Source organism: Phyllostomus discolor, chromosome 3, assembly GCF_004126475.2.
Source record: "Phyllostomus discolor isolate MPI-MPIP mPhyDis1 chromosome 3, mPhyDis1.pri.v3, whole genome shotgun sequence".
Taxonomy (NCBI): Eukaryota; Metazoa; Chordata; class Mammalia; order Chiroptera; family Phyllostomidae; genus Phyllostomus; species Phyllostomus discolor.
In genome coordinates this window covers 35,984,119-36,056,207 of record NC_040905.2, presented here as the reverse complement: position 1 = coordinate 36,056,207, position 72,089 = coordinate 35,984,119, and the positions used below count along the sequence as shown (strand labels likewise).

Here is a 72,089-nt window from a genome sequence, read left to right as displayed (position 1 = left end):
GTTGTCCATGTCCATGAGTTATTTTTCCTTTTTGCTCAATCTCTCCACCCCCTCACCTCCCTGCCCCACTAGCTGTGATCTGCTCTCCATCTATGAGTCTGCCCCCATTTTGCTTGTTAGTTCAGTTTGTTCATTAGGTTCCACATGTGAGTGAAATCATATGGTATTTGTCTTTCTCTGACTGGCTTATTTCACTTAGCATAATGTTCTCCAGGTACATCCATACTGTCACAAGTGTAAAATTTACTTCCTTTTTATGGTCAAGTAGGATTCCACTGTGTAAATGTCCCATAGTTGTTTTATCTGCTCATCTATTGGTGGACACTTGCTTCCATATCTTGGCGATTGTAAATAATGCTGCAATGAACATAGGGGTGCTTATGTTCTTTTGAATTAGTGCTTTGGGTTCCTTCAGACATATTCCCAGAAGTGGAATCACTGGGTCAAAAGGCAATTCCATTTTTAATTTTTTGAGATATGTCAATGCTGCTTTTCACTGTGGCTGCACCAGTCTGCATTCCCACCAACACCTTTTAAATATCATAATCTATTTGGCAGTTAGCTACCAGTTATAACTCTTTTCATGTAGATTTTTATAGTGAATGGAAAATAAACACTTCTGAAAATTATATTTCTTTTTACTAGCTATGAAGATTATATAATGAAAGGTTTTATTGCAACCTAAAACTATTTGTGATTTGAAAAAGTTACAATTTCCAAGATTGTCAGACTCCCTCTTCTCCCAATGTAGTAATTAATCAATCACTTCTCATTCTTTGTGACCTGGGTGCAAATATCAGTGCCTCCATGTATTAGCTCCAAAATAGACCTGAGGCAAATTGTTTTGCTTTCTGAGCTCAGTGTTCTCATATGTAAAATGGGAATGATAGTAGTAGCTACCTTGTATGATTGTGAGCAGGTTAAATGAGTTCACATTTGCATAGCAGTCAGAAGAGTGCTTTTCCCATGGTAAGTGCCCTGTGTTTTAAAGTAAATAAACATAAACTTTTGATGGTCATTGTCACCATATTCCTGGGAAGCTTGGATGGGGAAGCAATATCTGTAGTGGTCAAGTACTTAAACCTTTGGTGGTTCTGTCTCTTGAGAGCTAGCTGTGTTCCTCCTTGTAAAATGGGGAATAGAGACATAGTGATTGCTTCTTGTGGTTGTTCTGAGGATTAAATGAGATGATATTTGTAAAACACTTGTGGTGAGTGACTAGTTTCATTCCCACTACATCTGAATAGGCAGAGAACATTAGGCTCCTTAATTTTGATTTTAACTTATGTGCTCTCCCTTCTGAGCAGGCTCTTGATGTTTAGAAGGAAATTAATTAAATGTCCAAGTTGCTTTGAATCTTAATATAATGCATTGGTTTTAGATAAAGCTCTGTTTCTAGGGACAAAGTGCTCAGATATTCAGATCTCTCAGCGTTCCAGGCTTTTCTAGTCTCCTCTCCCACCTGAAATGTGGGGGAGGGGCTGGGCTTAGGCAGCCTTTTGGTGGGAGGGGAGAGTCCAGAGCTCTAGACAGGCTGTCCACTGCTTCATCTGTCCCCCACTTGCTGTGTGGCCTGTTGGCATTCTTGGCTGACATCTGAACTCATGTAACAGAATCTGGTGTCTTTTGGGATTGGTTAGGGTCCAGCAGTTTTCCCGACTCTCTGAGCATCATTTCACTCTCACTAGTATGCCTTGGGCCCTCTGAATCCCTGTTCCACGTTAGAAAGAGAGGCTGGATGCCCTTGGATGGATTCTCCACCCTCAGCCTTTGCTAGGGTACCATCTCATTCCTCACCAGGCTGGCACACTGGCTCTCAGCTTAGCTACTTTCTTATTCCCCAACCCCTTGGGGAATGATGAGACCCTCACCCCCAGCCTTACCACAGTGGTTCTCATTGGGTACCAAGAGGTGCTCAGGAAAGCTGCACTCCAAGGTCTCTCTCTGTCTGTCTCCAAATGGGTTGACCTGAGAGGTCATGTCTTTCTATATCCCTAAACAGGAACAGGACCTGAATTGTTCATTCCTCTGTTTCCCCCATACCTGCACAATACTCCTTAAGACACACTTCTCACCACTTTGCTCTTTCCCCTCCTCTTCCTTCTGCCAATCCCTGGGGTGAGGATGAGACTACAGTTCCCCCATACTCTTCTATGTCACCTCTTCACCTCACTGTGGGAGAACTCTGTAAGTCCTTCTGAAATGTAAAATGTGATTCATGGATTTAAAAATTCTTTCTCAAGACAATATATTAATAAGACTTGCTTAAGGCCTATATTGAATGCCAGATACTTCCGTCAGCTTCTTTTTCTTTCTATCCTGAGGATGGTTTTTACTTGAAAAGCAAGGAAAGACTACAGTGATGTTTTCCAAACTACTATTCCAAAATAAGCATATAAACTTTATGATGATGATGATGATTAAGTAACTGTTAGCACAGGATATAGTTGCTATTTAGATTGCTGTTACCCTTGGAGAGCTTATGGTTTCAGAGACACAACAATGCCAGACAAAGGTATTTTACAATTTTCAGAGCACTAGCATGCTTGGCATCACGACACATGCCAGCTCTTCCTCTCACAGCTCCACACCCTCCTCCAATTCTCTGGCCAGACACATCTTTCTGTTCCTGCCTTGGGCCTTTTGTAACTGCTGTTCTGTCACCTATAAACATTGTTCCCTATATCAACTCCCAGCTGACTTCTTTCTTTAGGACCTACTTCAAATACCGCCACCTCACTTATTTTCCTGGGTCTTCCCTAACCATCTTAGCCATCTGGCTTCCACTTACTGCCCATACTGCGTTATTCTCCTTATATGCTTTCCCTACAGAAGTCACCACTTTTTAAATATTTACACATTTGTTGTGTGTATCCCCCACTAGAATGTAAGTTTGGAAAGACATGGACTGTGTCTGTCTTATTCCCTGGGGCAGCCCTAGAGCTTGACGTAGGGCCTGGCACATACGGAGAACTCAATAAATAGTGATTGAATATATGAATGTTGTCTTATTTCAAATATAAGAAATAATAATTATTATTAACACTGATGATATGGATGCACATGGAGCAAAAATACTTTGTAAATACAGAAATAGGATTATCTATATTTTTATTATATAGCATGTAGTGGAGAGAAGGAATCCCCCAATCTTTATTATTTTGTTCTCTAATGCTAGTGGGGGAGCTAGCCTTGCCTTCCAACCAAGATTAGAATTCCTTTGAAGGGAAATATCATGACTCACATTTCTCTCATATCTTTTATGATGCCTAGTTCATCAACACATACATGTCAGTATTTATTGGTAGTGGTAGTGGAGGATGAGTGACAGGTAATTACAGGCCATCAGCTTCTTTACGATTAAACTGGAAAGACTTTCAAGAGAAGGTAGAAATTGGTTGATAAAAGGAAAGCCACATATTTTTGGGAAGAAGGGTGATTGTCAAGTTGTGTGCTGAGGAGCCTCTGAACTTCTGTCAGTCATTGCTTATGCAGACATTTTCATTTGATTAAGGAGTTTTTGGGTTACCAACAAGTAGAAACAAGCAGAAACTACAAGTAGAAATTGAAGATTGGAGCTTCCATAGAAAAAAGATCAGAGGTGAGAACAGAGCAAAAGGATTTTTTCAGAGACTACTGCTGTGTAACAAATTACCTCAAAACAGAGCAGCTCAGAAGAAGCATCTCCCTGTGCTTATTCAGGAGGCTAAGGTCAAGCACTCAGCAAGGGCACAGCAGGGATGGCTTGGTTCTGTTCCACCTGTGAAGATTGGAAGGCCAGGAAGACACTTGCTGCTGGGGCCGGTAGGCTTTTCCACTCACATGTCTGGTGACTAGAATGGCTCCACGTGATCTCTCCATGTGGCTTGGCATCCACATACTTTTGGTGGCCACAGCATTGTCAGACACTGTAAGTGTTGCCCAGGGTCCCATGCATCCATGTTCCAGCAAAGGTGACAAGCTACCAGCCTTGGAAGTCACACAGCCTCACTTCCATTGTCCTGTCTTGGTTGCAGCAGTCATAAAGCCCACCTAGATTCAAGGGGAGGGGACATAGACCCCACTTGGTAAGAAGAGTGTCTAAGAATTTTGGGGTCATGTTTTAAGCTACTTCAAAAATAAAAGAAGGAACTTGTGGGAGGGAGGCTTGGTGTCTGATACTTGGGAACAAGAGATAGCCTATGAATCTGCTCTTGATCGAGGTTATGTTTACTGTGCATGTGCTCTGATCTTTAAGGACTTTTAGGGGGCTAAGTTAGTGCTCTTTGATTATCCTCTGGGAGAAACATTTCCTGCCTCAATGCTAATATGCTCAGGAGCTGAGAACTAGACAATAAACAATTGCTTGATCCTTGGTGGTCATGATAAAATAGGTGGAGGTCCTCTTATGTATTATAGGATTCCCTTGTCCCCAAACAGTTGCCCATCAAAACTTTTCCAAACACACACTCTCCTTTTCCATCTGCAGTCCACAATGTTTGCCCTCCTCTCTTTCTATCATATCTCTTCCCCTGTCTTTTCCATTCCTCATCCCCAGCTTACTTTCAATTCCCATCTGCATTTCACTTAGCATACTGCTCTTGGTTTTGAGAGTGAGAAAGGCTGATTATGCTGAGGTGATACTTTTTTTTAACCAGCCACTGGGAAGCAGATTGAAATTCCCTAACTCATGTTTACTGTCATTTATTTCAACATGATTTATAAGAAATAGAAGGGGTGGATATTAGCTAATTGTGTCACATAGTCCCATTTTCTCAATAATACTTAGCATTTTTATTAACACAGCTGGTAGAAAGAAAAAGAAATTAATCTTTCTCAAACAACCTGCTAATGTTAAGCTGAGAGTACTAAGCAGTCAAGAATGAAGTAAAGATTTGCAATCACTTTATCATCATTTTGGGAGTTTTACATTAAGCTCCTACACAATAACCAAATGTTAAAGTATAAGCATAAATTTTGTCTAGAATTTAGGAATATGGAAGTTGTTCTGGGGCATATTTACAGGAAAATCATGAGCTCAAATGGAATTTGCTGAGGACTATATATCAATTTACCATTGGGGTAGACAGTATTAGAAACCCTAGATTCTACCATTAATCACTGTAGATGTGTCATCTCAAAGAAAAGAGAGTTATGACTGATAGAAATAGCACATCGAGTTTTTACTTTAGAAAGAAAAAATAATCAAAGGAGTTTGGGATAGCACATTCATTGTCTCTGGTTCCTCTTTCTTTTCCATTTAGTTTAGAAATTAATCTTCTAGGTAAAAGTCCTGTACTTTGAATATTTAGATGTGGCAATTTTTTTTACTTTATATATTTTTATTGTTGTTCAGCTACAGTTGTCCCCATTTCCCCCCCACCACTCTCTCCCATCCCAACCACCCCCCCTCCTACACACAATCCAACACCCCCCCCCCATTGACTTTGTCCATGGGTCCTTTATTCAGGTCCCTTGATGACCCTTTCCCTTTTTTCCACCATTATCCCCTTCCCCTTCTCCTCTTGTTACTGTCAGTTTGTTCTTTATTTCAATGTATCTGGTTATATTTTGCTTACTTGTTTGTTTTGTTGATTAGGTTCCACTTATAGGTGAGATCATATGGTATTTGTCTTTCACTGCCTGGCTTATTCCACTTAGCATAATGCTCTCCAGTTCCATCCATGCTCTCACAAAGGGTAGGAGCTCCTTCTTTCCTTCTGCTGTGTAGTATTCCATTGTGTAAATGTACCACAGTTTTTTGATCCACTCATTAACTGATGGGAACTTAGGTTTCTTCCAACACTTGGCTACTATAAATTGTGCTTCTATGAACATTAGGGTACATGGGGGTTATTTTGAATTGGTGTTTCAGGATCCTTAGGGTATATTCTAGCAGTGAAATTGCTGGATCAAAAGGTAGTTCCATTTTTAGTTTTCTGAGGAAATTCCATACTCTTTTTCCACAGCGGTTGCACCAGTCTGCATTCCCACAACAGTGCACTAGGGTTCTCTTTTCTCCACAACCTCACCAGCACTTGCTTATTTATTTGTTTATCATGGCCATTCTGACTGGTGTGAAGTGGTATCTCATTGTGGTTTTAATTTGCATCTCTCTGATGGCTAGTGATGATAAGCATCCTTTCATGTGTCTCTGGGCCCTCTGTATGTCCTCCTTGGAGAAATGTCTGTTCAGGTCCTCTGCCCATTTCTTAATTGGATTGTTTGTCTTCCTGGAGTGGAGTCATGTGAGATGAGTATTAGACATGGCAATTTTAGAAAGAAGATATGTAAACTCATACATTTGACCCACTGTTGACAGTATCAGAAATGGGGTAAATTTGGATGGTGAGTGCTTTCAGATTATTTTGTCACTGCAAGTATTAAATTTTATTTTGTTGTTATTTTCACTTAGCAAAAATATCTCAATTTTTTCTCAATAATGGTAATAGATTTTTTGTGATTTGTTAATGATGAAACTGTAATATAGGAAAGAAAACAAAAAGGGCAAGATGACTATTGCACAGAGAGCCACTCAGAGTCCATCTGTTGGAAAGAATAAGGAGCCTTGTGGGTGGAGCTGATGCAGTGAGAAGGGGTAGGATGTGGTGGAAAGTGTTTAGGCTTTGGAGCCCACCTTCCTTTTGAATCCATGTTTCACTCCTTTCTCCCTTGCGTTCTTGAGCAAGATACTTAACCTTAGTAGTATATGATCTATAAATTGGGAAGAATAATCACTACCTAGTAAGGGTGCTTGAGAGATTAAAATATAATATTTTCTGTAAAATCCTTAGCAAAGTGTTTGCCTTACACTCAGCAAAATATTTCTTTTCAAATGGATATAGGCTACTATGCTATTATTAATGAGTAGTACTACAAGCATTTGAGAGTCTCAAAACAATGAGTGACTTATTGTCTTTTGTTTTCTTAGTATGTGTGATGATATTCCTGGTTAGCTTTGGATTGGATATAGTGGCAACCACTATATGAAATGGGTTGAGGGAATCATTGTAGGGCCAAGTGGCCTCATTTTCCTGATAGTGCCCCAAATTTCAACCCGTTACAGATTTAGTCCCTTTGAGTTTTAAAGAAATCTCCAAAATTCCAAGTTCTGTATTATAACCTGGTAGTTGGGAAGTGGCAGAGTTATGGGAGTGAGGAGAAATAGCTTAAGCCAGAGGTGGCAAACTTGATATCTTGCTTATTTGGGGAAAACTTAACAACCAGGTAACATTTTTTCATGGCTAACCCTGGTTGCAAGAGATGGTTTGCCCAGTTTTTTGTGGATGGCCACTCCTGATAGGGGATACAAGTCTCTACATCCTATTCTAAGGACACTTTTATATGTTTTCATTGTCCCTAAAGCCTCTGAAACCTTATTTGCCCACAGTTTTATTAAGGATGAGAGCTGGGAGATGTCCACTAAGTTTGGTTGAAAGAGAGCAGATTATGTATCAGGAGGCTTCTGTAGATATGCCATAACTACATACCTGGGGCTGGCGGCTTCATCTTTGAACCCTGATTTCCTCCCTCCTGTAAAAGATGGCTCAGAGGTTCTAAAGTTCCTTAAAGTTCTTTCTTTCTCTGGTTCCTGATGGTGGTCTGGATCCCGCTTGGGATGAGAAAGAGCAATAACATCACAGACGAGCTAGTCTCTTTCCAACATGGCACAGGCCTTTTTGGTGGTAGTGCTTCTGGAGACTTAAGGATCTGTTAAGAAAGTACAATGTTAACTAATAGAGCCCTCACTCTGTCTTCCATAAATCAACTTTCCTGCCATCAAGTCCCCTAAAACTAATATGGTGGCCACCATACCTGTGGCTATTCACATTAATTAAAATTAAATAAAATTAGAAATCCAGCCTCTCAGCCATACAAGTCTTTTCAAATGCTCCATAGCCACATGAGGCCAGTGGCTGCGGTACTTGGCAGAGAAGACAGAACATTTCCATCGCCACAGGAAGTTCTATTGGGTAGTGCTGCTCTAGGCTCCGTGCCTCTGAAATTGTGTTCAGTGACTTTGGTAGTCATTGAGCAGAGGTAATGCAATCCTCGAGTAATTAAACTCAAGTTAACAAACCCATTGTTCCAAGCTAAGGAATAGTTACTCAACATTCTATTCTCATGGCTCTTCGCCAGGCAGCTGACATGGTTTTATTGAACACCACCCCCTCACTGTATACTGCATAGATGAAGAATGAATGTGGCCCTGTCTCCAGATTAATAAACATACAGAGACAAAAAAAAAGAGAATTGGATTGATGGCTAGGGGCGCTGGTACAGAAAATATAGCTTGGTCAGACTGTAGGGACCAAAAGATCTCTAGACATTTTTTTTTATAGCCATGGAAAATTGCAGAGAGTTATTACAAAATGATCAGTTCAGTGTAGTATGCTCTATGATTTATACATTAATATTGACATTACAAACCAAAGTGCCATTGAGCTCCAAACTAAACAAAAGTTTAATAAGACGATTTGTCCTGTCCAGCTTTAAAAAGTAAAGCATTTACTATTTGCCAACCACTGTGATAACTGTCTCACATGCTTTTTCTTATTTGAGTTTCCTGACACTCCTCCACCATGTGCCAACTGTGCACCCATGGAGAGGGAGCACCAGGAAGGGGATAAAAGCACAAGCTCTGGAGGAAAGTGGGCTGGTTTGAATCCCAGCTCCAGCTATTTACTATCTTCAGGATGTCAGGCATTAACTGGACTTCTGTTAGGTCTAGTTTCCCTACCTCTGCAATGGAGGATACAAAACTGAGCCAGAACTAAGGCAACTAAAGTGCTTAGTGCAGTACCTCGCACTTAGAATGTAAATAAAGTGGGGAGGAGTTTTATTTTCAATTCCCATAATAGTACCTCTGGTACATATTGGACACTCAGCAGATGTTGATACAACAGATAGATGGATGGAAACAGGTCACGTTTTCCTTCATCTGCAGAACATTTCCTGGTAGTGTAGGTGGTCACTTAAGTGAAATGATTTGGGGAAGGTCAAAAGGCTCTTATTCAACCCCAAATATCTTCCCACTGGCCCTGACTGTGATTTTGAAATTTAAGCATTGCTCATTCCATTCAGCTAAAGGTCCCTGTTAAAAGCAAATATTACTATAGAGCAGGAGTACACTAAGCTATTGTGTGTCACAGTTCTGGTTTAGCTGCCTCTCTTCTCCTCTAAGGCAGCACTGTGTAGTGGAAATAGCTCTTGCCTGGGTCTGGCCTCCAGACCTGGCCCTGACCTTAGCTAGCATCTGGTATCACTTCCCTGGGGCACAGGGCCATGGCTTTGATATTAATTAAATGATCTCCTATAAATTGTTTGATTTGTGATTCTATAAGTGGGATATTAAGCAGGTAAGTTTTTGAGATGAGGCATGGGGCAGTCAGGGTTGGTGAGCCTTCAGAAGGTGACACTGTGGAGATTGGAGCCGTGGAAGGACAGAGAGCATTCACCAAATTTGGTCATGAGGTGCCTGATCATGAGAAGCCTAAGGGGCATACCATGAGGCTGAACAGGGATCAGCAGGAACACTTTTAGTATTACTTTAGAGTTTTTTCTGAAGCCAACCAACCCAATTTATAAATATCACATGGGAGTTTCACTGGGTGTCAAGCATCAACAAAAGATCATCAACCCTATAGGCCAGAAGTGAAGCCAGTTTATTGCTCTAAATGTGATCTTCAATACCAGGTACCCATATGCAGTCAAGGCTTGTGCATATTGTAGGGCATCTACGTGTGACTGTGAACTTGATGGTACAACCATGGAGTGCCAGGAGGCAATGGGCCTAGAGAGACCAGCTGGACCCATGGTAATGGAGAAGGATGCAGCTGTTTGTGGCTGTAGGTGATCCAGGGACCAGGAGTGGGGCCAACAATTATCGAGCATCTTCCATGTGTCAGGCCCCATGGTGGACATTTCACACACATTATCTCATGGGGATATCACTGCAGTTCCATGAAGTAGACGCTATTGTCTTCATGATACAAGCGAGGAGGCTGAGACTCAGAGAGGAAACCAGGAGAGCTATTAGACCATAAGATTGTTGGATGGCCAAACACATACTTTTCTTTCAAGTACGTCACTCAACCTCCAGGATGTTCTGCAAATATTACTTGCTGTTATTGTTCAGTGTTCTTTGCCTATGGGCATTGTGGGTGGAATTATTGCTCTCACAGTATTGCTATTTTTAGGCATTCCTGGTACAAAGAAATAATCACCTCCAGTTGGCCCATAGTCATCACTCTGAGAAGCAACAGTCATAGTCATTAGTTGTATGTTTTAGCTGTCAGGGTTCCAATGTAAGTTTTTTGTTGGATATTTTTTTCTTTTACACTTGGTCCATTGTGAGTTAAATTGTGTTTCTTCCTCACTTTGGAAATTCATGTTTAGGTTTTATGGAGACTCATTTCTAGTGTTTTAAAAGGTTAACAGAAAAGCTTGAAGTTCTCTGGATTACTTATTAAGATGTTGCAGGAAGGAGGACAGAGTGTATCCGTTTATTGAGCTAGACATGTCTGTTGATTGAGGTGGACACCACAAATATGTTCTGGGAACCTAGTCAGTGTTCTGTAATAAGCAGTACATTAATCAAGGCTGGGCAAACAGGAGGGAGTCTCTGCAGGGTTGGAGTTTCCTGGGAAGTTCCTGTTAAGACAGAGAATTAGCCAGTGCTCACGTTCACATATGGATTCACATATGGGGATTCACATATGAGATGCTGCAGAGAGCCCCTGAGTCTCTCTTGATGAGGATCAATGCCAAGCGATCACCTCTGCCTGCATGTGATAATCAGTGCAGAGTCTTTATCTGCCTATGTGGTCTTGCCACAAAAGGATGTAGGGTTCTGTCCTCACCTTCAGATAAGAGCAGCAGTGTGTGCCTTCTCCAGGGATGTGTGTTATTTAACAGTTTGGGTCTTCAGAGTGCAGTTGATAGACTGAAGACAGATGTTCTTGAAACATGGTGTTTTAGTATTTTATCATTATTTGTCATTTGTGTCTTTAGATTTTTCATTATGAACTATGTCACATATTCAAGAGTTTATATCCTGTAGTTGAAAGGTTAATAATGAAATAAATCCCTGTCAATCCACCGCTCACTTAAGGAATATGATCCCTTCCTCCTTTGCATTCTTCTTCTCTGAATCAGTTTTTGAAATTGATGTTTGTCATGTCCTTGTTTTTCTTGACAGTTTTACCACCTATGAAGGTTTGTTAAATAATTTTCCTCTATGGAAATATGGCTTTTGTGCAAAAAATCCCTATGTAATAAAAGCCCACAGCAGTTTTCCTATTTACAAAGACTGCTTCTATTTTGAAATAGCTTAGAAGGCCTTTGTCCCAAGTGCTGTGTATTGATGTTGTTCTGATATACAATTAAATTAAGAACTTTGTGCATTAAGTGATCTTATTTCTTTTACTCTCCAACACCACATAACCCTCACTTTTAGTTTTATAAATTAGTATATTTTTCTAGTAGGATGTTAGGGCAAGGAATTTATGCTATACATACACTTGGGGTTTGATAAGAATTTACATTAAAGTTTCAGGGCAAACTAACAAAAACCACTTGAACCATAGTCTCATTCATTTCTGCTTTCTCTTCTATAGTCTGTAGTGAGTGAGGCAGTGGTCCCTGAATAATATGGTGATGAAAAAAATATGAGGGAGTCTGGCCATCCTTGTGATTTTCCATGTCTAAAGGTAGCACAAGCTTCATAGATTGAGATAGATTTAGTGGCAGCTCCTACTATGGTTTGAATGTCATTGCAGGTCATTCTGATTTATAGCAAAAATATGTCCCTTTAACTAATATATCCCTTAGGAAACTGCAAGGCAAGCAATTGAAAAGGATATCAGGCATATGGTAGAATCACTGTGAAATTTCAGGCACAAGACATAGAATATGGGCGGGAACAAGGAGAAGCCAGTAGCCACTGTCAAAGTCACACCATAGAACCAGCCTGATGAGCATCAGTGTTGCTTCTGCTGACACAGCACGATGGCTTGCATGTCCAGTGCTGGCATTGGCCTTGGATGCTGCTGATGCTTGGTGCTGCTGACGCTGTTTGGATCTGGCAACTGACAGCTGCTGTCACAGTCAGCAGGATGAAGGCGCCCTGTTCTCTGCATTCCTGGGCCGGATTTGAAGTCCCAGGGGTCGGTGTCTCTCTTTGCTCATGCTAGCTCACAATTTGGTGTCATAAGTGGCCAGGGGGAGCTAGAAAAGCCAGTATCTCGAATTTTTGACTGCTATTATGGAAGTGCTTTGTTTCCCATGAACACCCATATGGTGGGAAATTCACCAAATAGAGAAAGGCCTATTATTCCTCATTTGAAAACAGGCAGTGATAATCCCTACCCAATGGTTGCTATATGGATTAAATAAAATCCTATGTAAAGCCCATAATAAGCATTCAATAATGGTAGCTAATTATTCAATTCTGATCTAGGAGAATACAGTGAAAGGTAGTTCTCTCACCATGGAAAGAGGTTGCTTTTGGAGGAATGCCCCCTCATTAGAAATGTTCAAGTGAAGGTCAGTTGATACAATGCAAGGGGTGTCGTACAGGGAATTCCTGCTCTGCAAAGTGGGAGTGGTGTACTAAGGGGCTGGCAAAGTGTCCTGCAACAGCTAATTCTATGGGATAGTAACTCTCTGGAGAGCTCAGATAAGGGTTAATCCACTGAGTTGGGCTACTCCTGCTCTGGATGGCAAAATCCCATCCACTTAGGTATTGTTGACCAAAGTTAACACCCATCTGGAAACAGTAAGGCTAAGGTGGAAATTGGTTGATCTGCCCAGGCCCATAAATGTGGCAATCACCTTCACCTCTCTGGCTGCACCTCTGACCACTTCCCCTGACTCGTTTTAGGCTTGAGTAACTTCCTCAGTGACAGAGATATACCTCTGGCATTTGCAGATCAGTCTCAAAATAGCAGGCCTTCCCAGGGGGTCACTAGAAGCTGGTTCTCTTGATAACTTGTGGACTGGGTTTCAGCTCTCACTTGTCCCCTTCAGCTGGGTACCTTGTACAGTAAACAACCTGTTCAAGTCTACACTGTGGCCCTGGCAGTGGCCCCAAGCAGGCCCGAGGAATATGATATTGGGAAGGGCATTCTAACAGCTCATGGAATGGGTATCCAGGTGGGGTAAAGGGATGCTGAGTCAGAAGGTGAAGTGTTTTGATAGGAGTTTGGTTTGTTAGCCCTCCCTCCCATGCCTTAATCTCAATACCCTATATTAACAGGACACAGTGTCTATCATGTACTATGCTTTGCAGACTTGAAAGGAAGAGAAAGAAAATGTGCCATCTTTGCTCTTGAGAGGTTTGTAATGTAACTCAGCAATTCCACCCCCCATCCTTTACGTCTTACTTCATTTACTTACTTACTTCATTTTCTTCTAGTTCTCCCTGTTTAAATTGAGAGACAAAACCAGGCACCGTGATAATGGAATTTTATATTGTGGTCTTTGATTACACTTCCCTTTCAAGCCTCAATATTTCACATTGTGCATAATAATGCACTTTGTAGGAAAAACACTTAATTTGAAAATGTTGCAGATGGCCTTTTATCAGGAACTATGGACTGTCAAATAGATCTAATTATGAGCCATTGTTGTGGAATGGGCTGTCTTAAATAATAGAAGCCAATCTCCAAAAATTTTTTAAAATGCCTTACATTTTTAAAGTACTTTGGAATAATCAGCTGTGTGTGGTTCATTGGTTTCCTACAAGTTATTTCAGCTGGATACTGTTGGCTTCCCACTGGCGCTGCTGTTCTTGTCACTGAAGTGGGAATTTCCTGGGACCCCACCATCACCTCTTTGCTCGAACAGGGTTCGGTTTAGAAGAATCACACCACGCTGGTACGGTGAGGTGGAACTGGAGGAAAGGGCTTGGGACGGAGCCATTTGAAGAAAGCCTGGGGTCTTGCGGGTCACTTTAGGAGACTTAATACAACCTTGAACAACATTGGGTTTTAAAAATTACCCTGAAGGTGGAAGTAGGAGAGAGTTGATATTTCTCTGCAAGAATACTTTGGTTTGTGTACTGGTTTTTGCTTTTAAGAAAACATTTGCCTCAAAGCAGTGTGTAGAAAACCCCAGATTAGTGGATATTCATTAAGATTCATGAGATTTGCCAAAGTAATGTCCTTGCTGCTACTCCATCCTTGAAGAAAGATCTTACATGTGTAAATAGCTAAGATAACTTAGGAATTTGTAATTTGTAGAATGGAAGTGTTACTTGGTTCAGGCTTCTGGGTTTCCCGTGTTCACTAAGGAATATTAGGGGGCCACAGATTTGAAATATGTAAATAATAGACAGAATAAAAATCTACATGATGAAACTCATCTACCTTTTGTTGACTTAGAGTTCAAATTACTCTTAAAATGGCAGAAAATAAGAGGCTATATGAGTTGGAAATATACAAGATTGGAAAAATTTAGGTAATCTGTAGGTAATTGAAACAACTTTTTGGGGGAATGTATACACTTTCATTTTAATGTGATAAATCTCCAAAGAATTCAAAGGTTGTTTAAATAAAAACACAATTGCTAAATTAATTTTAAAATAAATTAACAGTGAGCATTATTGTCCTCATTTTATAGGAAAAAAAATACAAGAAATGGATGAAAAATTTTGAAAGAAGAGGAAAGAGCTGCCAGTATAACTTAACACTATATTGTTCTCTCTTTCTTTCTATTGTTTCTGAAACTAGCTCACTAACACTCTGATGGTAGGAAAAACATTATGGCCAAAACACTCTTGGTGAGTGTGTTTGTGTGTGTGCTGCATTTTGGAACATTCATATTAAAATTATGAGAAATATCCTACTTGACAAAGGTGAATTTTGCTGAAAAATTTTGGGGAATACCGATTTAAATAAATGTAAATAAACTGAACAAAAATCCAGATGACTGAAATGTATTTCACCTTTTGCTGATTGAGGTTCTTCTATTTAGCTCTTAAACTGCAATAAATAAGAGGTTACATTAGTTGAAATACACATGGACTTAGAAAACTCAGGCAAATCTGTAGATAATAACCTCTCAGGGAGAACAAACATTTAATAATTCTCTTTTTGCAACATGTGAACTAGTTCCCTAACAGTTAAATTAATCTTTCACTGTGGGATGATTTACCAGGTTGTGTGATAAGTTGGTAAAGAAAGATGTAGTAGCCATGCATGACTGCAAGAGCCGGAGACTTGGCCTGGACAGCTCAGAGTTTGGTGAGCGCCTGCAGAGGGAAGAGCTGGAAAGGCTACCTTGTAGCATTAGGTTGGTAGCATCCGGAGAGATTGTGCTGTGATTCGGCAGCATGATTATTGTGGAATTAATTGTTGAATTGACATTTTCTGAAGTTGGCAAAAATTCATATCACCAATTTCTCTTTCCCTTTATCTTCTAATTTCAAAAGTATTTAAGGGAAATTCAAAAAACATATATTTCCTTTAACTGTTTGATCCAATTAGCAGTGCTTCTAATTGCAGTGGGCTAGTCACAGGGACTTTTTTCTTAAATCTTCCAGCTTTGAGGGGAAAATGAATGGACCTGATCCCCCCGGTGTCGATCGCAGGTGTGGCGATGTCAAAGGTTCTCAGCTGAGGAGAGACTTTCTTCCTCTTTGGCAAATTCTGGCAGAGTGGAACATCAAGGGTCCCAGCTCCTGCTGTTCTTCTTGTGAAGTCGCTCCAGTGTGTGAAGAATCCACCCTGTGGAGGTTTAAATTGGTTTTAGCTTATGCCCTCATAAAGTAGGTTCTGGGATTTGTCTAAGCCCCTGACTGACTGGAACGTATATGATGTGATGCCATCTTCTGAGTCCTGTGATAAGAGCCCTCCTTCGGTCAAGGCCAATGAGAGGCCAGGAGGTTCACAGTCAGATCTTTGCCCCTAAAAACACTGCTCAGTCTCTGTGAGACCTTCTCTACCCTCATAAAAGCAATAGTTACAAGTAGCTTAGGTGAAGTACCCAGCTAAACATGTTATAGAGCTTCACTTCTTTTACTTGAGCACAAGGTTCATGATATTCCCTGCGGTACCCTTTGCAGGGGAACTTCCGGGAGAAATATTTGGTCATAAGTGTGCCAAATGGGAGCATAATGGGGACTGTTGTTCTCCATTTAAAGAAGTTATTCTAAAGAGAGAATTTTCATGACTTTCCAGAGGTCAGGCAAAGGCCACTTTCTGCTTAATATTGAAAACCTCAATGTGGGATTAATAAGAGACTGGAAACTAAAGATAGAGGAGGGATTTATAACTATGTAACAGCAGCTTGGATAGCTCCTAATATGCATCTCTTAGTAACTAACTAATTCATTATTAATATAGTAATTCATTCACTAATTTAAGAACTATTCATTTATTTAAGGGCATGGAACACATGTCCCTCCTTAAGGAGCCTAGCAGGAAGCATATTACAGAAAATAACTGCGGTGGTTTCTTCTCAGATCAAATAAAGCTGAAGGTCATCTGTTTCCCAATGTTATTTTTGAAGGACAATGTATGAAACTTCAAATCAGAAAAACCAAATTCATGTTCACAGTTGGTTTGTCTGCACGATGTTGTCATCACACACTAGGTAATGGTAACGCAGGACTTGGACTGTGGGTGGTACTATCAATTTCAGTTCTGATTTGCCCGAAGTAATTTATGCCATTTCTGTCAAGGAACAAAATGATCCAAAACCGCCACCAATACAAACAAGGTATCCTGTTTGTACAAGTGTCTCTAGCACTTGGTGCTGGGGATCTCTATCATAACAGTGATTCCTTACCTTGTGTGGAGGCTGATGTTTACAGAATTTTTATAAACATTACTACATTTAGCCTTTGTAATAGCCCTGTCAGGCAATTTTGTTATTTCTGTTAAAAGAAAAGAAAACGGGACCTTGGTGATTGTGACTGAGTTGGCCATTCCAGGTTATAAGAGCAACAGTTTCTGACAGGGCCTTGAATGGATGTCTTCTGCCTCTAACCCCAGGAGGTTTGTACTCTACCTTCACCAGGATATATGAAAGGACCAAATGTAAGGACTGAGTGGGGATTGGAGAGGAGACATCACAGCTGTTGATGGGAGAGGACGTGCCACTTCACAGGTCCTCCAAGAGGACGCTGTGGTGGGGGGAACGGTGGCCCTCCGAAGAGTTCTATGCCCTCACGGCAGGGGCCTGTGCATCTGTTAGATTACAGGACAAAGAGAAATTAATGTTGCGGATGGATTTAAGGTTGCTAATCAGATGCTTTAGAACAGGGAGATTATTTTGGATTGTCAAGTGGGTCCAGTGTAATCCTAGAGACGGAGGCAGAAAAAGGGAGTCAGAGGAGGTGGGGACTAAGGACCAATAGTCAGAGGGGTGTGACCTTGCCTGTGTTGAGGACTGGGGGAAAAGGCCATGAGTCCAGGAAGTTGGATGACCTCCAGAAGCTGGAAAAAGTAAAGAAACAAATCTTCCCTTAACATTTCCAGAAAGGAACAGAGCCCTGCCAGCACCTTATTTTAGCCCATCGAAACACGTGTGGTTTCTGACCCACAGAGGTGCAAGACAGCGCACTTTTGTTTTTTATCCCACTAAACTTGTGGCAGGTTGCTACAGCACGAGTAGGAGGCTGGTACAGGTGTACAGCTCCCACCTTCAGAGCAGTGGGACTGAGGGATGCTTTGTAACCACCATGTGGGGGCAGGTACAGGTTGAATTAGTAGTTCATTAAATTATTATTAACAATTATGTCTTGCCCATCTACTTGATGCCAGGGGTATTCTAAGCCTAGCAGTAAACAAGAATAAAGAAGTCCTGTCTTCATGAAGCTATCATGGTAGGAGGAAAGACAAGAAGTAAATAGATAAGTAGGTAAAACGCATCACGCACTAGGATAGTGACAAGGAAATTACCTGGAGAGAAGGGCGATGGGAAGTGGTGGGGCGTGTGGTGTGTGTATCTCTGTGTGCAGGGGAATTTTAGGTGGAGCTTCCAGGGCAGGTTCCCTGAGGAGGGTGATGTTATAAATACAGACTTGGAGACTTATGTCAGGAAAGAGGAGACATGCCACGTGGCTTTCTGGGGAAAGATTGTCCAGAGCAAAGAGAAGGCAAAGGCCCTGAGGACAGTGGGTTCCGGGCATGCTGATGGGTGGAAAGAGTGGGTACTTAAGTACATAAGTAAAGCTTTCAGGGTGCCTGGTTGATCTTCTTGAGTAGTGGCTTATAGCTCCCTTAGGCCTGGAGTTGGAACCTTTACTCCTTAGTTGGAGTAAAATTTTACTTGAAAAATCATGTTTGCTGCAGAGAATAAGCAGATCATTTCTAAAAGCCTGCCTGAGGAAGCCTGAGGCAGATAGTATCAGAACATTTTTCTGTGCTGATAATCCAATTTTATGGATCAGTCATTTGAATTAATAAAGAGAATGGGGGAAAGCGATGCAAATAATGTAAGTACTGGTTGGCATTTCCTTGGAAATTTGAATAACTTTGAGCTTTCAAAGGGTAGTGCGGTTGGGTAGTCGCTGGAAACAGGCAGAGTCGAGAATGCTCTCACCCAGCCAGCAGTGTGCAGAGTGATGGTGGGAAAGGTCAGTCCTCTTCTCTCTGCACACCGCTCCGCTCCAGTGTGAGCCCCCCACAGAGCAGCTTTCGTCCCTCTGTCATCAGGCAGAACCCAGAGCCAATGTCCCCCTGCAGCTACTAACTTTTGAGGTAACTTGTGTGTAGCTAATTGCAACAAGGTACATTTTAGGAGAGGAAGGAGAAATGCCAGGTCTCATACATAATTGAGGATGCTTTGTTATTTCAATTGTTATACTATAAATCATGTGATCAAAATAATATTTAACCATTTTGGAGTCATTGACCCTCTCCCTAGAAAAATGCACACACATCCATCTTTTCAAATACAGCTTCAGAAGTCTCAGGACCTCCTCTGTTCATCCATGGACATAGAGGCCTCAGGCTGAGAACCTCCGCGATAAGAATCTCTCTCAACCGCTATTGTTATAAAGGTGTATTTGGCATAAGCTTAGGGAACCATGAGGGAAGGACGCTGCACTTTCTGTTATTCGTCTTGTGTTTTATTCAAGCCATTTCATAGACTTGCTCTGTGTTTTTGTTTTTTAATTTAATTTAATTTTAGTTTTTTTATTGTTGTTCTAGGTTTCCCCTCATCGTTCTCCGCTGTCCCGCCTCAGCACCCCACCCCCACTCCCACAGTCAATCCTTACCCTGTTGTCTATGTCCATGGGTCATTTGTATTTATTCTTTACTAGTCTTTTCCCCTTCTTCCCTCCCTTAGCCTCCTCCTCTCTCCCCTCTGGTCCCTGTCCAGTCTGTTCCTTGTTTCCATGCCTCTAGTCCTATTTTGCTGTTTGTTTTTGGTCATTAGGTTCCAGTTATAGATGAGATCATATGGTATCTGTCTTGGCTGTCTGGCTTGTTACGTTTAGCATAATAGTCTCCAGTTCCATCCATGCTGTCACAAATGGTTGGAGTAGACTTGCTTCTTTGACCATAGATAAAGTACAAAACCTCACGTATCACAGTTTCTTGGATGGTAAAATGCAAATTAAAATCCTGTCCTTCCTTTCCTTAAAGGAGTGTTGAGGCTTTTAAAGAGCAAACAAACCAAAAAAGGAAGTGATTATGCTTAGAAAAATCATAACTTGACCCTTAGAGGTACTTAATGAATATTTGTTGAATTAATTTTTAGCTGTATTCTCCATTGTGGGTTGCCTGATGGGTGGCTCAAACCTTTAAGGGCAAGGATTTGCCCTTAAAACAATTCTTTTTGGACATGGATCCCAGGGAAAGAGTGCCAAGGAGTGTGGGAATGGAAAGGGGAGTGCGGTACAGTCTCCTCCTCCCCGGCCTGCGTTACTTTTCACTCTCTGTTGTTTTTAGTTTTGTAGTCAGTGGAGAGAAACTAGGAGAAACAATAGCCTGCAAAGAATGGTGTCAGTTACACCAAAGCAAAACCCTGCTTACCAGCATGAGGAATTAGAAGCAATATACACAAAATCTCACAAACATAAAAGCACACAGATTTTGGCTTCAGCATTGGCGTCATTGGATAGAAAGTCTATTTACATTGGTTCTTATGAGGTCAGCAAACATTTTGAATAGCAACTCGTTGGCTGCCTGCAGTGGGTCTGAAAATATGAAATAAAACATAAACAGCAGACCTGAGTTATGAGCAGGGCGTTCCAAGACTCCTTCTTTTGCTTTCTGCTGTAACAGATTGCATTGTGACTGTATTTGTAGATTTCTGTCCTCTCAGATTAAAGAATCCCATATTGTTTAGGGCAAAACCCCAAACACAGGTGATGCAAGGCAACACCCGATGTTAAAACCTTCAACAAGGAAGATCTACTGTGACTATTTTCCTTCCCATTGTGAACCTATAAGGAAGGATAGGAAGGGGCAGGGGCGTAAAAGCACAAATCACCCTCTTCTTGGATTGAAGGCAATTTAGTTTTCATCCGACATGGTGACAGTGATCAGTGAATTGCAAAATCTCAAACACCAGTTGCCAAGCACAAACTGTGTCACAGGATCCCTGATCAAAGGTATTCACAAAATGCTTAGTTTTTATGTCAACGTAGAGTCATGTTGGCTGAACTCAATGACCTTTAGAGTCAGTTCATCACTTCTTTCTCCTTTCTGTTCTCTAGAGTTTCAGAAAAAAAAAAAAAGCCCAGAATCTGAATTTAATCTTTATTCAGCTCTGGATATATTGCATATAAATAAGTTGCTTATGAGACATCCAGTGAAAGTTGATGGGCAGGGCTACCACCCACCCCATACTGCATTGGCTTTCTGCCCATTAGCACCGAAGCTGGCAGAAAATCCCCTGTAGGGACAGCTCAGCAGGGGGGACAGGTGCAGGTGACTTTGAGGGGCCTGTAAAACAGGACTTAAGAGGGTATTTACATCACTCATTTCTTCTTCTTCTAAAGGGGTTCTGTCTAAATGGGTTCAGTGTAAAGGCAGCTCAGTGTCAGGCATAGGAAAGAGCCTGAGTGTGAGAGGTTGAAATGTGGGCACAAAATATCCAGAGAGAATGAGTATGTAGTGAATTTATTCTCGGGGACTCCTGGTCAAGGTCTCTTAAGTATTAGATTTCTTTAAAAAAAATCAGTGCCAATAAAGAGACACACAGCTAAAGAAGTTGAGGCAGAGTGAGCCCAGTTGATTTACAGACCATTCATAAGGGAAAGTATCCCTAATTAGCACTTCTATTTTTTTTAGAAGAGCATGCACTAAAGGGAGAATTGCTATTTTCCCCACAATTTTCCTTTTGGTCTAGGTTTGTTTGCCATAGTAATTGGAGACTTATTTATTCTCTATGCTGTATAGACCTTTTGGGAATGAATTGTGTTTTTTTAGTTCTTTTTTGCATTGGGCTTGGTGCTAGGGAACATAAATCAAGCACAGTCCTTGCTTGTCAGAAGTTCACACTCCAGCAGGCTGGCCTTGCCACACAGACAGGTAACCACTGTGCAGTTTGATAAGTGAGACATACCAGGTAGGGCTGTGGTACAGGGGCAGGTGCTCGACTTGGGTGCAAAGAATCAAGGGAAGGCTTGAGATCTTAAGATGTATGTTGTTAAAAAGCTGGGGTATTCCAAGTAGATGAGAATGGGTGGGGAGGTAGAGGTACATATTCCTAGAAGAAGGAATAGCAAGTGCAATAGGTGGCAATAGTATAATGTGTTGTTGGAACCATTGGTAGGTTGATGAGACTAGAGCACATGAGTGCTAAGCCAGGAAGCCTGGGGAATGGTGAAAGATGGAAGCCAGATCATGGAATGTCTCGTAGGCTGTGCAGTGGCACTTGGGTTTTATCTAAAGCCTCTGAAAACCCTGGAACAATTTTGTGGCAGGTGTACCCAGTGCTCCTCTCATATTCCATTGGCAGTCACTATTCCCATATAAACCAATAACTAGGAATCCCAGCAACGGGAAGTTTGCAAGATGGCAAGGGGGTGAGCTCTAGTGCTGGGGGTTAACACACTTGGAAGCAGCCCTGAAAATTAATGGTGGGTCAATGCCTCAGCTTCTTTGCTCCTGGGGTGGGACAAATCTGTGGCATGTTCTATATCTCCCAGAGGTCCCAGGGGATTGAACCCCAGTTCCTCACAGCAGTTATCTTATCAACACACCAGTACTGACTTCCTTCCCATCCCCGCTATTCTTCTGTGCCCTCTACATTTTATTTCTGGGATCATTTCACAAGTAACTCTTTGCACTTAAATTCATAGCTCAGAGTCTAGTAGGACCCAACCTGAGACCGATTTTTGGCAAGGGGAGAGACATGATGATGAAGGTGGACTCTAGGTGGTTTTCATGAAAATGGAAGTGAGAGGGAAAGATGTGAGAGCAATTTAGATAGTACAATTCCTGGACATTACAGCCTAGTTGCATGGGTTCTGGGAGGGAAGGCAGGAATCTGAGGTGATTAAACATTTAGGCTTGTTGACTGGGGAAATCTATGGAATAAGATAAGGAATACAGGGTTGAGAATAGGGTTTTTGGGAAATAGAAGGGATTTGAATTTGATTATGCTGTGTTTGAAATACTAACACAAACATTGTGGAGCCTAGAGGAGAGAACTAGCTTGGAGGCCCCAATTTGGAAGCCAGGGATCAGCCCCTAGGTAGGACCAGAAACTGTGGGGTGTGAGTGGGGCCACACAAGCTAGTGGGCAGATGGAGTTGGAGGGAACCCACAAGAACAGAACTCTGAAAGTCCCAAACTGTTTAATAAGCAAATTTATGAGGGGGGAGCCTGCTAAAGAGGACTGAAAGACCAGGCAAGGGCCAAGTGATGTCACAGAAGCCAAGAGAGGGAAAGTGTCAGGAAAGGGAGAAAGCAAAGAGAAGTAAGATGTAACATCTCCATTGGATCTGGAAATTGGCCAGCCACTGGTGTCTTTAGGAAGTTTGTATTGATTTAGATCCATTAGAGAGGGAGGAGAGTTTTTTCTTTCTTAAGAAATCTGATTTTATTACTTGGAAAGTAGGCTCAACAAGAATTGCCCCAATGAGGGATTGCTTTAATGAATAGGTCAGACCAATTTTTAATTGTAGATAAGCATGATTTCAGTTAGCTTACTAAAGAATGCTGTTCTCTATTTAGATGATTTGTGTGAAACTGAATACATACAAAGCCTCACGTTTGTTCTACTAATTGGGTAAGGATTTTCTTTTAAATTCAGTTTTCTTTTTATTTTAAGTTGAACCTACTTCTGTTTTAATTATCACAGCTTTCAATTTTATGTTACCTAAAGAGCCAGGTTTAATCCTACAGTTGGAGCCCCTTTGAATTTTGAATAACAATTCTACTTCCTTACCCTATTTAGGTACTTATGGTTAAGAATTTAATCCCTTGAGTTAGATTGTTTGGCTAACTTATAGCAGCTCCCCCAGTTCCTGGGAGCAATACTTTACTTCTCTGTGCCTCTGTTTCTTTTTCTTTTATTTTGGCTTTAAACAAGAGAAATTTATTCCTTTTTTATTTTCCAAAGTATGTTTTATTGATTATGATATTATATTGTCCCAATTTTGATTATGATAAAAATTGTCCCAATTTTTTTCTCCCCTTTGTTCCCCTCTGACCTGCACGCCTCCACCCTCCTGCATTGCCCCCTACCCCAGTTCATGTCCATGGATTGTACATATAAAATCTTTGGCTTCTCTATTTCCTATGCTATTCTTAAACATCCCCTGTCTGTTTTGTGCCTACTATTTATGCTTCTTATTCCCTGTACCTTTCCCCCCCATTCTACCCCTCCCCACTGGTAACCCTGCATGTGATCTCCATTTCTATGATTCTGTTCCTATTGTAGTTGTTTGTTTAGCTTTTTGGGTTTTTTTTAGGTTCAGTTGTTGATAGTTGTGAGTTTGTTGTCATTTTACTGTTCATAGTTTTTGATCTTCTTTTTTTTTAGGTAAGTTCCTTTAACATTTCACATAAAAAGGTCTTGGTGATGATGAACTCCTTTAACTTGACCTTACCTGGGAAGCACTTTATCTGCCCTTCCCTTCTAAATGTTAGCTTTGCTGGATAGAGTCATCTTGGATGTAGGTCCTTGTCTTTCATGACTTGGAATACTTCTTTCCAGCCCCTTCTTCCCTGTAAAGTTTCTTTTGAGAAATCAGCTGACAGTCTTATGGGAACTCCTTTGTAGGTTACTATCTTCTTTTCTCTTGCTGCTTTTAAGATTCTCTCCTTATTGTTAATCTTGGGTAACTTAATTATGATGTGTCTTGGTATATTTCTTCTTGGGTCCAACTTCTTTGGGACTCTCTGAGCTTCCTGGACTTCACAGAAGTCTATTTCCTTAGCCAGACTGGGGAACTTTTCCTTCATTATTTGTTCAAATAAGTGTTCAATTTCTTGGTCTTTCTCGTCTCCTTCTGGCATCCCTATGATTCTGATGTTGGAAGTTTAAAGATATCCTGGAGGTTGCGAAGCCTCTCCTCATTTTTTTGAATTCTTATTTCTTCATTTTGTTCCAGTTTGATGTTTATTTCTTCCTTTTGTTCCAAACATTGATTTGAGTCTGTTTCCTTCCCTTCATTGTTGGTTCCCTGTATATTTTTATTTATTTCACTTTGTGTAGCCTTCATTTCTTCCTTCATTTGTGATTGAGCTCAGTCAATTCTGTGAGCATCCTGATTACAGCATTTTGAACTCTGCATCTGATTGCTTGTCTATATCCTTGTTGTTTAGCTCTTTTTTCTGGAGCTTTGATCTGTTCTTTCATTTGGGCCATATTTCTTTGACTCAGCACACCTGTTGTAAGGGGGTGGAGCCTTAGGTCTTGGCCAGGACTGGACAACCCTCTTGGCTGTGATGTGGTGCTGTCAGTGGGGAAGGGGTCAGAGAGGGAAAAATGCTGCTTGCTTGGCTCTCATCCCACTTTCTCTCTCTTCCCTTGCTTCCCACATGCAGATTGTGCCCTCTCAGGTGCTGATTTCCAGGTGGGTGGTCTTGTGTACATCTAGGGCTCTGTGGGTCTCTCCAACAGACTGTCATGTGAGGCTGGGAGGTTCTCCCTCCACAGAAACCCCCACAGATTCTAAAGCGAGAGGTTTTGAGGCCTTATTTTCCTTCGCTGGAGCCCTGGGTTGTGTGGTCTATCTCGCTTCCTGGTTGTTCCTCTTGGTTTGTCTGTATGTAAATGTGGGACTGCCAGCTGCCCTCTTGTCTGCCCAGTCCTCTAGCCTTGCCACATGTCCCCTCTGCCCTGGCTGCCCATCCCCACCCTTCCTACTGGTCTGGATGAATGTTTCTTTAACTCCTTGTTTGTTGGACTTCCATGAAGTTTGGTTTTCAGGCAGTTCTGGTTATTTTTTGTTTTTAGATTAGTTGTTATCCTTGTTTTGGTTGCACGAGGAAGCAAAGCATTTCTACCTATGCTTCCATCTTGTCCGGACCTCCAGAAATCTATTCTCTTAACATTCCTGGAAACCAGAAGTCTGAACTGAGTCTTACAGGGTTCAAATCAGGATTGCAGTTCTGTTTCTTCATCTCTAAAATGGAGATAATAATGCAACATCAGAAGATTCTTCTCAGTACCAAGTGAGTTGATTTATTCAGTGTGTTTAAAAATATGTCTTATATAGAGTAAATTCTCAGTACCTTCTAATATGAGAATTACTATTTATTTGTATTTTTAAAATTTATTAGTTGTTATTGTTATTAAAATTGGGGAGCAGCCTGGTGTAAAGGGATAATAATTGGACTAGAAACACAAGACTGCAGGGGTGCTGTGAGCTTTTCTGTCAGCTTTGTGGGCTTCGCCAAGTCCACTCTTCTTGGAGCTCACTTTCTTTATCTAAGTTAAGTATGGAAATCGGAATAGAAAGTCTTTGCCAGCCTTGGTTTTAATGCTCGGGAAACCTACCTTTTGCTAGGGAGCAGCTGGTTTACACGGCAGTATTAGCTCTAGTATGTTTTCCCCTAAGGGAACAATAAATGGGCAAAAGGGGAAATCTGAAAACATTTTCACTGGGCAAATTCTCTGGAGAGTACAGCAAATACCTTGGCTTATTTTCACATTAGTTTCTTATGTTATACTCAGGTGGCTTATCTTTTCTTTTTGAGTGCACTTATAATTGGAACAAATCCAATTATTTTTCTTTTTTTTTGGCTCTTATTCATATGAGGTATAGAAAAATAAAAATGTTCTGGCACCCATTTCATTTGCTGATGCTATCATCTGTACAAAAACAGCCCACTTAAATCATTCTTTTAGGTTTTAAAGATGGCATGTGTAAATGAAAGAATGATTATATAATGTGATGTTTTCTTGTATCTTAGCACATTCTGAGAGCTGAAATTCCGTCCCTGTTCTTATTCTGCAATTATTCCCATGAACTTTTCCTCTAATGAGTTATTTTTTATGTGTCCACATGGGGGAGCTTTTGAGACACTGGTTTGAACCACTTTCTCAACAACTTGAATCTGAGATGATGGAGTGGAATTCTCCATAGTAGGGAGTGTTAATAGGGCAAGCAAGACTGTTGTAAGAACTGACTTAGATTTCCCCCATGTTCACTGTCTAATATGAGGCCCTGGAACCAATTAATAATTCTCTTCTAAATGTAGTGGTCTGTGCATATTTTCTAGGAGAAAAAGGTAAAGCCAAAAAGGAAAATGAAAATTTAAGCTAAGTTCAGTGTTTTCTGGTTGCCCCAGTTAGAAGTACCTGGGGTGCTGGGGTGCGAATGTGGGGACTGTCTCTTCAGGTGAAATAGGGGAAGCCTCTGAAATGATCCCAAATCTGTTCGCCCATAGAAAAACAAAAACCTAACAATGCATTGGAATAGAAAACAATTTACACCTGGAGGGAGGAGAAGCAAGCAGGAAAGGCTCAGATTAGGCCTGCTGTTCCTGGCTTCTAGCTTTGTTTGCTGTTTGAGGAAAACTCAGACAAATAGAAAATACTGTGTTGAGTGAAATGAAATCTGTTTCACAGGACCTTAACTGGCTTTATTGGGGTCTTTCTGCTGATGCCAGTTTTTGGGTAATTAAATAAACATATGGTTAAAATAAACATATAAAAACATAAAAATAACCCAGTGGCAGCCCCATAGATGCATGAGGGAGCATCTTGAATGGCTGCAGCTTTCCTCTGCCTGGTTTATGTGAAATTACCAGTGGTTATCCCAGTGCTTTTTGAATGCTTTGCTCATGAGATAAGATTTTAACTGCACTTAAAAATGAAGATTCTATAAGAAAATCCATACTGTCTGATTTTTAGTGCTACTTATATATTGACAAAAATGTTTAGCCGCTTTTTTCTTGTGTAAAGTCTGTGGTGTAACTGGATTAATATAAATTGATATAAAATTAAACATACCGTCCTTTATAATGAATTGAGAAATAAGTAAATATTGTCTTCCTTCTCATTGAATTTTCCTCCCTAGGCAGCCAAGTAACATCCTCTGCAGTTTGTGTTCAGCTCATTGCTGTTCCTTTTCTCTAATCTTTTTCTCGTCACTCATTAGTTCTCATAGTTTCAACCATGAAGTCCATTCCCATCCTGGGATGTCGTCACACACTCCAGCTGTACGTTTCCTCTTGTTCATTGTCCATTCCTACTTGGTTATGAAAGTCAAATTTAATAAGTCAACCACCAAACGTCCTTTCATTCTTTCGCCCCTTCCTTACCTCAGCTCACCAATTTCCCATTACTTTCCCATTTCTGTTCTTCAACCACTGGTGTGTGAGACATCTGGGCTTAAAAATTTGGGATCATCTTTGACACTCACCTATTTCATATTCTCTGCTCTTTCTGAAGTCTCTAAGACCACCGTTAGGATCAATGTCTTGCTAAAGGAGTTCATGGGACTCAGAATAACTATTATACTCGTGGTTATGGTCTGTTGCAGTCAAAGGATACAAATTAAAATGAGAAAAAATAAAGATGCATTGGGCAAAGTCCAAGAGAAACCAGCTGCAAGCTTCCAATAGTTCTTTTCCAGTGGAGTCACATGGATGCATTTAATTCTCTGAACAATGATGGGTGACAACATACGCAAAGCATTTTCAGCCAGGGAAGCTCCACTGAGCCTTGGGGTCCAGGATTTTTACTGGGGGTCAGTTATATAGGCATGCAGTACCAGCATGACTTACGTCAGCTACTCAGGCTCCGGATCCCCAGGGGAAAAAAACAGGCATTCACCATAAATCACATTGTGAGCATAAATTATTTGACCCAACTGACACTGCACAGCCCAAGCCCTTAGGCATGCTACACTTCTTACCAGGCAGAGGATACTAAGGGCTCCAAGCTCCTCTCCCAGGACGAGTACTGAAGACAGGTCTTTTGAGAGACCGTGCAGGCTTTGAGCAGCCCAAATCTGCTGAGTTTCCCTTACCTACACGTACAGTCTCCAAGCTATGTGGTTGTTGGAAAAAATGTGTAAGAGCACATAATAGGGTGTGAAACAGATATGTGTGTCTAGTTCTGTGAGGATTAAATGAGGTGTGGTTAACATATGCTGGACACATCAATACCAAAAGAATGTTAGATGATAGCTTTTTGTGGTTGTAGTTATGGTTATTGTCATCTCTGCCCTTTCCTATCCAATACCACTTCTGCCCTTCTAGTCTAAGACCTTATTGCTTTCATTTTGTAGTATATTAGCTTCCTATGCCAGTGAACTTAGGATGCTATGCTGCACTAACAAACAATCCCCCAATCTGCGTGGCTTACAAAAACAAAGAAGTATTTCTTCATCCTGGTACCTGCTCATTATGTGTTGACCGCAACTCTCCTTCAATTACCATAGTTCTTCAGCCCAGATGGGAGGAGCAGCCCCACTCTGGGAGAGTGTGGCAAAGATGAAAGAAGGTACAGTGGAACCACACAATGGCTCTCAAAGTTTTGCTTGGAAATGGCACACATTCCATCTACTCCCATTTTACTGTCTGAAGAAAGTCACCTAGCCAGGCCTGGGGCTAATGAATTAGGGTTATACCATATTTTCTTGTGGTAAATATGTGAACACTGATATAATCTCTCAACTTCCCAAGTGGCCTCCCTGCCTCCAGGCTCAGGCTACCCTTAGCACGCTCCAGTGTGGCTAGCCTGTTGGTTATCGCCAAGTCTACAGCCTCAAGGCGCAACGTTGACAAATTCTTCTTCTCCTTCCATAAAATTGCTTTATTTCATGGTCTTCTATTGATTCGTCACATAAGCCATTTGGTAAAGCTCAGTCACCCATGAGTCTCCTGTATTCCAGTGAAACCAGAATATTTGCAACACTAGGCACATTTTATCTTAGCACGTCTACACTATGGCTCATGACATCCATTCACTAAGGATGAGAGTGCTTTTAAGAAGATTACCAATTCCTTTACCTTTAAATTCTCCACAGACCCTGAGTGCCTTACTCATACTCATGTGTGACACATGTGTTGAATGAGTGGAGAATAAATGTTGCCCCAGTATCACAGGGAAATCCAGTGTTACTCAATGACCATGATAGACAAGGCAAGGGGGTGCAGGGAGGCTGGAATTGAACCCATGATTTTCTCACACCCCAAATGTGGAGCAAGGTGTATTTTTCTAATTGACACAAATGCACTCAATGGAGTAGCAATGGCCTTTCTTCCAGAATCTTTGTATATTTAAAGAAGACCCCATATAGGACCTTTGTGTCTAATTGTACATATGGAAATCATTACAGCAATGGGAGAAGAATGTTGTTTTGGCCCCGATTTTCTGAAATTTTCAAGTTCTAGTCCACTAAGTTATCCACCTACTCAGTATCCTTTGACTGTCTATGACTCAGGACATGTTCATGAGAAGGGACCTGTGGGCTTGGCAGTTTTCATCCACTTGAATTTTTGTTATCTTGGGGCAGCACATCTCTTCCTGGAGAAAATAACTCTTGGGGCCAAAAATAGACTGGGAGTGAGGATGAAACAAACTGGATCGATATGCCTGGTAAAAAGACGTAAAGCCGTGTTTCGTGAAAATTCCTAAAAATGAAAACTGTGTGCTGGCAATGCAGTTAAATAGCCAAAAAGACTTCTTTGGTTGGGTGGTTTTTAAAGTTTTTTCCTGGTTACAATGAGGACTCCACAAGAAATCTGTTCCAAATGCACTACTAAAGGGGAACATTGCCTATTAGCCAGCACAACAGTCAGGAGAGCAAAACCGCCCGGGGCAGGGGCAGGAGTGTGAGACCTTCCCTGCTGCCTGGGAAGAACCGCAGCTCCGGGAGTACAGTCTCAGTCTCAGTCGGCGGCGTCTATGAGGGTTAGCTTTTTGTTTTGTTTTTTTCCTAATCCCTTCACCTTCTTCACCCAGCCCCACAGCTCCTCTGACAGCTGTCAGCCTGCTCTCCATCTCTGTGTCTGTTTCTATTTTGTTTGTTAGTTTATTTTGTTCATTAGATTCCACATATGAGTGAAAAAAGTTCTCAGCCAGGCTCGGAATAACAGCTTTAAAGCAGATAAAACCACTGTGCGTGTTGTTAGCAACCTGCTGTTTTTCTTTTACTTTTTCTTAATTTAACATTTTACTTATGCTTCTATTTTGTGTCACGGGGGTTAGGTTCTTAGATTATTGAGGCAATAAACCAAGCAAAGAAAAGTCAGTGTCATTCGTGCTGAGAAATTAACTCCAGCACCAGTGAGAGGCTGAACAGCAAGACAGCTGTGACTGACTGAAGGTAAATCGAGTAGGTAAACTTTCAGATTCTCAGGTTTAGAATCTTAGTGTTAGAAGCAGAGTGTGGAGCTAATTGGTCTGTGGCTGGAAAGAGAGACCTGGCTTTGAATAGAGGGTAAAGTTTGGTCAACCCAACACACGGCCCCTTCACTAGTGGGAAGAAAACGCAAGGGCATCTGTGTTGTCATGAAGTAGTCGTATTACTTTAGTAAAACAGCAGTGTGTTAGTGGCACTTCGGGATCACTGTCATTAACATGGCACAACTACTCACGCTCCACATTTATGGGCTCCAAGACTGCTCTGAAGTTCCTTCACATACAACTTGGCAATCGTGGCTTGCCCAGCGGGCAAAATATTTCAGTCTTATAGAAGTGAGAGCATCTTATCACTATTTCCAAGACTGAGCAGACTTTCTGGAAGCAGGTCAAAATAAGACATAATGTTGCCCCCACTGTAGATTTAGTATTTAAAAAGAAAGACATATTTCCCATGAAGTAAATCATCCTTTTCAGGAATGGCTTTTCCTCTATAGTCTTATAAGATGCTTATAAGATGCTATTACATAACATATTTTACTTTGCTTTTGCTCTTTGTATTTGAATGCATTTTCCCCCTCTTTTCAGAATGACCAATAGTCATCTAATTATCAATTTAGGGGGATTTGTCCCTCTAAATTTTCTTTTGATGGGGAGTAATGTACTGTATATTGATGAGCATGGCAGATTCCCTCCAAGATAATCCTTTGTAGCTGGGTGGCCTAGGTCTCCACAGGGTTTGGCAAGTAGATTCTGAGTGTTTTGTTAGAGCAGTCCACCATGAGACTTTTTACTGAGCTGTCAGGTCATTTTTCCTGTAGGCCTGAGTTGGACCCCTGACTTCTGTGGCTGGTGAACAAGATTGGGTTAGATTTTGAAGCTGCTAGCTTTCTCTCAATGCTCCATATAGATTCTATTTCTTTAAAGTCATTAAGTAAAACAGTTTTTCAATTCATTAATGTTGGAATTTATAGGCCTGTAGGAGGAAACTGTTTTGCTTTGCCATGGAATGTGATAATGCTAGCTGTAAGTTGTTTGTATTTTAGAGGCTTTTTTTTTTTTGGAACGGAAGGAAAACCTGTAGCAGCACTTAGATAAATCAGCAATCCTGGCTCAGTGGTATTTTTTAAGGAAAGGAAGCCTTGAGAATAGTGCTGAGGGGTATGGTACACAGAATAATCCCCCGCCCCCCACCTCCAATGCTCCCAAATATCTCAGTCCTAATCCCTGGAGCCTGTGAATATATTACCTGGGAAGGGGTAATTAAGGGTGCAGATGGAGTTAGGATTACCGATCAGCTGACTTTGAGATGGGGAGATTATACTGGATTATCTGGGTGGGCCCAGTATAATCACAAGGGTCATTAAGAGTGGAAAAGGGAGGCAGGTAAGTGTTAGAATGACGCAGCACAAGAAAGACTCAACTTTATAGGCCTGCCTTTGTCATCTTCGAAGATGGAGAAAGTGGGCCATGAGACAAAGAATAAGAGCTGCATCTAGAAGCTAGAAAAGACAAGAAAGTGGATTTTCTTTTGGAATCTCCAAACAAGAAGGCAGCTCTGACAATTTCAGTTTAGACCAATAAGACCCCTTCTAGACCTTTGATGTCTGTAACTATAAGCTAGTACATTCATACTGTTTTAAGTCACCACGTTTTTGATAATTTGTTGTATAGCGGCAAACTAATGAGGCCTGACAAATGCAAGTTGTAAAAACCTAGAGAATAGGGAGTCTCGATCTGTAAAAGAAACAATGTTCAATACATTTACAGGTGTTCTGTAAATCCTAGGCAATTAGTCATTAAGTTCAATAGAAATGTAGGGAAGAGGTAGCAGAACAAAGTAACTTTCAAGGGAGGTGCTATAAATGAGGGACACTGGCCTGGTGGGAGAGAATAGGGAAGGGAGGGGAGTGTGGCAGACCACAGAGTTTCTGGCCAGACATGGGAGGGCAGGGAGTGCTCAGCTCCCGGTGATTGTTGCCATGGGGAATATGAGTACTCCTGTAGATCTCCCAGACATTGAACCAGGGATTTTAAGCACATTATCCTTTAATTCTGTCAACAATTTCATGAGGTAAGCAATCGTCTCATTTTCCAGGTGAGAAACTTGAGAGAGGTCAGGTAACTTGCACTTGCTCAGGTAGAAGGTAACTGACAAAGGAAACTGAAAAGCATGCCCTGCCCCCGCCCCCGCCCCCCCCCCCCCCACCTGCCACTGCAGTGGCTAACAGTTTTAGAGAGAAGAAGGAACAATGCTTCTCCTGGGGCCAGAGAGAGGAATGAAATGGAAAGGACTGTGAGGGAGCATGCAGCTGTTCACACTGCAGGAGCTTATCTCTTTTGGTGGAAGTGGGAAGTAATGTTATTTCGTAAGCTTAGGGAGAAAGGTGTCAGATTGGCTACTTCAGGAGAGAAGATGTTGACCACAGAAGTGACCTGAATTGGATACTGAGACATGGTATGGAAGTCACTGGTGGGCAGTGACAGAGGCCAACGCACAGGGTGGCTGTGAGTGAATGAGTAGTGCGTGCACCCTTTGTTCTTATGGGGCATCCTTCATAAGTGGTGATCAGGGAAGAACTGAAGGACCTATTGGCTTGGTGGAAGTTGAAAGGTTCAGAAAACTGGGTGGCTGAACTTCATCAGCCTCTAGGAAATTCAAATTAAATTCATGGTCCCATACTGATGCTGTACCTCGCCCATCAAAATGGCTAAATGAAAACGACTGATGTTACCATTGAGAATGTGGGATAGCTGAAATGCTTACAGATTGCTGGTGAGAGTGTAAATTGTTAGATTTATGTTAGAAAACTGTTTTCAGTATCTGTGAAGGCTGAGCATATATAGTAACCAATAGCCTAGCATTTCCATTCCTAGGTATACACCCAGAAAAAATATGTACATTTGAGTATCGAAAGGTAGGTGCAAAAATGCTCAGAATAGCCTTATCTGTAATGGTGAGAAATAAAAACAACTTGCTAATTTGTGGTCAAGTCAGAAAATAAAATGCTCTATAGCAATAATGAGGAGTGGGGTATAGTCTCACAATATGGATGAATCTTCCAAAATACAGGGTTGAGAAAAGAAGCCAGACACCAAGCAGTACATGCTGCATGACGGCATTCATATAAAGCTAGAGAATTAGACCTTTGGTATTAGCATTCAGGACCGTGGTTAACTTTCAAGGAAGGGGGTGACTGAGATGGGACATGAGGGGGGCTTCAAGGCTGCTGCAATATTCTAATTTAAGAATTTTGTTGTATGGATGTGTTGACTTTGTGAAAACTCACTGCCCTTTCCTGTGCATATGTTGTATTTCAGTAGAGTTAAGGACAAAATAAAGTAAGGCCTGGGTAGAAGACTAATGTTGTGGCAGGCAGTATTGAAATTGTTGACAAGTGCAGCTGGGAGAAAGGATTGAATTATTGAACATGTCCCAGTTATAGTGGATGTGAGGGACTGGGGAAATTATGGACACTGAATTTGTCATGGGAGAGGTACCTGATACGGAGTGACAACTTGTTATGACAAAGCTGGCTCTGTAGCTGTTGTGGGATTGAAGATACAATATAGTATCGGCATTGTGGCAATATCCAATCCTGTTTTATAAGCGAGCAAAGGCCATTCCCATAGTCCAACACGGGAAAGAGTTGGTTGTTTAAGGTATGTATATATATACAGAGGAGACCCCCATAGCTCATTTCTTGACCTTGTTTAACTTTTGCCTTTTAATTAGGTACTAAGAACCCTGTACAGGGAAATGGAAGGTTACATTATCTTATTAAGTAAATGATATACAATGTAAACAAAAGCTTCTGCTATATCTGTGAGCTTGAACCTGGCTTTTCCTGGTCTGTTGTCTCCTAGGAGGAGAAATGCAGCAGATAGATGATAATGTAAACAGTTAAGTTCTCTGTGTGACTGTAAAAGGAGGGAAGCAATTCGTTCTTCCTTATGTATTCACTGAAAGCACCTTTTTTTTCTTTCTCAGAAAACTAGATTTGCAGTCTTTGTCTTAATAATGCCTCTTTGTCACTAGGCATCTTGGTTAAAATAGAAAGGCCATTTGTCTCATGAATCAAAGGTTAAGGAAATGTTCTTAAATAATTACATTAATTTTCAAGATTGCTTTTCAAATATCATGGCTCACCTACTCTTAGCAGTTATTATTAATGAAAATGGTGGACAGTTAATGTCAGGGTTACATTTTCTTTCCTCTTATTGCTCCCTCTCTTCTGGATTGATATTTATTCTGTCTTTCCTTATATATTGCTCATCTCTAAAGTTTCATGAAGACAATTTCTAAATAACTTTTATTTATAATTTTCCCCTAGGTACAGAGATTCTGTTGAATGTAGTCTGATATATTGTTATGGTATCTCTGATGGATTGTAAATAATCCATTATATAGCACATAACTAAAGGGACCTTGTAATTGATTATGCAAATTGGGGCCTTTTGAGAGTTAAAAGGGATGTTATTAATAAGTATGCCAGGCAACAGGTGTGAACCGTCTTGGGCCAGCTGGGGTGCATGATTGCTCTACCCAGAGCTCTCCTGGCAGGAATAAGCCTGTTCTCTTAGGGATGCTGCTTCCTGGGCCCCCCACTCTGAACTGAGTGTTTCCCAGGCATTAACCCAGCTCACCTCTCTCTCTTGAGATGAGAACTGCAAGGACTAACTATAAATAGTATCAATGATACTACATGACCAGTTTTGGATATTACTTTTCAATTCCTCCCTGTTGAAATCCTGGTGAAAACCTATAACAAAATATCACTAGTAGAATCGCCTCTACTTATTTCTAGCCTGATTTTTCTTTTTTGTTTTTCTGACTTTCATCTTTCAGAGCATTATGACAATGAACAAACAAGTCTCAGTCTTATTAAACATAGGATTTAAAAAAAACGCGAAAAGGGTAAGAAGTCCCTATAGCATGCAGTATGTTAGCTATTTCTCATTTGTCACTGGGCCCCCATGTGAGTCCTGCATTCCCTTGTCTTGGCTCTCAGGTCAGCTGACTCACTCTTCAGCCTGTGCACTGTTCTCATAGGTGGGAGTTGCTGGGAATCTAAGGGCTTGGTCACACCCTTTTCTCCTGTGGGTTCTGGACCAATGAAGAAACAAAGACCTATAAGTCAGATGAGGATCAGAATCTCTTCTTTAATGCTGGTGGCATCTTCATTATGGGGCTGGGCCCGTTGGGCTTTTCATCATTTCTTCTCCATAGTGAGTTACCTTCTTGGAGACCAACAAAACAGCTGGGCCTGCCCCTGTGGCTTTAATAAGGAGGATAGAAGAGCATCTGTGACTTCAGCATGGTAGTTCGGGATGGAAGAGTGAGTGAAAAAGAAGCAGGGAGGTAGAATTACAGACTGCTAGAAGGAGAAAGAAAAAACAGAGGGAGGAGAGCAGAGGAAAAAGAAGGAAATGGTAAGGGAGAGAGTGAATTTAAGCAATCAAAATATGAAGAGGGAGAGAGAGAGGGAGAGGGAGGGACCCCTCACCCCATGTCCTGCCACCCCCAACACAGGTCACGATATTCCCTGTAAAACTCCATAAAGGACATCCTGAGACTGCAACTGCTAGAGTGTTCCTGTTCAACCATTTCACGTGCAGTGTCCTAGGGGCCACAGGGAGGACCCTGGACAGCCACAGCACCTTTCCAACACTCACCGAGGGATGTAAAGCCGTATCTGTGTTGCCTGTAAATTGCATTCTGTCTTTCCTTATATATGTCACCTCTCAGTCTGCAGGAGAAGGGTACAACACGTTATATTTTAGATAAAGAACACTTTAGTATTTTTTATTTTATAAAAGGGAAAACTTCATGAGCATAATGGGTACCATTCTTTAAACTATTTGCAAATATTTTATCCTTGAATCAAATCAGGGAATGGTAGATGATCAAAGATATTTTAAAAAAGCAAAATGAATCTTTTTTCCCCATATGTTTCTTTCATTCCCATCATCTAGAGGATCTGAAAAAGAACTCTCAGTGATGAAATACATAATTCAAAGTGCTTTATTTGGAGAGGGCAGGACTTCTCTGATCCTCCTTTTATAGCAGGGCAGGGCAGCTGTTCTAGTCCAAGTGGAACAATGAGGTCGTGTGGAGGTGGGGGGCTTAGCCCTGGTGATTCCTCCCGAAGAGTCAAAGGGGCACTTGACATGTGTACTTCCAAAGGGCTGGGAAAAAGTAGCACAGAACGTTGTAATGACTAACATAATGACCCAGCGCGTCAGGACTCCCACTGAAAGCCCAGAGTAACCAGGCCCTAGCAGGGAGAATAAACACAAGATTGAACAGTAAGATAGGTCAGGAGAAGTTTCAGGTAAGACTGGCAACGCTTGTTGAAACTCATTCCATTAAGGAGTAAGAAAGATGACCTGGGCTGGGTTATTTAGGATAAAAAAAAAAAGAAAATGTAATTTCAAAGTCCCCGTTTGGTGCAGAATTCTTATCAATGCAGTGCTTTCTAAAAATCAACACAATGATTACTTTTAACCCTGACAAAGAAGGAATTGGTTTTCTAAATAGACTGTGAATTTACCCATATGCAGGACATAGTCATCAGGACAGAATGCTCTCCAAAATTAGGTAGCATGATTTGGGCTTGGATTTAATTTTCACCTCTCTTGGTCTGGTGTGGCATTCACTTTCCTTTTTCAAAGATCTAGAATCTGTTTCATCTGAGAGAATAAAAACCTGGTCTGTCAACCAAAAAAAGCACGGAGGTCTTCAAATTCCTTTAATCTCTTAACTTGCCAGGCATACCTTCCTTGTTGAATTTCATGTGCACGTTGATTTTATTTGTGTTTTGTCTGAAGTCTGCTTCCAGGGCTGTGGTGCTGCATACGTTAGTGCAGACTGTTCGCTGTCCAAGTGGTTGGGCTGCAGGTGGTGACAGTGGAAAGGCAGTCATACCCCGAGTGCCAGGCCGTGTCATGTGGTGTGGATCTGTGTCAAGCCAGAGGAAGGGGCACTCTTTGCTCTTTTCCACAAAGGTGCCATATGGGCTAGCCAGTGGCCTGGATTGCCCCTACGATTTCCTATTTTGTTGAGGAACAGGCTGACATGGTAAGATCTAGAATTCTGGAAGTGGCTAGATTCTTAGATAACCTCAATTATTTAAGTCTATTACTCAGTTTCTTTAGTCTGAAGAATTCAGAGTTCTAGTTTTTAGGAGGCCTTGGAACCTCAGCATGGTTGGTACAAAAGAGTGCTTCCTGTAAAACTTCATGGAGACTTGATAATTTGGGGCTTGATCTGTGTCTTTATTACCAAAGAGAGCTTGCACTGCTCGGGCAGGTGTTGTAAGTAAATGATGCAGGGAGGGATTACAGAACAATAGAGTGTGGTAGAGATCGGCCAATAGAGCATTCCCTATCTATTAGGAGTGGCGGCTGCTCACCCTCAGGGGATCGTTCACTGCAGAAAAGCAAATGTGCACCTCCAGGGACTTTAGATCTTCAGATTTTTTTCCAAAAGAAGCTAGAAATCAAGATGTGAAATCTCCTGATTTTAAAATATTGACAGCAAATTCAAATGTTTAAAAAGCAACACGCAAACACTGTGAAACTTGCCCCCATGTGGCTGCATGCCACACAAGGTAAAATGTATGGGTTGTTAGAGGTGTTGGGGTGTCCGTCTGTGACCTCAGCCTCTATGGGATATGTGTGCACCTGTAGGAGGGTGTCCTGTACTATCTTATAATCGAATGGGAAGCTTTTCTACTTTTAATGAGCTTTAAAGTAAAGGTGTCATCCATTTACCCTTCTACCTTTTGGAGGATAGACTGGTTATAACACTTGGATGATACAGAGTAAACAATGTTGATGGGTGTTTTAAAAAATAATTATTAACCCAAGTCCTTCCTGATTATCTGAAGCAAGTCTATCAAGTTTTCAGTGGGGTCCTCCAAAGGCTTTCAAAGAAGTTTAGGGTTGGTAGTGAAAATTGAGGGATAGGAAAGAAACAGTTTTGCTTTTTGGGAATAGAGCCATTCTGTGTTTATTGGTTTAGAGAATAGGGATTTTAAAGCAAGCCACTTTAATCTACATTTCTAAGAAGAAATAGGAAACTTCTTGACAGAAATATCACCTGTTTTAATCGCTGAGCACCAGTGGCACTCTGCCAGGTTGAAAGCAAATTTGGGAAAATTTAATCAAGCTGGCATGTCACAGAACTGGCACAAGCGTGGTTCATCAATTTTATCTTTTTACTGGAGGAAAATAAAAGCCACTTCACTGATTTCAAGGCAGAAAACCTTTTAAGGTTTTATGAAAGACTATTAGGATCAGAATGAAACATTACAAATTTAATAATATTTTACAATATATTTAATGTTTTATATTTTATGTTTTTGTGGAAATAATTTAATATTGTACAATACAACTGATTATTTTTTCATTGCCTTCTAAGGAAATTCTGTGCAGGCCCATTTTATGCTAGACCAGGGATGATAAAGCACGCTGTGACCCTAGCTTTTGCTTTTCCCCTCTTGTTCGCCCTCCACACAGCAGCTGACAGTCATCTTCTGAAAGTGCCTGGCTTGGGTAACACATAGTGCTGGCAGAGTAGGAATTCAGGAAGGAGCTCAATAGGACACCCCAAGTTGGCTGGCCTTTCTGGAAAGGCTGGTGTGTATCCCTTCTGGCTCTGCTGGGTACCAGCGCATGTGAGCCTTGGGGCCCTAATGAGAAGCAGGAGTTCAGGAGTTCTCTGCCACAGACTTGGGGAAGATCCCTGTCCTTTCCCTGTGGAACTGGTGGGACTAGTGTTATATTATGAAAGTTGAGAAGTTTGACAAATTTTGTTAGATGTTCGGACAGATATTTGCATATCTACAACATAATGCCACTTTTGTACTTAATATTCTCCAGCGGCATCTCACTGGATTTGGAATAAAAGCCAAGGCATTTACTGAGAATTGCATGGCTCATCTTGAGCTGGCCTCTGCCTCACTCTTCTACCTCATTTCCAGCTACTCCGGCTTTCCTTCTGTTCTTTAAATAGGCTAAGTCCTTTCTCACTTCAGGCTGTGTGTGGAACTTGCCGGTTTCTCTTTCTAGATGATTCTTTCCTCAGATGTTTGGGTTCTTTTCATTTGGGCTTTGACTCAAATATGACCTTCTTGGAGAGGTTTCCTTTGGTGACCTAATCCACCAGCACTTCCCATCACTCTTTCCATTTTTTCACATCTCTTATTTAAATTAATATTATTTGTTATTTTTCTCTCCATTAAAAAGGATACCTCACGAAAGCAGAATTTTCTCTATTGTACTTCAGTGCTATATTTACAGAATCAAAGATGATTGAATTACAACTTTCCCCTTTCAGTGGCTTTTTTTGCAGGCAGACTTATTCTTAATTGCAATGTACTTTTACTCCTTGGCAGGGATGAGGGAGAACAGGGTTAGAGGGTGATGAGAAAGTGGAAATATATGGGAATGATGAATTTGGCTAATGACTTGAACAGTGAATCACATGCATTGCTTTAAAACAAAAAAAAAGAGAGAAGAAAAAGAAGCAAACACATCATACTTGAAAGTCAGACTATAATATAACCGTGCAGAAGATGTAGTGTAAATCGTGCACACCCAAAGCTTCAGCTTCACAGTTCTGACATGAATGGGAAGCTGATGACATTTTTGCAGAGCATTAAATAAGCAAGTGGGCTTCAGGGTTGCTTTGCGCCTACCTGCATGACAGATAAATGTTTTTCCTCTAGACTGAGAAAAGATGCATTCAAGATAATAAGTAACCAGTGTTAGAGCCCATAGCTAGTGCTAGTTTTAAAAAAGGAATCTTCCTCCCATCACCCTGAAACTCTGTGATGATCCATGCAGTTGTTTGCAAATGGGTCACCTGGGACCAGGGACAACAGAATTAATCTATTAAACATCAAACGGAAGTAAAATAATATTTCTAATCTGTACCCTAAGACATGTTGGACAGGAGATGTTTCATGAAGCTGATGAACGTTTAACTAACATAGAATATAATCCATTAAGATTTAACCCCCATCAATCATCATCCTTATTGTTACCATGTGGCAGAAAAATGTAAATATTTAATTATAGAAAAATGTAAATAGGAAAGTACAACTAGAAATTCTCAGGTTCCCAAACAATGACTCATCTGACCCTCCTGTCATTTCCTGAAGACCTGAAACAAAAGAAATCCAAACAGAGTTCTATGGTTAAAAGACTTTTATCAACACAAGTCCATAGGAGCAGATCAAACATGGGGGTGGGGTGGGGTGGGGCATGACAATGTTTTGGTCATTTAACATCTCTGGAGCAGAGCTCTAATGTAACCTCATTGAGAACATGTATTTCATTTCTGTGGGACATAAATTGCTTGCTCTTCTCTATTTCTGGCACCGATTACAGTCCTTTGCAGGGAGCGGCATTTTAAATTCTTGTGGGATTAATAAGCAGATGAGAGAAAGGGTAGTAGTGGAAGATTAGGAGATGGTCTGAGATAGAGGTAAGCAAAATCAGAAACAGTGGATCAGGGCGATGACAGGGTCCTAGCTCACTGTTATGCTGTGGAAGCATCTGGGTCTTGGAGTTTTATTCAGTTTATCAGTTGGGATGGGCAAAAATGTGCTGCTGTAGCCAGAGAGCAGTCACTCTGATTTATTTCTCTCCCGGGCTGTGTGTGCACCGTGCGTTGGCTGGGTGCTCTGCTCATCTTTGTCACTCAGGGACAGAGGTTAACGGAGGAGCCAACATCTCAAATGTTGGCGATTACCATGCTTGACGGGAAGTGAGCTCTAAAGGGCCTCACCCTTAAGTGGTTAAATACTCTTCTACAGAAATGGCAGGAGACACTTCAACTCGGAACTCATTGAATAGAATGTCTGGCTTCACAAGAGGGATGAAAAGTGTTATTGTGATCAGAACTAGTAATATTCACTTAGGATTTTACTCCTTGTATTTGGCACATATTGACTTATTAGAGTAGAGGGGGCAGGTTGGTTATCAGAGAAAGTATCATTTTCTCATTCAGAATTACCATTAATTCATTGAATCATGATGTCTTTTCTTAATATAGTTTATATCACTTAATTGATTAATTTCACAGATATCTTGAGTAACTGATTATTGGTCTACTCATTAATGCGTAGATCCTTGAATTTCGCCAATATTTGTGGAACACCTACTATGTGTTAATGACTATGCTAAATAGAATGTTGGATGCCTTTGCTAAATTATCTCTCAGTCATCACTCAGCTACTTCCAGATATAGACATATTTCAATTCAGGCAGAGATGTCTTTTGTGAGGTTTACTCACTTTCTGGGCTATTGTTGAACACCTGAGATATTTTCAAGGTACCTATTATTGGTCGTAGAGATGATGATGTTGCAACTTGATCTGTATCTTATGGTTCATTTCCTAAAATAATTTTTATTTAACTTGTAATTAAATTAATCTGTGCTCATTGAGCATTTAGTCATGGAGTCAGGACTGCCTCCGGAAACTCTCCATTCTCCACTGGTGGCCTGCCGAGTTGGGGCACTTAAATATGGTTCAGTCCTGGTGATAACTAGAGCACAGACACCACCACACGTGCACTATCTTCTTTGAGAAGACTTGATGACTCAGCACTGTCTCTATGAGATGATTAATGCACAGCTAGGTGCAATGTGAGATACGGATGAAGGTGCTTAATGTGACTTTAATTAGGTGTAAACCCTTAACTCCTATCTTCCACTTTCTGGTCCTTGGGTTATTGAGGTTGGTCCTTCAGCTGTGTCTCCACCTAACCTCAGGGATCCCTTCTGCTGACCACGATTCCCCACATTTTCCCCTTGGTAAATAACAGCTGTGCACTCAGTGACACATTGGTTTTGTGCTGTTCTCTGTTAACGGCAGATCTTCTGTGTGAGGATTGTGGGATACTTCTTGTAAAGTTGTGCACCCTTTCTTAGCTGTTTACAAAAACAAGTGCATTCATTTGAGTGAGAAAGTTCTATTTGTGATTTCCTCAGACGGATGCTGTCAAAAAAGGCTGACTGGGTGAAGCTTCTTTCTTGTACAGACCCAAATTTGGGTCTTCTGGCTAGTGTTTCACCTGTTTGTCTGAGAGAGAAAGGGATATGAGTACAATTTTGATACAGGGCTTCAAAGACCCAAGTCTGCTTTCCTGGATTTTCCTGTAAGCAGTCACACTTGCTTCTTTGATTCAGCCCTCACCCTGCTCTCAGGTCACAGATTGGAACGACTGATAGCAGACACCTTGTCCCCTAGAAACAAACCATGTCCACTTTTGCCCCATTGGAACATTCCATTCACCCACTTGCTCTCATATTAACTAAAGGTATTTGCAAAAGTGGAGAGGGTGAATATGAGGAAGGAGCATGTCTTGTTAGGTAAGAAAATATGTGACTATAAAGATGAGCAAAGGTGTGTGGGGAGTATGTGTGTATGTACACAGGCAAGAAAGAGAATGGGTTGGTAAGACAAAGGTGATTGTTTACCAAATAATTCTATAATATCCATACGTGGATAATGAGCACAAGAATAGCTTTGGGAAATATAAGCTGACTTTCTATAAAGGCCAGAAGATATATTATTAGGTGTGTTTTACTAAGAGGATCATCCTTCCAACAGGTTTTGGACTAGTTTTAAGAAGTCTTTAGGGAACAATTAACTTTCTTCTTTGTTGTTCTTTCTAAGAACAGAATAGAAATAGGAATTTCCATCCTTTTATTTGTTTTATCCAAGTCTTTGAAGGAGAAAATCAGCTACTACTTCCTTATGAGACTTCTCTTGAAACTAATTTTTTCAAGATGTCTTATTTTTATAACAATATTTTGTTTAGGCTACATTCTCAAAAATATTAGTCTGGGATAGTATTTTCCCTTTATACCGTTTGAAATTCTGACTTTCCTAATTAATACCACCTATGTCCTATTTTCACAGAATGGAAGCTGCCCAAAGACAGGTTATGCCTTCACTCTGGTTATTCCACATAGTATGTGTCCATCTGATGTCTTTTAATTGATTGATGGACTGAATGAAGACAGACCCAGGACTCTCAATAAGAAGAGACTAAATAAAAGCCTGTTTCTGTTTGCTCTTTTTTTCAGTGAGGAGATGACCTACATATCACATATGATGCCATCTTATTTGCCAGTGATTTGACTTGACTTCTTGTTTATTTAAATTCAGGAAAAATATGTAGATGATTATTTTTTGCCATAGCTCAAAGCTGAACTAGAATGAAACCTTATACTAAATAATGTGCAAAATTAATGCTATGTTAGGTGCCAAGGAGCTTTTGCATGTTGCTTGGGTAAATTTTGGGGCTGGTCTAGAAGGCTCAGGCTTTGGAATGGCAGGTCCATGCCGTCATGTTGATGTAGGTTCGAGGAGACGGATGCAAAGTGTCTACTGAATTCACTGTGCCAACAGCAGCACTTGGTACCACCCAGGGAGTACTCTATTAGAATAAGATATTTTCTTGGCTCAACATAATATACCATAATGTGTCTGACACAGTCAGCCAAAACATGACCATTTATCAGTGTCTCTGCCAGCTACCAGGGCTGACTAAAAGAATCAAAAGCCAAATGCAGTGATTAAAAAGACTAGAGAAGTAAAAGACAAAAGAATGAGAAAAAAACTGCCAAGAATCCATGTTTCTCTTAGTAATGTCTTGTTTCCTTAGAATCGATAATATGGGAACTTCTGTAATCCATCTTCTCTGTGGGTATAGGGCTACTCATTCCTGAATCTTCCCACTTCTGATCACATCAGTCACTGGGAAGCAGGTAAGGGACCACCACAATGCAGCAGAGTGGAAATGAACAGGCTTTACTGGCAGACTGCCTGGGTTCAGATCCCCTGCTCTATTGCTTACTAGGCAGGGAGTGACTCAACCTTCGTTGGTCTATTTTTTTAATCTCTAAAACGGATAAAATAGTGAAAATATTATTTTATAGGGTTATTGTGAGGATTAAATGAAATAATACATATTTATTGGCTAGCACATTTTTATTAATAATAGCAGAATCAGGAAGACTACTTATGAATGGTAAATAAAGATGTATTTCACATCTTTATGTGATTGACCACCTGGTTCAGTATATAAGGGCGTATCAGAAACACAAGTTGAAGAAAAATATATTATTACTATTACTTGTATTGTTACTATCTATATTGATGTTGTTACCAAGGAGAGTAAAAATATTTCTGTATACATCATGAATCAAAGCTCTCAATTCCTAGTGCTTGAGTTTTTAAAATATTTTTGTTCTCATCTCAATGCTACTGAGAGGTAGCAACAGTCAAATAACAAGGATCTGGTAAAATTTCCAAGTAGAGAAACATATAAAATTTTTACTCTTTGAAATGTAATTGCTTTGGCATAAAATAAGAATAAAACTTTAGTTCCAGGATGATATAATTTTTTAATGAACTGAAATTACAGTTAATAGAACACTGAATACAAAGATAAGTGAATATGAAAGGAAGGCATGGCATGGATTATTCATAATAGGTGTTAAAAGAGCAATAGTGAAGTTTTATTTTTACAAAGACAACTGAGAAAAATAAGCTGGGCAGTTTAAAAATGAATTCACTGCACAGCTTGATCCTGCATCCATAAATATAATGAGGTTCAAACGTATTATCTTCGAGGTACATGAGAAGAGCCCACTCATATGAACTGTAGCTCTATGGGGCAGGGGCATGAGGACGGTGAACTCTTCGGACCCCATCTAACTCATGGGAGAGCTCCCCTGCCCCTCATTTCAATGACCCCCTCCTTTCCTTGTATTGCTGAAATGCATCTGTCTTCTGGTGCCTTCACTCTGCCCTCTCTGCCTGTTTTCCACTGGGACTAAAGCTCTTTTCTCTATTTCTACCTGTAGTGGCTCTATTTTTTAAAAATCAAACTCATTTTTTTTCTGACCTGTAAAAACATTACCAGGGAATTTCTGACATTGGCACTGGTGGCTGTGTTGCTGGACAGGAGTATCTAGTTCCACAGCTTCAAGCCAGCTGAATAGCAGTGCACTAGAGCTTACAGACATTGACAGCGTGGTTGGACATCACACCCCAACCTGCCAATGTCCTTGTTTCTTGCCTTTCCAAGCCACAGGAGTCCCTGGTAATGCATACTTCTAATCAAGCAAGCCCAGTGAATGCTAAGTCAGATTTAATGTTGAGGTAGCAACAATATCAATATGCTTTCTGCAGTCATTCATTATTATTCACTCATTTATTCAATAATGTTTATTTCTTTAGTAAGTGATGAGAAATTAAAGTGGGGGAAAAAAGAGGAAAAACTAGAAAATTTCTCATAAGGAAAGTAGAAATTAGAAGGTGGAAGCCATAGCAAATGACTTCAAGAGGATATTTTAAAATCAGAGGTACATATTGGAATATCCAGAGTGAAATAAAATATTTAGGAAAATTATTGTTCAAACATGCATGTGCAAACAAGTGATATTATTTGGATTTTTAAAAATGTATGAATTACGTAAAAATAACTGTAGCTAAAGGCAAGCAGTCTTATTCCAATGTAAGAAATAAGAAAAATGGCACTTGAAGAAAAGCATTGACGATCTTTATTAGGTACAGTGCTGAGTGTCTATCTTGATAATAAAATGTTAAGGGTAATTATTTGGTCCGTTCAATAAGCAAAACCACAGAGAATGTAATAATCATTCCTTCTTTTTAGTGAGAACAATGTTAATACCAATGGAATGTAACTCAAGATCCTGGGGGTAGATAAAAGGGCTACTCTAGATTTATGAGACTTACGGGTGGCTCTGAGGTCTCCTGACAAGTTAATTACAGCTCCTCCACTCTCTCGGGGGCATTCCCAGGAACTCTCTTAAAGCCTAGCTTACTACCTGACTTGGGGGAAGGTGGGAATGGGAAGACAGTTATTTTAGAATTCCTCTGAATTGAGAACCAGGCTAGAGGTAGGGATAAACACCAAGTGAGGAGAAGTAGTAGATTAAAAGGTATTTCCTAGTCTGGATAATTTTCTTTCTCTGGGCTGATATAAGGAGCTTGGAGCCAACCTGAATTCCAAGGAGTCAAGGTACCTGTGCTTTGACTTTTGTGAGTCTGTGGGCCTCTGCCAAGGGACTCTTGGGAGAGTGGATTATTATCATACAGCTAGCTCAGTGTGCATCCAGATGTCCTTGCTGGTAATGTAAACATTTGCCCATGAATGCTATAGTACTAGTCTAATATGCAATGAGATACATTTGTAAAGTGTAGAGAGACTCACAGTGGCCTTCTCTGGTCTCGAACTATTGTTCTTTGAGTTTATTTTTGTTTTTTATAGTATTTTCAAAGTACAGTTATTATAGCATTATAATTCCTTGTTCTTATATTTTTCAGTTGTGGTAAAAATAAAAATAAACAACAACAAACAAACAGCTTCCAGAAAGCATATGAGTTACACCTGCTATGTCACATGGCATTTCCATAATTCTCATTTGTATTAATAATAAGAGTGTGCTGTGTGAATAGTAATTGCAGTATATTGCCTTTACCACAAGTGCTGCCTTCTCTTCATGATTTATTGCAAAAGTGATTACATAGGAGAGTGGATTCCGCCCAAAGGGCAGCCTAATCAGTGATCAAACTGTTTCTCCAGTGATTATAGAAGGATGAATTTAGTACCAGGCATATTCATTTCAGTGTCCAACAGAATGCAATGAATGTCCTGGACCATTCTTTTCAAAGCATCTCAGCATTGGTTTGAAGACCAATTCACAGTATTTAATAGTGTGCCGTGGTGTTTTCTGTAATATACTTTGATCCCTGCATGAACTTCTGTTCACTCTGCAGTACTCTATGTTTGCTCATTTGGATGAAAAGTGATCAATGGTGTTTCTTAAATAGTCAAATGGGAGTGCTGACTCAAGTACAGTTATTTTGCCCCATTTTCTTTCTGGATTATTTAACTCTAAAGTAATTATAGCTAAATTTAGGGTTTGGTTTGGAACATTTTTTATAGTTCTGTAACTTTGTTCATAGATATTCATATTTGTGCTGCATTCTTTTATTAGATATTAAGCTTCTTTGGAAAAATATATCTTTTTAGAGAGTTTTTCAGAGCACTTACCATGATCATCTTTCTTATTCAAAAGCATTCATGCAGTGGCTGCTTACCTATGGTTCAGTAAATGCTGGTATAAAAAAATGGAATGGCTTAGATACCATGTCCTCTAGTTAATGAAAACTAAGACCCTGGCTTGGTTACTTTCTCAGCAAATGCTATTGACTGCCTAGACAATGTATTGTATTGCACGCCTAATGGGTAGTTTGTATGTACTTAGTAATATGACATGTTAAAAGTAAAGTTTTTAAGATATGGTGGATTGTCTCTCAAGATTAATTCCAAGCTCCTACTAGTGCACCTTTGGGTCCTGCACAAGCTGAAAATTTACAGAACAATCTCTAAGACTTCTTTGAAGATAAGGTGGTAAGTGGCCATGGGGTGTTTTGTTCTTAGTATGGCACAGTCCCTGGGCCCCGTCGCTAGCTGCATGGGTATTAAGAGGCAGGGTGTGAGGGATCAGTTGTGTTGGTGAAGAACATAGCAGGCACTGTTGGGTTCAGTAGCTTCCTAACTGGGAGGCCCCTGGATCATAGTGATTTCAAATCTGGCTGCCTGCCTGCTGGGGTTTCTGACTGTGGTGAGGCTCTGAGCTTATGACACTGACAGCGTCCCAAGGTGGTGGGCCGCTGATCACAGAGGAGGTAGTGTTTTTTCTGCTGGTCCAGTTCTTTGGTGTGGTTTGAAAATTATTTCTGAAGTCTCAGCTTAGATGTATTTCTTCAGCCTTCCCCAGTGATTCTCTACATCATTTAATTATCTGTATAAAATGCTTTTCTCTTTAAAATAGCCAGAGTACATTCCATTCTCCTTAACTGTACCATGACCAATACCACACTGGGACATGTACTTCCTCCAAAATGTCCCAAGGTCAACTCATTGGCTATTATGTTAGTTCATGGAAAGTTGCAAAAGTGCCACCAGAAATAATCACAAATATAATTATGTGATTTTTTCAAATGCATTGAAAAATGTTTACACATAACATGTTTTGTCCCTCTAATCTATTATTTACATTGGTGATACCCTCAGGCACATTAACTTGACTTATAAAACATCCATTGAACTGTACTTTGAATCCCAAGAAAATTGAGTTGTTTGAGCTAGAAAAGCAAAAGCAGGAACAAGTGCGAAATCTTCACAGGAAATGTTTTGCCTCCAGGGTCCTGTCATTCAAACTAGAGATTGAAAATACCAATATTCTAGTGAATGTCTAAGGCTGCTTATTTCTGTGGGTTAAGGCAAAGTGCCAATTAGAGGTCAAAACAGTGGGTCCTGTTGCTAGGTGAACCATTTAGTTTTATTCTTTTATGGCTTCAGCTCTCACTGTCTACTGGTACTGCTTGTCTTTGAGAACAGAGAGGTAGAAAGGTGGCAAAAACAAAACAAAAACTTTCTCAAGATGCTTTAGTGATGATGGGTGAACAGCATCATTTTCATACCTGAGGGATCGTGCATACCAGTTAGTCTCAGAGAGAGGAGAGAAATGCAATCTATAAATAACTGTGTGCTTCACTCTGCTGAACAGACAGGCAAAGAGGAAGCTCACTACCTTGCCTTGGGAGAAAATTTGTATTATCAGGGCAAATGGCATGCATAGAGTAAAGAGGAAGAATGATAGAAATATTTTGAGCACAAAGGAGAATTTAATTCACTGCAGAATAGGAGTTTAAAAGGGATAAAAAGAATTGGGTGGAACAAAGATAGCTCTGGTAAGGAGACTATACTGTTTAAGAATTAAATTCAGCTATGAATAATACATAGTTTCCTTCTCAAATTTTGGCTTAAATACACACAGGTTTGATCTCATGGCATAACAATCCTAGAAGATCACCATGGACCCAATTTCTTTCTGCATAATTTTTTAAAAATGTATTTCTTTATTTTTTAATTACAGTTGGCATATAATATCAGTTTCAGGTGCTCAACATAACGCTTCCATTTCTGTTACCTGTTTTCTAAACACATAGCTTTCACTCTCAAGGTCAATTCAAGACCCAGGATAACTGCCCGAGTTCTACATAGCAACTCCCCATTCCAGCCAACAGGTAGTCCTTTCTTTCCCAGAAGCTCATACAGTACTTCCTCTTGCATCTCATAGGACAGAATTCAGTCACTTGACCTTACTTAGCTGCAAGAGAGGCTGGTAAATTATCTCTCTTGCCAAGCAGCAATATGTGTAGCTAAGAATATTTGGATTCTTTTACTAAGGAAGAAGGAGAGAGTGGGTATTTGGTAAGCAACTCATGATCTTTGCCACAAAGGCTGAGCCAGGCAGAGCTTAGAGACTATGCTCTACTACCAGAAACAGAGTTTCTTTCTTTTACTTCTGGGTGATACAGAAAGCTAGAGTAGTTTCCAGAGAATAATGCCAAGAATGGCTGAGCACCCACACAGCTGTGTGAGATTGGCAATAGCAACTGAGGCCTTTTTATCTGCCTGTTACAGAGTTTAATTAACTGTAAACGATAGCAGGTGTACATGGGAATTCTTTGGCATTCCACCTGTATCTAGTCTAATGCCCTCAAACAATTGCCTGCATTGACTGAAGCTCTAAAAAGGTTCTAAGAAGAGGAAACAGAATAGGAATCTTTTTGAGGTCAGTCATTAAGAAGTCTATTTAGGTCATTTTAGAGCTACAGAATCCTAAACCTGAATAAAGACAATTTGACTACTGTAAAAAGACTAAATTATAATGTTTTGTTTGTCCCAAACAGTTTAAGAAAAAAAAAGGGTCAGCATTTGCAAATTAGTTGACTTTATATATATTTGAATAATTAGATCATTTGGCAACACCCACCCTGCATTCCTGCATATTGACAACTTCCTGGGGCTGAGCAGTGACTGTCCCTTTCAGATGGGGCCTGTGTTTGCTGGCTCTCAACCATCTGCATATTTTTGATATGTCTGGCCTGCCTTCCACTTGTTTATGTAATCTGCTGGGCATCTGTAAGCATCTATGCTTGTGCCCCTTGCCAGGGATGGCTCAGAAGCCAGGGCATGGGTGGGCGGGTGGGGTGGTTGCTGGCCTGCCTCAGTCACTGAGTGGGTGGCATGTGTGGAGGACTCCTGGACTGGAGAGATGAGAAGGATTTATGTGAAAGCTGGAGTCCTACAAGGAAAGAGCCTGAGAAGGAGGGCCTCAAGGCTCTTCCAGTTGGAAGACTCGAGGGATTACCCATGGGAAGACACATAATTGCACCCTCTTGGTATCTGGTATCTCAAGACGGAATGGGCTTGACTTGAGGCCATGGGGTACAAAGCTACAGCCAGAATATGACAGTGGATTATAGCCAAGTTGTTTCAACATAGGTGGATTGAACTCCACGGTGTTTTGGAGTGATAATTGGCCAGGGTAATATTTTCAGGTTGTGGTTCTAACAGATGGTGCTGTTGAAATTCTTCCCTACAATCTCCAGGAATGACTCTGTAGCCTTACTTTGGCGGCTTATTTGAGTGGTGCATAACTCAAGCCTATATTCCAACTGGTTGGCAATCTTCTCTTGACATTGTTATCTGAGTAGTAGGCATTAAATTTTTTTTAAGACAGAGATACACAATTGCTTCCCAAGCCACCTTTATCCTAACACAGTACTGATGCTTTTATGTACATTTTTGCAACCCTTGAAAATTCCCTTGAAAATCACTTTAATTTTAGCATGCTAAAGATGAAGAAAGAACCCTTAAAAAGCCACAGGACTCAGATACTTCTTATTTATAAAAAGAAACATGGGTTCTTCAAACGATGTTGGACTGAATGATTTGAAGAAACATCATTTTCATCATTTAAAGTTTTATTTAGGAACCATGTTTGTAAATTTCAGATGGAATCTCTGTGCCTTCTCCCAACCTAAGTAGGTCATTCAAATGGCATTTGAGTCCTTGGACTTTACTTGCAATGAAATCTTTTAGCTCTGCATTGGACAGTAAATGTCAATCATTGAAAGTGGCATCGTTTTGATCTCAGAGTCTTCCCACTGCTGAATGCTACACATAGAAAAAAAATAAAAAATATTTCATACCTTGAGAAATATGTGCAATCTATGTTTACTTTCCTTAGATATGAGGTATGTAATTGTAAGATCTGATTTTATTCATTATAATGGGAAACCTTCATGGACATGGACAACAGTGCAGTGATTTCGAGGGCAGGGAGGGATATGGGGGGATAAATGGTGGTGGAAAAAGAATACAATAAACATGTATTTTTAAAGTAACTGGGAAACTCACTACATTTTAATCAGCAGTGGTGACATAAATAACATCAGTTTTATTTCAGTTCTTCGAGTTTTAATTTTTTCTTGGGTATATTTAATTGATATGAAAACAGCCATTCAGGGTTTATTCAAGGTTAATTTTTCTAGTACTTGTAATCAGACGCATTCAGTGGCTGAGGCACAGTGTATTAAACTACAATCTGCCCATGAATAATTTGCTTTTTACTTGGTGTTGCCACTAGTATTTATCATGGCTGTACCCTAAAAACTTCAACGTTTTCCTGTTGTGCTGTGCTCCGCTCTATACCATAGTTTGCTTGTTTGGTTCTAAATGTACTTTGTAGTATTGGGTTTTACTTTATTTATTTCCACATAGTTTGGGGAACTTACCTTAATGATACACTTTTATATCTAAATTATAATTAATACTACTTGGAATATTTCTTTGAATCTTCTCCAAATTTGAATCTTAGAAAAATAAAGTTATAGATTCTGTTTCAGGTAGCAGTTACATATCTATTTGGAATTTCTTTCCATTCCAGATCCAGTATAGGGCATTGAGGGTAATATCTACATTTTTGTATTTTATATATGTATATATATACATATATATATGTTTTTGTCTTTCAAATGTATGTTCAGTTACAAAATAATACAAGTTTCTTAAAGCTTTTAAAAAATAAAATAGAGACAAAAGAAAAAGGAGAAAAAGAGAAGAAAGAACAAATATTTTAGAGATCCATTAAGTCATTGTTTTGGAAATTGAATTTTGAGCAATTGGACTTAAAATTATTTTGTGAGAATTTTTTTCCCCTAATGTACATATAACTATTCCATCAAGGAATGTGTCATAGATCACTTAGGCTATTTCTAACATTTATTTTTTCTACTAAAACTAATGCTGGAAACATTTCCTTATTTTAAATTTTTAAAAATTAGAATTCCAAAGGTAGATTTACTAGCTCCAGGGATATATTTCATTTAATATTACTTTGCTGGAAGCACACGCATGTTTCCTAATACACTCTCTGGATTTTCTTTGTGTGTGGGCATCAGATAAGAAGTTGGGAGGAGAAACAATGGAAAAGGAAGAAGAAATGATAATAACCATTGCAGAGTTTTGTTACCAGGTCTTGTTTGCTAACTGAAAAGAAAGGCTTTGCTGGCATCAGAGGAGACAGTTTGAATGAGCTTGTCCCACACCTGTGTCTTTCCTTTCGGTCCTAATGGTCCAGAGACAACACCAAGACTTCTGAGGTTTTATTGAGACAAGTCAGTTAGCAAACACTTGAGAGTTTTTTGTGTACTTTGCAGGGCATGTGGGCACATCTTGCAGCAAAGTAGGCAGGTACTTGTCTGGGGCTTGCCCACTCAATGTGAAAGGCAGTTATTAATCTGTTGGGCTAATTGTGATTACTCCAAAATCAATGGAAAACAACTGAGGAGGTAACTCAGGGTCCTGATTACAGTTCTTTGGCGGTCTGGAATAATGCTGAATTTTCATTCTGCAATCTGTCTCCTTGATGGCTTTTGATTTTCTTTCCTTTGTTTCACTTCTTCCAAGTACAGAAACTGAACTAATTACTCAGGGGCACAAAATTATTCCCTGGGGTGTGTCAATTCTTAAGTTCTTTTATTTTTCATTTCATGTACTTATTTATTTTTTAACCTTTTTTAAAATTGTTGTTCAAGTACAGTTTTCTGCCCTTCCCCCTCCCCCTCCCCACCTCCCTCCCCTGTTTAGATTCTTAAGTTCTTTAGGCAATGAAAATGAATTAAATAAAATGTGTATGTGTGAAGGGGAATTAAAGAAGGTTGTTAATGATAAAAAAACAGCTTTCATACTTGTAAAGGTTGAGAACCACCTCTCTATACTGTGGACAGATGAGGAGTAGGAAGAAGAGATGGTGCTCTGTGCATCTCAGATCCCTTGGGGTGGGGGGGGCCTCACAGATGTATTCATTCTGCTCTAACCTCTTGTGCAGTTTGGCTCTTCTGCAATGGGGTTTCATTCCAGGTCCTCAGGGGGCTGATGCTACCAGGCTAGAGCCTGGCTTCAGAAGTGTATTTAGCTCTCTGGATTTGTGCTTTGTCATTGATTTTGATATCTGAGCATTTTCTTTCTGAATTTAATATCTGCATTTAAATACTTAAAAATATTCACTGTTTTCTTCCCCACCAAAACAAGTATTATTAATATGCCTGTGAGAGAAGAGGAGTCCTTTCAGTATTGCTGGAAATAAAATAAGCAATCCATTCTCTTCACAGCAGCCAGGGTGATTTTTTTTTTTTTTTAAAGACTTTATTTATTTATTTTTACAGAGAGGGGAAGGGAAAGAGAAAGAGAGGGAGAGAAACATCGATGTGTAGCTGCCTCTCACGCGCCCCCCACTGGGGGCCCGGCCCACAACCCAGGCATGTGCCCCGGCCGGGAATCGAACCAGCCACCCTATAGTTCACAGGCCAGCACTCAATCCACTGAGCTACACCAGCCAGGGCCCAGGGTGATCTTTTAAGATATAAAGCAGACCTCATCAGTCCTCTGCTTAAAACCTTCATAGCTTTTCATTGATCTTAGAGTAAAAGAAAATTCCTTACCATTTCCTACAACTGCCTACATCGTCTGGTTCCTACTGATCTTTCTTAACCATTCTTTCTCCTGCTCATTGACTTCCAGCCACACCGGGCTTGGGCCTTCTCCCTGTTTCTTGAACTAGCCGAACTCATTCCTGCTGGGGGCCTTTGAGCTGGCCGCTTCCTCTGCCTGGCTGCCTGGGATCAGTCAGGTCACAGCCCAAATGTCCTCCTCAGAGAGACCTTCGCTGCCTGCTCTACTGAAAGTAGCACATTTTTCCCTCACGCAGTCACTAACCCATCACCCTGATTATCTGCCCGGAATAATTTTGTTGTTTATTTTTTCACTCATTTACAATTCAGAATATAAACTCTGTGGGAAAAGGGACCTCCTTTCTCTAGTTCATTGCTTCAGGCCCACGACTAACAGTGCCAAGAAATGCATGTTTGGGGTGAATTAATGAATTAAATAATTGTCTGCATCATGTCATTCCCAAAGCTGGCAGAATATCATTATTGAAATTTTATTGATAAGGGAAACTAGAATATAGAAAAATGGAAGGGATACTTAATTAGCATTAAAAATGCAGTGGTTTCTTAGAGCACATTAAAATCACGGGCTGTCAAGGAACATGTGTAAAAGACACACGGGGGTAGGATGAGGGTGGGAGGGGGGATGGTGGGTGGGGGGGAGCGGGGCGGGGGGGAGAAAATGGAGGCAACTGTACTTGAGCAACAATAAAAAGAATAAAGTCATGGTATGTTAGAACAAAAAAGGATGTTTGTTTCCCTTAGCTCAGACTCTTGTTTTACAGATGGAAAAATTGAGACTCTGAGATTCTGTGAGGGGTAGAGCTGCGGCCTGGTGATATACCTCCTGATTCCTACCTCGTCAGTGCTGCTTACTGTCTCCTGAGTCATGGCCACTGCCCAGTGGATTGCACAAAGGAATGAATATTAGGGTGGCCATTTGCTCTGGATTTTACAAAACCACGGGAAACAGACTGAATGTAACTTCCTGTCCTTTGTTAAAGAGGCAGTAAATAACACTACCACATTACCACTATCCCTACCTTACTTGTGGTTTTGTTTTTGGCACATTCAGTTACTCATGGTCCACAGTGGCTCCACAATATTAAATAAAAATTTCAGAAACACACAATTCACAAGTTTTAAATTGTGTGCCCATTCTGAGTAGTGTGATGAAATATCACAAGTTCTGCTCTGTCCTGTCCAGGACGTGAATCGTGTCTCCATGCTGTATGCGCTCCCTGCTGGTTAGTCACTGAGTAGCCACCTTGGTTATCGGATTGACTTGCAGGACTGCAGTGCTTGTGTTCAAGTCATCCTTGTTTTACTTAACAATGGCCCCGAAGTGCAAGTGTAGTGATGCTGGCAATTAGGATATACCAAAGAGAAGCTGTAAAGTACTTCCTTGGAGTAAAAGGATGAGCACAGGATATTTTTTGTGAGAGAGACCACAATTACATAACTTTTATTATAGCATATTGTTATAATTGCTCTATTCTGTTATTAGTTTTTGTTAATCTCTTAATGTGCCTAATTTATAAATTAAACTTTATTATAGGTATGTAGGTGCAGGAAAAAACATAGTATATATAAGGTTCAGTATGTCAATTAATGGTTATTGGCACCAATTCAGCACCAACAGGAACCCCCAATTTGGGTGCTGTGCAGAAGGAAACAGCTCAATTTGATGCAGCATGGCTGTGAAAACAGCACAGTGGTGAGGCTGCCCTGGGGCTGAGTCTGTCTATAGCTGGGAAGCTCTGCTCAGCGATGGTCTACTGTCTAACCCCAGGATACATCTTGGGTGTTTCAGCTCTAGCTGGGGAAACTCAGTTTTCAGTCTTTTGTGGAAAGTGTGCTCCCCAAGCCAGAGGGGAGCTGGCTCATATGGACCGAAGTCCCCAACCCATTCCTTGCAATTTGCTTGGTTCAAAAGGTACTGTCCTGATGGGTCTGAATAGAGCCACTCTTGCCAGATCAGCATAGCTCCAATTGGATGGGAAACCCTCAGTCCTATTGGTTGAAATAGAATTCCAGTAACTTCTTTGTAAGGGCTGGCTCACACGCAGAAACACAGTGCAAATGTAGCCAGTGTACTGTGTGGCTGTTGCATTCAAAACGACTGAGTGAGTAGAGCAACCAATCTGTGTCAAATTTTGTGTGAAGATTGTACATTTCTCCAGGGTTTCTATTCAGATGATTCAGAAGGCTGCAGCCATGGGCAACTGGTGATTGGCACCTTTATCATGACAACCCACCCATTCATGCATCACATCTTTTGTGTAGAATTTTTTGGTAAAACATCAGATCACCCAGGTGACTCAGCCCCCCTACAGCCCAGATTTGGTGCCCTGTGGCTTTCCCAAAACTATAATCACCTTTGTGATTTCAGGGAAGAGGTTTCAGACGATTGATGAGATTCAGAAAAATATGGTGTGGCAGCTGATGGTGATTGGGAGAACTGTGTGAGGTCCCCAGGCACCTACTTTGAAGGGGACTGAGGCATCATTGTCCTATGTACAATGTTTCTTGTATTTTGTATCTTCTTCAATAAATATCTCTATTTTTCATATTACATGGCTGGACCTCCGGAAAGACCTTGTATATTGCAAGATAATTGTTTTGTGGAAACTCATAGGGCTTTATAGGTTCTTCAGTGTGGTCACTTAAACACCTTTGCCTAATATACCATAGATTCAACCATCAGAATTGAGCCAAGGCCAGTTCTGATGAATCCAGGCAGTTCTGAGGCAGCATGATAGCATTCATAAGCCTATAGAAAGACCCTTGCAAATCAACTTTAAAATTAATGATCTTCTCATATATTTTCATTTTTTTTGGTCTTGAGTTTATCTGTGTCCTACAAGACTGAAAGAATACATATTTCCTGGCTGGTGTAGCTCAGTGGATTGAGCGTGGGCTGCAAACCAAAGTGTCACAGGTTTGATTCCCAGTTGGGCCACATACCTGGGTTGCAGGCCACGGCCCCTAGCAACTGCACATTGATGTTTCTTTCTCTCTCTCTTTCTCCTTCCCTTCCCTCTCTAAAAAAATAAATAAATAAAATCTTTTAAAAAAAGAATGCATATTTATTTTTTTGGTATTAGCCATAGCTTGAGATTAAATTTATGAAATTAAGGGAAAGATTACATAGCTGCTTCTTTAAAGCACAGTCATAAAATAAAAAATGCCACCCAGACATATCACGAGACTTTGCCAAAGTGTTCCCTTGAGTGGCTTGCCTTTTGAAATCACACTATTTATTGTAGCATTTTGCTAAGTCCTGGGAATTTCCTTCCTGAGAGATTTTTATCAGTATAAAAAATAGCAGCCTTTCTAGGTTTTAAAATATTGTTAGTCTTTTTCACATTGACTTTTCAATTACATTCATTCTCAGAAAGAACATTTATTGATCTTAAAGGAGTTAAGGGTTGTCTGGTTTTCTTCAGTGCTGTATCCTTCCTGTTTGAAATTGGGTCTCACATCAGTGATAAAAAAAAAAAAATAACAGCTAATAGTTTTGAGTGCTTTCTCCATGTCACTTACTGCTCCTGCATTTTGGGTTCATTTTCTTATTTTAATGCAATGTCTGGACATACAGTGACCTCATGAAACAGGTGCCCTCTTTTAAAGATGAGGAAACTGGAGCTTAAAAGTGAAAAATCTTCTCCAAATTCATATCACCATGCTGCCAGATTCACACTCTTAATCGCTATGTGGTAATATTAATACATTAATGTGAATATTAAACAATAAAGCAAAAATGGAGGGAAAAAGAAGTAAATGCAAAATGAAGTGTGTGAATACCTCAGAATCATAGATTACTAAAATGGCAAAGCGGGAAATAATCTTAAAGCACATGTAGTTCAGCCTTCCCTTTCTACCTCTAAGAAAATTGACTTCCAGGAAAAGAAATGAGCCTTCTGATAATGAAGGAGACTAACCCTCAAGTACCAAGTCTCATATTCTCCTCTGCCTTCCAGGAACATGCAGTTATGACCACATTCCATGCCATTCGCAAGCAGAGGTTGAAAATGTCATCTGTCCTTTACTTTGTTCAAAGAAAGCAAATGCCTTCTTACAGGTTGAAAATGTATTGCTTGTATTTGCTTTGTCTGCTATAATCAGGAAAATAGTTACCTAAAGAGGAGCTAAGACCTGTGGGATCCAGCAGCGGCTGCTTGGTGCTCTTCTCTGCCTCTTAATTCATGTGGACCAAACACTGGAGTGGGGTAAAAGGCTTATGAGTCTGTGCTTAGCTGGCAGGTTAACTCCAGAATGCCTCTTCCCTGCATTTTTCAAGGCGGTGCCTAGTTCTGAGTTTCATACGTCTTTATCCGGTACTACCCTCTTTTAGGTTAGCTTTGGCCTTGGCTCTCTTAGTTCTCTTTCTTTAAAAGAAATGGTGTCCTGGCTGGCGTAGCTCAGTGGATTGAGCACGGGCTGGGAACCAAAGTGTCCCAGGTTCGATTCCCAGCCAGGGTACATTCCTGGGTTGCAGGCCATGACCCCCAGCAACCGCACATTGATGTTTCTCTCTCTCTCTATCTCCCTCCCTAAAAATAAAATAAATAAAATCTTTAAAAAAAAAAAAAAGAAATGGTGTTATTTTCTCCCATTTATTAAATAACTTTATTTGAATTCCTATAACGTGCCCAAAATTTTTAATGATTAACTTTCATATGTGAAAAACAAGACAGAAAAGAATGCAGAGAAAAATAATATGAATGTGATATTCTAAATAGATTCCATTTGTTTTACATTGGTATTGATTTTCCTATAAAATTATTCAAAGAGATTTTATTCTTTCATTCAGAAAAGTTATTCAAAGGCAAGGTAATTACAACATATTGACTTTGTTAATGCTTTGTGTATGGGATTCTTGTGTCAGCTTTAAGGATTAGCAAGGTGGTAAAGATGGAAAGCATTGTATTTCGAGTTTTTAAATGTCCTTGATGTTTGGTTTTTTGAAGGCTCTAGGAATTTTGACTCTGATGTTTATATTTGAGTCAGAACACATGGTGAGTGGTGATGAGCTACTCTAGAGGTGAGGCCCACGGTGGGAGAAAAAGTACATGATGTGAATCCTGAACCTGGAGAGAATCCCAGTGACAAACGCTCTTCCTTATTCTTCTAGCTCCACCTTGGGGTTAGCATGAACTGACCCTTGTGACCCTGCTCTCCACAAAGCAGGCACAAAGCAGCCTTCAGAATCCAGAGGCAGTCTCTTCTGGGAAAGGCAATGACCATAGTCACTGTGATGTGGATAGGAACCCAAGGGCATGAGGAGGGACTCTGGACTAGTGATGTGAGGATGCCTCCCCAGCCCGGGAAGTATGCCCTTGGGTAGGTCATTTGACTACTCTAAGCCCCACTTACTCTTCTGTAATACAACAAGAGTTCAATGATCTCTGTAGCTCTAGAATTTTATCCTTTTAAAAGTTCTTTGAAGCATAATAATGAATTCAATAGAAAAAATAATTTTCAGAACAGTTTTAAGATGTTGCTCTGACTCACTGGATGGTCAATCATAACAAAAAGGGAAGCCCTTTTTCTTCAGTTTTGCATTCCCTTCAGCCAGCACAGTGCTCTATGGTGTACTCAGTAACATAAAACAGTTCTCTGGACCAGCGATTTTCAACCGGTGTGCCACGAGAATTTTTAAAACATGCTATCCTGATGATATAGTCAGGGGCATGGACCTCTTTTCCTTACACTGTCCAATAAAAATATGACAGCAGCCCACATAGCAATAGCCATCCAGTGTGAATGAATCAAAATTTTACCTGTTTTTATCAGATTGGCAAAAAATATATTTTTTCATGAGCCACAGAATTTTCGTAATTAGTTTATGTGTCATGAGATGAAAAATGTTGAAAATCACTGCCCTAGAGAGCACTCTCATGCTGACTTAAGAACTAGGTGATAACAGAACCATCAAATAAAAACTCACAGAAGTGTATAAGACTAGGAAAATATTCTTTCTTCTTTCTATTTTATACAGAAGAACAAAGATGGATATTTATGTGTTTATGTCCCTTTCTGAGGACAGTTTCCTTGCCTATATTAATATCATTTGTTTTTGTACACAATTGGATTGTTTCAACTTTTCTCTGAACTTTGTAACTTTTCATCATACTTCTTATCAGGAATATTTATAAAGCTCCACTTAGATACCTTGCTCTGCAAACTTGACTTGGTCAAAGCCTGCACTGGGCTGCAAATGAGGGTATCTTTGAGATACTTATTTGCTTTTAAAAAATGATGTAATTGCTTTGTGAAGGGACATAATGGAGCTGTGTTCTGTTCTCTTTCTCTTCAATAACTTAGGAAAGAAAGCTATTGTGATTTTCCGGACAGGTGGGAGGGTTGAAACCTCCCCATGTGCTAGTCACGGTGGAAAGGAGAAACTATTGTATGAGGCGAACATCTGAGGCCAGAGATAAAATTCCCATTATAACCTCTTTAAATATTTCTGCATTTATGTGGGGTAGTAAAACTATCCTCTCCAAAAGTGTAATCCCTTTTCTTCCCGAGCCAAGTAAAACACATTGTGTTTTTCCTCTAGATTAGAAAAAAAAAAAATGATGTGATGCTCCACGCATTCTTTTATTTAGCTTGTCAAACAACTGATAATTCAGACTCTTTGTTTCACGCAACGTCAAAAAAGACATGGTAAGCAGAGATCCCCTGAGCGTAGCACTGAGGGCCTGAATCCGTTTGGCTTTCTTCAGAGAGCCCACTGGCAGCTTCAGCCATGCTTTGTGCCAGCTCTTAGGCAGCTCCAAAGCCACATGCACATTGATATAATCTTTGGTGGTTTGGGCTGGTTTATAATCTGTCCTACTGAGGTTTAGTTCAAGGCTTTTAGGGCAAGGATCTCCTGTGAGCTGAAATAAAAAGGTCTGATTTGGAAGAGATTTGATCCTGCCAAATGAAAGTGGCACATTTCCAACTGCACATGCTGAGTTGCCTTGGCACACATCCATGTGGAACACAGACGTGCATCAGGCAGCTCCTTTGTGGAAGGCCTGTGCTGAGCGCAAGGGAGAACTGAAAGACAGATGACTACCATGACATATCTACCCTCAAAAAGAACACACCAGGTTGGAAAGACAAGCCAGAGATGCACAAAGAGTATCATTCCGTCTAAATGTAAAGTCCTATAAGTGGGATGGTACGAAACCCACCGAGTTAGAGAAGGAGAAGAGCTTTTCTTTCCAGCTGTGGGAAACAGCATTAGAAACATCAGTCACGTCCCATTATTAGAAGTCAGAATAATAGCTGCGCTAAAGAGAGTAGTTACTTTGACAGGTGTCATTTTTTTGTATGCCCAGATTCAACCCCCTTTCCAAGTTTGGGTGGTTTGTTGTGTGCAGCCTTGGAAGGAGGCTGTTCTTGCCTCTCTCTGCCTCAGGCAGCCAGTTGGTGGGTATAGTCTTGAGCCGCAGTGTCCATCAATCAGGTTCTCCTGCTGGGATTGAATCTGTAGCAAGTGGGTCAATGTCAAGGAACTTCTGAGTTGATTCGTGGTGTCCGTTATGGTATCCAGTGATTTTCAGCAGTGGCAGCAGCATCCCAGTCATTATTCCTGCTGCAGGATGGCTCTTGTGTTTTTTGCTCCTTGGTGTCCAGAGTACCCTGGGTTTGTTTGTGTCCATTTTCTGTATTTGTGCTTTAGCCTCCGATCGATTCTGTGGACCAGCATGACCTTTTAGCAGAGTGCACTTTTCCTGTTTCCGCTAGCCGGAGTCCGTTTGTATTACAACAAGCAAGAGTTGGGACAGCAACTGAATGACAAGGGCTTTCACCCTTTGTGCTGACCCACCTGTTCAGCTCGTCTTCTGCTTCTTTGCCCTGGGTACTTGTTCTCCTCTCTCTAACTGCATAACTCCCTAGTTTAAAGGCTCAGCTCAAGCATTTTGAATTTTTCCTGAGTTATCAAAGAGAGTTTTGTGCTTGCTATTCTTCCATTTTGTAATTATACAATTTTTAACTCTATGCCTTTTTTTAAAAAAGTTAAATTAATGTCTCTTTGTCTACTAGCCAGTGAGTGATTTTTTTTCTGGTAGGAACTCTATTTTCTTCTTTGTATTTCTAGAGCCTGGCGTAGATCCAGTTAATATTAGATGCATATTGCATGAATGAACAAGTTTGTTTTCAGAGAGGGATATGCTGTTGGAATCATGTGCTTAAAAAGAACTAAAACTGAAATCGCTGTTGTAGGACATTAACTCTGGTGATACCTTGGATGAAATAAAATGATATAGGAAATGTGTAAGGTCCACCTGAAATTGAGTAGTATACATATATTTTCTACTATTTAAAGTCAGGTTTACTTGGATATTATTTAGTCATAGTAAAATTACTCTTTTTACTGTACAGTTCTATAAATTATAACGAGTGTTGAATCACATAAACACCACCAGAATCAAGATATTCACACAGCTGGATCACTCTCAATATTCCCTTGTGCCCCTTTGTAGCCAACATGTCTTCACACCCCAGCTCATGGAAACCACTGATCTATAAAATTTATATTTTAAGCAGTTAGCATATTTTTTACAACTTTTAAGAACAATATTTTATTCCTGTGGAAAGAGAAAAGTATGGATGGTGAATTTTTATGTAGATATAGAGTTACCAGAATTTGCAAATTAAAATAGCACATATTTATACTAAAAATTATTCATCATTTAGATGAAATTCTGATGTAGCTGGGCATCCTGTACTTTATCTGGAAATTCTATTTCAGATGGTTATGGCCACTGCAGGGGCTGCCGAAGTTGAGGTTAAGTGTGAAATTAGCATACAGAGAAGGAAATAGAGAGAAGGAAAATGCGAGGGAAAAGGTCATGCATCAGCAGCAGCAGCAGCCCACTATGAAGATACTTTGGGAGAACATAAAAGGAGATGAGAGGATGAGATTTTTGTATGGAACAAGAAGTTCACTTGATTGTACATGAATGTTATATGCAAGACTGCTCTGAAGACCAAGGTTCTCAGTGTTCCAATTTGTAAACCAATATAAGATTCTATCAAGGCAGCTTGCTGCCAAGCTGTGTTGTGGAGGAGTGCAACTCAGGAAGTTATTAGGCGCTCTGGAATAGGTGAAATGCATTCTATGGAAACAGTGAAACATATGCTGGATTTCCACCCTGAAGAATGTAAACTTTTTGTGAGTTATAAAAGAGAGTGTACACTGCTTGCTATTTCTCCGGATGGCCATACAGCAAAAACATATTTGCAGTAAATTATTCTCCTGATTCAAGTTGATAATATTTAAAATGACTGACTTCTGTTTATTTTTACATTATTGCAAGGCTGTCAAACTCATTTTAACAGGGGACACATCAGGCTCTGGTTGCCTTCAAAGGGCCAAATGTAATTTTAGGACTGTATAAATGTATAAATGTAAGTACTCCTTAACTGTTAAAAAGTTGAAATTATAGTCAATTGGCTGCACCAGTCTGCATTCCCAAAAACAGTGCAAAAGGGTCCCCCATTGTTCACATCCTTGCCAGCACTTGTTTGTTGATTTATTGGTGATAGCTATTCTGACAGGTGAGAGGTGATATCTCACTGTGGTTTTAATTTGCATTTCTCTGATTAGTGACATTGAGCATCTTTTTATATGTCTATTGGCCATCTGTATGTCCTCTTTGGAGAAGTGTGTATTCAGGTCCTTTGTCCATTTTTTTTTGATTGGATTGTCTGGTTTTTTTGGTGTTAAGTTTTACAAGCTCTTCATAAATTTTGGATATTAATCCCCTGACCCAGTAATTCCACTTCTGGGAATTTATCTGAAGAAACTTTAAACACTGATTTGAAAGAATATAAACACCCCTATATTCATTGCAGTGTTATTTACAATATCCAAGATCTGGAAGCAGCCCAAGTGTTCATCAGTGGATGAGTGGATGAAACAACTATGGTACATTTACACAATGGAATACTACTCGGCTGTAGAAAAAGAAGGAAATTTTACCCTTTGCAATAGCATGGATGGACCTGGAGAACGTTGAGCTAAGTGAAATAAGCCAGTCAGAGAAAGACAAATACCATGTGATTTCACTCATATGTGGAATCTCATGAACAAGCTGAACTAATAAGTAAAATAGAGACAGACTCATAGATAGAGAGCAGGCTGACAGCTCTAGTGGGTGGAGGGATTGGGCAAAAAAGAAAAAGGACTCATGGACATGGACAACAATGTGGTGATTGGGGGGGGAGGGAGTTTAAGGATGATAAATGGTAATGGAAAAAAAAATACAGTAGCCCCCCCACCCTCCCCGCACCATGGTTTACCATCTTCTATCAGTTAATGATTTACAAATAGCATCTTTGTCCCCTTAGGTTTGGAGATGTAAACTATGGGAAACATGGAAAAGAGGGGATTTGTGATAGGCATCTTTGATTTCTTATCACATAAACATGGGTGTCTACTTATGCTCTATGAGTAGAGTCCTTTGTGTATCTTGCTCTAAAATGCTGCGACTGGAAGGGACCTTGAAGGTCATCTTGTTTAGTGGTGTTTAAACTTTTATTTTGGTTTTAAGTGGAATTTATTTTTAAAGTCACACGAAATACACAGATATAAAGCAGACAGAAGTTGAACAGCTCTGATAGAAACAGAGTTAGGGAGTCCAGGGTTTTATCAATTCCCCCTTTTTTCTCTATGCTTATTTGGGAAGTATCAGAATCACTGAAAACTAAAGCAGGAAAAGTCACACACATGTTTTCAATGAACCAGGTCCCTCTCTTTCAGAGTTATTTCCACCACCCCAGATCCATTAGCTCAGCAGCTCTCTGGGGACAGTGGCTTTGGTATCCTGGGCATGTACCTCCTAAAACAGTAATCCACGTGGGACAAAGATCAAAGTCTCTGCAGATGGGGAATGAGAGGACATGTCTTGTGTAAACCCAGTGACAGGGCTTGGCATAGATTCAGAGCAGGAGATGATTCAGATATTTTGATGCTTAATGACATTACTCTGTAGTTGCTGAAATTCTAGCAATAAATCTTGCCTGAGATCTGTAATGTGATTTATAATAACTATTCTATCCACCCCCCACAACCTGAGAAGATGAGCAAGTTAATACTGTTAGTTCTAAAATTGAAAGATGATAATTATTAGGTGGGTTCACTGAGAGCTGGACTGTGGTGGGCTGTTACCAGGTTGGAAGCAGTTATTAATAGGACACTATTAATCACCTGGGATTGCATATGAGGTATTCAAATTTGCCTTTTCATGATGGATATAGGACACGTTTATATAACCAAGTCTTCAGGAAGATAAAATTGATGTTTAGGCAACAGAAAAATTTAAAGCGATCTTTCTATTATATCAGACTTGGGGAAGAAAAAGCATATGGAAAAATTCACATTGAAAAGGCATGACCACATCCAGTTATGATAGTGTTGGCTGATGACGTCATTGTGAGGCAGTGACTTGATGCTGATGCATGATACATGACTTGGGCAGGAAGGGTGACCCTGGTGGCATAACTCTCTTGCATGTAAAAGTCATGAGGGAATCTTATCTGGACTGGATATTGGCCCACACTGCATTTTTGTATGTTCTCTCTTTTCTCCTCTTCCTATCCTCCCCTTCCCTCTTCTCTTCTCCATCATGATTGGTTTCAGCTAGACCATTCCCATCACATAGTGCTGTTGCCTACTTCAGTTTCTTTGATAGAAATGCTCCTCACCCTCTGCTCTGTCTATAACAGGGGTCTTTACCTGGGGAGTAAAGATGAAATCTAGGGTATTGGTGAAACTGGATGGGGAAAACTGTGTCATTATTATTGTGAATTTGTTACTGAAATTTAACATTTTCTTCAATTATCAATGAGTAGCAAACCACAGGAGTATTAGTAGTACCTACCCATAGTTTTTTCATGAATGAAATCACAGTATTCTCATGTCATATTGCAGTTACAGGTATCTCTACACGTCGTTTGTGTGCATATTTTTAAATTATGGTAGTTTATTTGGCAAGCTGCTGGGTCTTGTAATTCAATGTGTTGATTAAAGAAGCATATGTATTCCTATTTTACACATTTGTTTTGAAAATATTTAAAATATATAGTCAGTTCTACTCTAGTGCAATATACATGTTCCTAAGATCACCTTGCTATGCAACACCACACTATGAAAGCCACAGGGTTCATGGGAAACATGGAGTTCGAGGCATAACACTCAAAAACTTTGTCAATAAAACACTTTTGTTAGGCTTCTGTCTTTTTATGATAAAATGGTAGCACATTATATAAGGTTATATGTTGTGTTTAAGAAATATATAAATTTGCCTTTCGCTGCTGCTGCAGCAACCATGAGTATGCCTCAGGCTTCAGAAGAGGCTTGCCTCCGGTGTCCTCTACTGTGGCAAAAAGAAGGTCTGGTTGGACCCCAATGAGACCAATGAAATCACCAATGCCAACTCCTGTCAGCAGTTTCCGAAGCTGATCAAAGATGGGCTGATCATCTGGAAGCCTGTGACTGTGCATTTCCAGTCTCCATGCCGGAAAAATCCCCTGGTCCGCAGGAAGGGCAGGCCTATGGGCATAGGTAAGTGGAAGGGTACTGCCAGTGCTTGAATGCCTGGGAAAGTGACCTGGATGAGGAGGATGAGAATTCTTTGCCGGCTACTCAGAAGATACGTGAATCTAAGAAGACTGACGACCATGTGTGCCACAGCCTGGACCTAACAATGAAGGGTAACGTGTTCGAAAATAAGCCGATTCTCTTGGAACACTTTCACAAGCTGAAGGCAGACAAGGCTCGCAAGAAGCTTCTGGCTGACCAGCCTGAGGCCCACAGATCTAAGAGCAAGGCAGCTCACAAGCACCGGGAAGAGTGGCTCCAGGCCAGGAAGGAGGAAATCATCAAAACTCTGTCTGAGGAGGAAGAGATCAAGCAACAAAACTCCACCTCTCTTACCTGTACATAGTGGCCTTGGCAATTACATGGATCAGTCATTGAATAAAAAGTAGCCTCATCTACCTACAAAAAAAAGAAAGAAATACATAAATTCATAGGTGCTAGAATAAATATGGTACCTCACCCTGAAAAGTACCTGAAATGTGCCGTGGGCAAATCTTGTGAGTTATTGTGAAACGAGGTGGTTTGAACTCAGATGGAAAGTTATAGCAGTAGCAGCAGGTGGGATGGGTACAGCTGACAACGTCTGTGGTGAACTGGGGAAGTTGGTGGAATTTTGGGGTGGGAGTGTCTGTGTTTTGTGTACTCCTGTGTGGCTAGGTTCAGAGGGTACCGATTTTGCATTCACCACGTGCTTTTTGTGGATGGAATGATGCATTAGCAAACATAATATCCGCATGAATCCCAAATTGTTTCCTAATGTATCAATTGCATTGGAACAAATTCATGTTTTCAAAGCATTATAGAAGAAATGGTTATCATTGATGTCCTCCATGATACAATACATTTTATTTTCTGTATCTAAAAATGTTGTGAGAAGGTTGTGGAGACTTTAGGCTTACAAAGGGCCCATGGCACAAGAAAAGGTCAGAGACCCTTGCTCCGACAGACCTTCTCCTTTCACCCAGCTCACGCACCCGCAGCTCCTCTGTGGGACTTGCTTCCAACCCCTGCGTCGCTGCCCACCCTCGCCCCATCCATAGTTGTTTCTTCTGCCTTAGTGCTTGTGGTGCTTGTTTAAACTATGTGTGTCAGAACTTAACTACAGTCTCTCTTATATTGTTATTTACATTTTGAATGTTCTTCCCTCCTGAACTATATTCTGAGCTTAAAATAGAGATGACATTTTTTTTCTATTCTTTTCATTCCTTTTAGTGTTTTAGAAATTTATTCTGTGAGTTCTCATTGAGTGAATTAATGAAATAATATTCAGCCAAGAACAGTAAAGGGAGGCAGAAACTGTAATAATTAGTTGCTCAGTCTTGTGAACTGTTAAAAGATAGCAGAGTGGATGGGGGCAGAGCACCCTCATGTTCTAAGTGCTCAGGAGAGAAGCAAACGGATTGAAGGGCGGTGTGCGTTGTGTTGAGAATATAAGTAATTCCTGACAAGAGCTTTAACTACCTAGGAGGGCTGCCGGGAGAGATGAGGGGGCCCTCTCTTCAGGGCAAAGGACTCTTGCCCTGAAGTCCCTTTCATCTAGGATAGACTTTCCTTTGGTTGGTTGAAAATATGACCGTGTCTAAAGGTAGCAGAGATATAGAATAGATGCTCTTGACATTTTAGATTTTTAAATAATACTTCCAAATAATGTGTTCAAGCCACACATTAGTAAGTGAGCCACAGATTTGGAACTTTCTGAGCCCTCATGGAGGCTCGTTCTGCGTCCTTATGTTAGGGTGACAAGGTTTGGAGCTAAAACTAAAAAGGAGCCAACACTGCAGCAGAAGCCTCTTCCAGACCCACTGTGCTGGTTTTGAAATGAGGCATTTTCTGTCCACAGCCATATGCAGTGTGAACGAGCCACAGATGCACATCAAGTGAGTGGGTGAAATAACGTTTGGTGGGGAATAATGACAGTTTTATGGCATTCGTCCTTGGAGCCCCAGGTGCACTTATTCATCTTTCATATATTTTAAGCTTTCAACCTTGGGAATATTTCAGCAGGTTAGCATCTGTATTTCAGAGAGGAGCCCTGTGGTGAATCAGTGAGGAGAGCGAGTTGTACGTGGAACTGGGAGAACCGATGAGAACACTCTTATTGAGAGATTGGTATAACAATGCAACCCAGCAGCAGGCCATGGCCTTTTGTCTTTCCTTTTGACTTTGCAGCTCACTGACCTTACTGCCCTGGCCCTGGAGGCAACCGTGGTTCAGGCAGGTTGTACCAAACTTTGCATACTCTCCTGGAATGCCAGGATCCTCTACCTGGATTACCATGACTCGGAGCATGGGTTATCATTTCTGAGCACAGAGTATTCTAATCTTTGACTTTTGTGTAGGGGATTCTTACTCTTCCTCTTCTGACTATTTCATGATTAGTCAGAGGATTATTTTGTGTGAGTCAGGGCTGTCTCTATATATGGCCATTAAATTGGCTATTTAAACATTTGTTTTTGTTTTCAATTTGAATAAATATATTTTAGGCAATTATGTGGCCATAAAGATAGGTAAGAATCCATTAGTCTTGGCAGACATTGATTTTAGCTTATAATTTTGTGGGTATTATTCCATGGACTTAGTCTTGGCTTTCTAAAACCTTTGTCACCTCTAAAATTATCATTATATAAAGTATAATTAACAGTAGCTGAAATATTTATTTAAATCCACACACTGACTAATAGCAACCACAGTTTAGGTTAGATTTTATTTCTTTTATCCAAAGAATACTGTGGGATATATAGAGCAATGAGCAAACACCTCAAGACCTTAGACTGATTAAGAGATTCAGAGTGAGTTTCAACAAGAAAAGGAAAGAACATAAGTGGTACTACTGTAAAATAGCTATAAGGAGGCAGATTGTTGTAGAAACACAGCAAGTGCAATAGTCTGCTAGAAAGACAGTTTCTTAAGAATTCTTATACTCCTGTAGCATTTACTTCCAAATTGTACTGTCCTTTGACTTGGGCAGGAGCTGCCTGGTCCAGCACATTAGGGAACCCTAATTTAGCCCTCCTCTGCTCACACCATTTCCCACTGAGTAAAGATTTTGTGGGATAAAGGAATCATGTCCTTCCCTTTTATAAATCATGGTCAGGGCATCTGCACCCTGGATGGAATTTTCTGTCCAAATGGTCCTAAGCCAAGACATGGGTCTCCCCTCCAAAGCAGGTTGCACTCCACACAAGTGGTGGCCAAGGGGCAGCTGTTTTCAGGGGCACAGAATGCTATTGGCTGCGAATCTATGGGGTCCCTATCTGTGCTTGCAAATCCTAGTGAGGGAGTGAGTCAATGCAAAAGGAAATGGAGTGGACCAGAGCCTGGAGGACCAGCTTTTTCTGAACCACTATACTCTGGTGCAAAACTTCTCCTAAGTGCTTTGTACACGTCATCTCATTTAATCCTGCAGAACACTCCAGGGTAGAGTTTTATCATTACATTATGGGAATCAGGCTAAGGGGAGTTCAGTTACTAACCCAAGTTAGTAACTTTCTTCAAAGAAGAAAGAGATTTTTCTCTGTAAGAAGTTGAGTCAGGGTTTAAACATCAGTTTATTGGATTCCAAAGTGTGTGTTTGCATTCACTTGTTAGGTTGCCTGTTGTCACATCTTTGTCTTTACATCTCTCCTCCCCAGAACCTTGGCATGTGATGATATGCATAAAGATTTGTTGAGTAACTAAGATTGTGGATCACATTATTTGTCCACCTTTACTATTAGTAGGATATAGAGTATAATTGTGGTATAGGTGGGAAATTCCATGTAAAATGTGATGAAGGGGACTTTTCACTCTTGATCCATTATGCTGTTAAGTGTGCTGATCTCACCTAGATATTATGGCTTCCCGGGCTCATGCCTGCACTAGTCAGCCTGGTAAGTTGCTGCAAATTTTCTAGCTAGCATAGACTCAAATGTCCCAGAAGGAAATTTTATTCAGAGAAAATATTAACACACATGTTTGCTGCAGCTTTTTTTTTCCTTAAAATGACACAAACTTTGGGTATTAAGTTGATTCAAGAGGGCTTGTCAAAATGCCTGCCTCTCGTGGGTTGATTGGCACTCTGTTGGCGAGGCCCCTCCTTGGCCTTCCTGTGCCATGGTTGTTCTCCATGTGTGGCCCGTTCATGCTGCTCATCCGGGAACATGCGGCTGTGCTCTTCCTCAGCTTTGTCTCTCCTTGAGCTCCCTCCCACTTATCCGAGATGCCAAGACCATTCTCTGCTATTGGAAGAATGCCCTGGAACACTCTCCTAACTCCTGCTATAAACTAGTTTTGGTATTTTCCCCATGTGTTCTTATCTGTACACTTGAAAGTTTTGGCTGATTTATCCGTTTTTCTTGCTGTACTGTAGCCCTATTCGAGGGCAGGTTTTTGCGTCTCTCCTGTTTATCGTTGTATTGCTGCGTCTAACACATGCCTAACACATAAAAGGTACTTAATAAATACTTGTACAATGAAGGAATGGGCTGCCATCATAACTGAATCATTACTTATTTTTTCAAAGCAGTTCTGGCATTACGGTATCAGATTAATATTTTTTTCATGGAAAACTTAGTCTCCTCTTTAGCGTAATCACATCCATTCGCCCTCCAAGAGTGACATGCTCCTTCTAGGACCCTCCCTTTAGCCCCTGGAGAGACGGCAGAACTGGCTCTTTTCAGAAAGTGACTAAAACCTATCAAACTTCAGGAAAGCTCCATCTACCTAACCAGGTGCTGACAACAGAGCCCATGTTGTGCCCCCTTCTGCCTCCATTTACTCAGTCACTGTGTAAAAGAGGGTCACTTTGCCCAAATCTCGTAGTGACTAGGGCTAGATGAACTGCCAGGTGAATTGTTCCCTGAAACCAGAAC

General features: G+C 40.5%; 2 long non-coding RNA genes and 1 pseudogene across 2 annotated transcripts; 2 read left to right on the top strand and 1 right to left on the bottom strand.

Moving 5' to 3' along the window:
* Window positions 1-25,332: 25,332 nt before the first annotated feature.
* LOC118499223 lies at window positions 25,333-40,399 on the top strand. The gene is made up of 3 exons (XR_004901749.1): window positions 25,333-29,814; window positions 35,647-35,656; window positions 40,389-40,399. It is a non-coding gene; the product is annotated as an uncharacterized LOC118499223 (long non-coding RNA).
* Window positions 40,400-49,678: 9,279 nt separating this feature from the next.
* Window positions 49,679-51,994, bottom strand: LOC118499229. The gene is made up of 2 exons (XR_004901755.1): window positions 51,834-51,994; window positions 49,679-51,547 (listed from the first exon to the last, which is right to left on the bottom strand). It is a non-coding gene; the product is annotated as an uncharacterized LOC118499229 (long non-coding RNA).
* Window positions 51,995-66,971: 14,977 nt separating this feature from the next.
* LOC114490675 lies at window positions 66,972-67,658 on the top strand (annotated as a pseudogene).
* Window positions 67,659-72,089: the final 4,431 nt, after the last annotated feature.